Source organism: Xenopus tropicalis, chromosome 10, assembly GCF_000004195.4.
Source record: "Xenopus tropicalis strain Nigerian chromosome 10, UCB_Xtro_10.0, whole genome shotgun sequence".
In the NCBI taxonomy this organism is placed as follows: Eukaryota; Metazoa; Chordata; class Amphibia; order Anura; family Pipidae; genus Xenopus; species Xenopus tropicalis.
In genome coordinates this window covers 36,291,018-36,363,106 of record NC_030686.2, presented here as the reverse complement: position 1 = coordinate 36,363,106, position 72,089 = coordinate 36,291,018, and positions in this window count along the sequence as shown.

Sequence of the window (72,089 nt, the reverse complement as noted above, 5' to 3'; positions counted from 1 at the left end):
TATATTTTTCTAAGAGTTGGTAAGTAAATGTTTCACTAATTTCAATGTAATTGAAATGAATTTATTTAAAAAATAATATAATCTTTAGCCGCCTTTAGGAATAATTGTGACCAAAAACATAGTGAAACTGGAGGCTGAAATGTTTCCAAAGCATCAAAAAACTACTGCAAGGAAAGAAAAATATTTTTTGAAATAGGAATTTTGATGTAAAAACTGGAGAGAGCCAAAGAATTGTCCAGCTTTCCTTTTTAAAATATTTGTAAATTTCAATACAGGTATAGGGCCTGTTCCAGAATGCTCTGGACTTGGGTTTTCTGGATGAGGGATCTTACCTTAATTTGGATCACTATATAGGAAGTGTAATAAAAATCATTTAAACATTAAACAAACCCAATAGGATTGTTTTGCCTCCAATGAAGAGTTATTACAGGCATGGGACCTGTTATCCAGAAAGCGGGAAGGCCATCTCCCACAGAGTCCATTTTAAGCAAATAATTGGAATTTTTAAAAAATGGTTCCTTGTTCCCTGTAACAGTAGCTTGTACTTGATCCCAGCTAAGATATAATTCATTCTTATTAGGGGTGAAATAATCCAATTGGCTCTTTCTAATGTTTAAATTATTTTTTAGGAGATCCAAATTACGGAAAGACACTTTGTCCAGAAAACACCAGGTCCCGAACATTCTGGATAGCAGGTCCCATACCCAAACCAAGTACAGTTATGGGACCTGTTATTGGAAAACCCGTTATCCAGAAAGTTTTGAATTACAGAAAGAGCATCTCCCATAGACTCTATTTTAACAAAATAAATTCACATAATTAAAAAATATTTCCTTTTTCTCTGTAATAATGAAACAGTACCTTGTACTTGATCCCAACTAAGATATAATTACCCCTTATTGGGGCAGAACAGCCCTATTGGGTTTATTTAATGGTTAAATGATTCCCTTTTCTCTGTAATAATAAAACAGTACCTGTACTTGATCCCAACTAAGATATAATTACCCCTTATTGGGGGCAGAACAGCCCTATTGGGTTTATTTAATGGTTAAATGATTCCCTTTTCTCTGTAATAATAAAACAGTACCTGTACTTGATCCCAACTAAGATATAATTACCCCTTATTGGAGCCAAAACAATCCTAGTGGGTTTATTTCATGTTTAAATGATTTTTTAGCATTTGGAGATCCAAATTCTGGAAAGATACCTCATCTGGAAAACCCCAGGCCTCGAGCATTCTGGATAACAGGTCCCATACTTATACTGTATTGTCATTACAGAATTTTAAAAAAAAAAAGTGAGTTATTTGATTAAAATTGAGCCTTCCCATCCATATGGAGCTTTATGAATAACGGGTTTCCAGACAACAGATCCTATACCTGTATTTATGAAATTACATCTATGGGGTAAAATAAAACCTTTAGATATTAGAAAGCATCACTTAGGATACAAGATGTATTTACAGAAATGGAAAAAGAATTAAGAGCCGTTCCTCTCTCCATAACCCACAGACCACATAGGGGTATACAAAGCAGAATTTTGGGTAAGTCTAAAGGTTATAATAGTAACTACAGACCGCGCTGTAATATTTGGCACGGGTTGCGTTCTTGGAAGGTGTTTTGAGATCGGCCAGTAACTTCAGTATCAAACTGTGAGAATCCCCATTTGTAAGGCAGTAAAGCCCACAGCTACAGAGCGGTTCTGGGCCTGCTGTGTTTCTACGTGGCACGGCTCTCAGCCCTTCCAGGCTTGTCTATAATGCAATCCTCAGGGAGCCTTTAGCAGCAAATCCCACAACCTGTTTTTCCTCTTTATAGATCCTACTGTTTATATACCTAGGAGGCCTCTCCTCCCAAATTGCATTGTTCTTAGCTGCAAGCATGAATTACCCTGACTTTAAGTATGGCATTTGGCCTCTGGGCCTGTCTTTTACACCTGCTATATCCTATTTTGCTTTCTTCTCCTCTCAATACCTGCCAGGACAGCTTCTACCCCATTAGCATAGCACTGGGTCATGAAAGTCACACGTTGATACTAGTCCTTTCCCAGCTCCACCGCCATAATGGCTCTCGTTGGTGACTTTACCCAGTATTTCATTTATTGTCCTTTATTTAGATAGATCCAACATATTCTGTAGCTCTTTACTAAGATAAATCCCAATCCGGATACCAATTTCTATTTATCAAAATTTCTATTTGTGCAATTTATGTATTTTTTCAGAATAAACCCGAAAATTGTACAAAACGCAAATGTTACTTCTGAATATCTGAATAAAAAAAAACGAGAGAATAAAACCATTAAAAATACTTTGAATACCATGAATTCGTATATATATATATATATATATATATAATATTATAATACAGGTATGGGACCTTTTATGCAGGATGCTTGGGACCTGGGGTTTTCTGGATAAGGGATCTTTCCGAAATTTCGATCTCCATAACAAGTCTGTTATAAATCATTTAAGAATTGAATAAACCCAATAGGATTGTTTTGCCCCCAATAAGGATCATTTATATCTTAGTTGGGATCAAGTACAGGTCCTGCTTTATTATTACAGAGAAAAGGGAATCATTTAACCATTAAATAAACCCAAAAGGGCTGTTCTGCCCCCAATAAGGGGTAATTATATCTTAGTTGGGATCAAGTACAGTACTGTTTTATTATTACAGAGAAAAGGGAATCATTTAACCATTAAATAAACCCAATAGGGCTGTTCTGCCCCCAATAAGGGGTAATTATATCTTAGTTGGGATCAAGTACAGGTACTGTTTTATTATTACAGAGAAAAGGGAATCATTTAACCATTAAATAAACCCAATAGGGCTGTTCTGTCCCCCAATAAGGGGTAATTATATCTTAGTTGGGATCAAGTACAGGTACTGTTTTATTATTACAGAAAGAAAGGAAATCATTTTCAAAAATTATAATCCAAAAAGTTCAGAATTACAAATATATTATATATATTATATATATATAATTATTTGTTTATAATGGAGTCTATGGGAGATCCCCTTTCTGTAATTCGGAACTTTTAGGATAACGGGTTTCCGGATAAGGGATCCCATACCTGTATTATCTAATGATAAAAATAGCAGTAACAGTTGAATCATACAGGTATGGGATCCATTATCTGGAAACCCGTTATCCAGAAAGTTCCCAATAGAGAAAGTTTATCTCCCATGAACTCCATTATAAGCAAATAATTCTAATTTAAAAAAATTTATTTACTTTTGCCCTGTAATAATAAAACAGTACCTGTACTTGATCCCAACTAAAATATAATTAATCCTTATTGGGGGCAGAACAGTCCTATTGGGTTTGATTAATGTTTAAATTATTTTTTAGTAGGCTTAAGGTATGGTGATCTAAATTATGGAAAGATCCCTTATCTGGAAAACCCCAGGTCCAAAGCATTTTGGATAACAGGTCCCATACCTGTATAAATACCCTTATCTAAAATGAAGAATTATAATAACAAAGGATGTGACAAGATTTAAGCCACAGACTTATTATAGATTCATATTTAGCTATTAAATACTCAGGCTTACAAACAGCACATATTGATTAACCTTAATAATCCAATATTTAAACTGTGAATCTTGGCATAAACTTATATTAACCTCACAAAGGTTTGCTGATTTGTTATACCTAATAACTACAACCCCGGGGAGGCAGGGACTGACAGAAAACTGGTAATGAGTTTGGTAAACTTTCCAGAAGAACATCTTATCACAACCCCAAAAAACATTTATGAAATGACCCAGTGATAGATTATTTCCTTTATTTTCCTTGGGTGCCTCTGTGTGTGTCTGATGGGATTTTTTAGTGCTATCAGGGATTTCATTGGATAGTCAGTAGAGCGAAAGCCTCCTTTGGCACCCATCAAAAAAGATATGATTATTGATCCAAAATCAAGTCTAAATCAGCAGCAAAAAGGCTTGGGTGGGTCAGGCAGCAAAGGTTCAATATCCTGGAGATAGAACAAACCCAGAACAATCACCAAAATCATAATTAGCTCTGATTAGTTGCCCAACGTGCCAACATGGAGTAAGTACAGGAGGTCCCCCTGGAGAGTAGATCATGCGTGAATATTTATGTTATGGAAGAATCACCCAAGGACACATGGTAAGATACAATTGTCCAGTTTAGCCTTTTCTCAACTAAATTATCCATTCATCCCAGTCTGGTGGTGGTGGTGGTGGTGGAGGGGGGGGGGGGGTTGCAGGGTCATTCTGGCATTGGAGCCAATAAGATCAGAGGTGATTGCTCTGAGAGAAACCATTGGTAGGTCCTTGGACATGGCAATAAAATCTGCAACTAAGCCCCACTGTGCACAACTTAGACTGTAGAATTATTTATGGATTTAGAAATGGTGTGGGAGAAACAGCAAAAGGCAAAAAGAGAAGGGATGTGAGAGGAGAAACAAGTGAATGGAGGAGAGGGAGCAAAACTATAGGGGAAAGGATAAAGACAGGATATAAACTATGTGCAGGTGGAGAGGAAGAGGCAAAGGGAAAAGAGGCCCAGATGGTGGAAGATGAGGGGACAGAGAGATGTAAGGAATGAGAAAACTAGCGAAAGTTGGACAGATGGTGAAAATAAGAGCAGAATGGAACAGGGTTACTTCTGGGGGAGGGAGGTGACAGGTGTCTGGAATCCCCCAGGACAGACTCAACCAGTAAAAATACTAAAATGTACAGGAGGAAGATGCAACATAACTTTCAATCTGCAGATGGAGCTCTGTCCTCCGTACTCAGCAGGCCAGTTCTTTATATCAAATCAAAGACAGAGATGAAGCGGGTGGGGGGGAAAGGAAAACAATTGGGGAAAACAGAATATAGTTAATTCTCCCATTTTGTACTGCTACTATAGGCACCATCTCCCTACTATATCTGCTATCCCACAGCCCCAGTCCCTTCCCAGAGGCTATTATCCCCCCACTGCTACTATAGGCACCATCTCTCTCTACTATACCTGCTATCCCACAGCCCCAGTCCCTTCCCAGAGGCTATTATCCCTCCACTGCTACTATAGGCACCATCTCTCCCTACTATACCTGCTATCCCACAGCCCCAGTCCCTTCCCAGAGGCTATTATCCCACTGCTACTATAGGCACCATCTCTCCCTACTATACCTGCTATCCCACAGCCACAGTCCCTTCCCAGAGGCTATTATCCCCCCACTGCTACTATAGGCACCATCTCTCCCTACTATACCTGCTATCCCACAGCCCCAGTCCCTTCCCAGAGGCTATTATCCCCCCACTGCTACTATAGGCACCATCTCTCCCTACTATACCTGCTATCCCACAGCCCCAGTCCCTTCCCAGAGGCTATTATCCCCCCACTGCTACTATAGGCACCATCTCTCCCCACTATACCTGCTAGCATATAGTATGTAGATTCTGTAAGGTGTGAACATAATGCACAATTGTTCCACTAGAGGCCTCTGCAATGGAAACAGCTGAGAATGATCAATAGAAATATTACTACAAAACAAGTGATAAGAGATATCTTGTGTGCTTTCCTACCTCTGCTATATTCCATGCATATAAATAACAGGCATCATTTTCACTGCCTGAACTTGTATAATACTCCATGGGGCAAATCTAAGTGGACTGAACGACAGATGAAAGGACTGACTATTCACACTCTCCCACACTTACACCAATTTCCACTAACACCTCCGCGCAGGGCTGGATGGGCAATCTGGAAATGTTGGCAAATATCCTTAGGGCTGTGTAAACCGCTATAGGCTGGTGCTTTATATTGGGCCAGTGTTTAATTATTTGGGCCTTTGTGTACTTGGACGTATTTTGAGTCACTGTCCAGACCTGCCTTTTTTCCCTACTATTCTCACACTTTTACAGACCACCATACCTTGCTATGCATAACTTCTGTTGCCTTACTCCTCTTGGCCAGCTGCTTGCACTCAAAGGCCCTCTTTTCCCTATAGCTCTGTACTTAAGACTTAAGGAATTCTAAGTCAAATGACCAATATTTGGCAGGCGAAACGCTGCTTATTTATACACAGAATGTAAGTGCTGTGGAGGAGACGGATGACAGATAGCCGGCCGGCAGTAGTGGGTTGCTCCGTGGAAGTGCATGTCGCTCACTACAAAGTGCATGGCTGCTGCGAGGAGGAAGCAGGTGCAGGGAATTCTTGGGACAGATGTTACCTTGTTTCCTGCCTGGGGACATTCTCCCCCCCCCCCCCGAATGTCACAAACAGTGACTATTACTAAATGTGGGCTGAGAGGAAGAAGGCAGAGAGACAGCAATAGGCCGGAAGCAGTATGAGCTCACACTCCCAATGACCTCATTGCTTTCCCTAAAAGGGAATCGCAGGTTGGGCACCGTGGCTTTTTAAAAGGGAACATCCAATGAGAGGGTGACACTTTTAGGGGGGCATTAACTAACTTTTTTTACCACAGTTATTACTAAAAAATGTTTCCACAATTCGTATTTTTTTGTACTAAAAAATTATTTTGCCATTTATTGTGCAACAAAACCGACAAATCCTAAAGAAAAAATACGCCTGTTGAGATTGTGTAGAAGTCACTGGCACTTTTTACAACTGGAAGATTTTTCTTTGCTTTGTGGTTTTAGGTTTTTGGTTTTGTGATGTTTTCATTCGTGTGACAACATGAAAAAGTCCCGTTTTTTAAATTTTTTCTGAATTTTTTGTTTTGTGCTTTTTCAATTTGACTCTTTAAAATGACTAGACATATTTGTGGTTTTTGTGGAAAAGAATTTAGTCATGGTGTTAAAAATCTCTAAAACCACAAAAATCTGCACGCTGATAAATCTGCCCCTTAAGGTGGCCATACACGGGCTCATTCTAGCTGCCGATATTGGCCGTTTAGACCGACTTGGCAGCTTATCTGCCCGTTTATGGGAACGAATGATGGGCCTGCCTGACCGATATCTGGGCAGATCTTGATTGGCCAGGTTTGATTTTTACGTTGGATCGGGGACCGTATCGGCTCGTTGATGTGGTCCCTGAACCGACGGCACCTATACCCGCCATTCTAATTCGAATATTGGGAATTAGCCCTATATTGCCCACCTGTAGGTAGGGATATCAGGAAAAGATTCGCTCACTTGGTAAGGTGTATGGCCTCGTTTAGTCTGTGATTTTCCCCTTATAGCCTCCCCTATACTTCCCCCTGCACTTATATTTAGAGCTTGTTCCTGATGTGGTGCAGAAGATATGGCCAGGTCCCTCTGCAAAAAAAAATATTTACACCCCCAGCACCCTTAGTCATACTTGCTACAACCCCCAGCCCCACCTTGCATCATCAACGGCAGGCAGCAACAGGCATCAGGCAGCAACAGGCATGAGGCAGCAACTATAGGAGAAGAAATCATACAGCAGACCCCGAGACTGATCGGGCTTCCCTGTACGGTGCTGTTTGGTAGTTGGGCCAGTGGGTATGGGGCACTCTTACAAAACCTAAGCCAGGTGGTAAGTCAAGGACTCTCTGCCAAAAAGTATTGGTGCCCAAAGGAATACTACTTGGCCTGACTGCCTGCACACCCTTCCACCCCAATGCTCTCCCCACACATGCAGAATTGCACCCTGCACTCCAGGCCCAGACATTGTGGGAAATGCCAGAGGGGCTGCTGTAAGATGGCATGGACACTCACTATTTATTGGGCTGGGGGGGCTGTTTGGGCCTCTGGGTACTTGGAATGCCAGGACCCAGGCCCAGACTGGCAATCTGTGGGTTCAGGCAAATGCCAGAGGGGCTGCTGTAAGATGCCATAGACAGTCACTATTTATTGGGCTGGTGGGGCTGTTTGGGCCTCTATGCCAGTCTCAGTCCAGACCTACTACACCCTAGGCACATATCTGTGCTCCATACCATTAGTCCCCACCTTGCCCTGCGGCCCACCCACCAAATGCAATTTGCACCCAAACAATTTTTGCTCTGAAGGGCACCCATCAATACAGTGGCATAACGTTATGGTTCTGGGCCGTCCCATAAAAAATCTTTAGGGGGGCCCAGCACACAGGGATTACTACCTGGAACTCTACACCCACCCACTACCTGCCCCTTTCCCTGCTCCCCGCAGGTAGGACAGCGGCTGGGGAGCAATTTCTATTGCTATAGGGGAAGAAGACTCTATGGTCCTGCAACCACGGGTCAGGCTCTGCTTTCTCTATAGTTCAGCCAGTGCATCATCACCTACGCAACAAGGTGCAATCATTTTTATTTTTCATCTTTCTCTTCAGACGTTGTCCTGTTCATGTACAATTCAAAATACACATATACTTAATTTACCAGCACATTCAGCATGACATGAATAAATACAAATGTACAGGTAAACAAGGCTTTGTGATGGACATCTTTCCTTTTGTTAAGAAAATTATGGTGACAGCAGCCCCTGCTTACAAAACAACATTTATTTCCCCTTTAACCCCGGCTCATGTAGGGATCCCATCCCCGTGGAAGGTGGGAGAGGAATCACATGTCAGCCTTCTGCTCCATGTATACTGATCTTGTAACATGTTGCTATCTCTTCCCAGGGATCTCTTCGCTGCCCTGTTTCTGAATGGGACCGCACTGGATACAATCACATTGAGGGTACAATGTATCAATCTGTTAAGCCATATGGTTGGTCCTTTCTCAGTCTTTTTTAAAGCAAAGAATATGTTTCCCCCCTGGGACAAAACCTAAAAAGGTGTGGACGGAGGGAGGGAGAGGGGTGGGTTAGTGTAGCTCTAGTGCCCCCACCTACATAGCCCTTGGCATAGACTCATTGCACTGATTGTCCCTTCCATTGCTAAATTGTAATCCATACCCAGCAATTACTGGCATTAAGTGGGTTTTAGAAATGGCAACAGATGTCACTGTGTTTGGCTACAAACCTCCTTAGGCTAAACACCAATAACGAGCGTGGGTTGGTTTTTTTTTTTTGTATTTAACTCTCGTTTGTGCTGATAAGATCCTAATTAACATTTGGGAATTTCATATTTTGTAGCCAATGACGTATAACTCTGTAACGTAGCCGGCCGCAGATCTCTCTATCAGAGCCGCAGGAATGCCCGATGATCATTTTACAAGCTGATTCCCAAATAAATAATCGTATCCCCCCCCCTTCCCGTTTTAATGCTGTTGGCCAAGTATAAATGGAATAATTGCGTTGACGCCAGAAGGGAATGAGTTTATTAAAATGATGATGAATAGATTGACAAAAAGTTTATTTATTGATTATTCTTGATTAGAGGAGTGGCATTGTAATCGAATGAATAATAAATCCTTGTATATCAGCGCGGGTAATCGCCTGACAGACGCGATCGCTAATTACCAAAGGAGAAGCCTTAATAAAAGACACGTGCAGCTAGATGGATCTTATGCTCTCTTTGTATATTTATTTTTATACTTATGGGAAGGAGGTGCCATATTGTTTCCCTTAGACAGTACAGTATGAGGGTACAGCTTATTGTGTGCCCAGAACATTCCTTCTCTGTATATTTGTATTTATACATATGGGAGGGAGGTGCCATATTGTTTCCCTTAGACAGTACAGTATGAGGGTACAGCTTATTGTGTGCCCAGAACATTCCTTCTCTGTATATTTGTATTTATACATATGGGAGGGAGGTGCCATATTGTTTCCCTTAGACAGTACAGTATGAGGGTACAGCTTATTGTGTGCCCAGAACATTCCTTCTCTGTATATTTGTATTTATACATATGGGAGGGAGGTGCCATATTGTTTCCCTTAGACAGTACAGTATGAGGGTATAGCTTATTGTGTGCCCAGAACATTCCTTCTCTGTATATTTGTATTTATACATATGGGAGGGAGGTGCCATATTGTTTCCCTTAGACAGTACAGTATGAGGGTTCAGCTTATTGTGTGCCCAGAACATTCCTTCTCTGCATATTTGTATTTATACATATGGGAGGGAGGTGCCATATTGTTTCCCTTAGACAGTACAGTATGAGGGTATAGCTTATTGTGTGCCCAGAACATTCCTTCTCTGTATATTTGTATTTATACATATGGGAGGGAGGTGCCATATTGTTTCCCTTAGACAGTACAGTATGAGGGTTCAGCTTATTGTGTGCCCAGAACATTCCTTCTCTGCATGTTTTTATTTGTACATAGAATTGTAAGATCAGTGTTTTTAGACTTGTACAAGTTGACACCTGCCCACTTGGGAATTTCGGAACAGTTTCTTATCAGAGTGACTTGAAAAATGAACTAGGGATTTATTCTGCCTGTAAGAGAATTCTACAGTAATTAGCAAGAAAGCTTTTATATTGGAAAGAAAAACAAAAAGGAACACCAAGAGCCCCAATAGTGTAATATGTTTTTACAAGGAGTAATGGTAGAGTAAACAAATTAATACTCACAAGCCAGGGTTACCAATAGGCAACCACTGTATAAGCAGGTGGGGAGATTATCCTGACCCCACTCAGGAATAAGAAGTCACTCTCTGTAGAAGGAAGAAAAATGAGGATGACACCCCTCCACTCGGGGTGGACTCGGTATAATGATAAGACAAAACAGAGGCGCCAAAAAGATAAAATTAGCTAAAAACACTTAAAAACCCAATGGGTAATTCAGAGGAGGTAGTAGTGAACTTACCTCCTCCAGGCAGACACCAACAAAAGTGGTAATTTTCAGTAATAGTTTATTCACAACAATATTGCAACGCGTTTCGCAGGCATTTCCTGCTTCATCAGGCAATGTAGAATAGGCGCAAAAAAAACTAAAAACACAGAGACAAGCAAGTTATTATAAAACATTGTTGTATACGACTGTTCAAATTATGGGGATGTGAAGATACTGATGTGAGTGATGTATGGAGGAGTGCAGATATACGGTGAATAATAGCACCGTATATTCCCTATTGCTATTATTCACCGTATATCTGCACTCCTCCATACATCACTCACATCAGTATCTTCACTTCCCCATAATTTGAACAGTCGTATACAACAATGTTTTATAATAACTTGCTTGTCTCTGTGTTTTTAGTTTTTTTTGCGCCTATTCTACATTGCCTGATGAAGCAGGAAATGCCTGCGAAACGCGTTGCAATATTGTTGCGAATAAACTATTACTGAAAATTACCACTTTTGTTGGTGTCTGCCTGGAGGAGGTAAGTTCACTACTGCCTCCTCTGAATTACCCATTGGGTTTTTAAGTGTTTTTAGCTAATTTTATCTTTTTGGCGCCTCTGTTTTGTCTTATCTTTATATTGGAAAGATATGAACCTATGGTCAAAATGGAAAGAGGTTCGGGTCCAATGCAGTTTTACGGGGACTCAAACAGAGGTGCCCTAAGCCCCACATTTTGTGGAGGGCAACAGGGTCTGTAGCTGTGGGATAGCAGGTATAGTAGGGAGAGATGGTGCCTATAGTAGCAGTGGGATGATAGCCTCTGGGAAGGGACTGGGGCTGTGGGATAGCAGGTATAGTAGGGAGAGATGGTGCCTATAGTAGCAGTGGGATAATAGCCTCTGGGAAGGGACTGGGGCTGTGGGATAGCAGATATAGTAGGAAGAGATGGTGCCTATAGTAGCAGTGGGGGGATAATAGCCTCTGGGAAGGGACTGGGGCTGTGGGATAGCAGGTATAGTAGGGAGAGATGGTACCTATAGTAGCAGTGGGGGATAATAGCCTCTGGGAAGGGACTGGGGCTGTGGGATAGCAGGTATAGTAGGGAGAGATGGTGCCTATAGTAGCAGTGGGGGGGATAATAGCCTCTGGGAAGGGACTGGGGCTGTGGGATAGCAGGTATAGTAGGGAGAGGTGGTGCTTACTATACAGTAAACCTTAGTATGACAGAACCCAGAAGGCTTAGCAGGGAGTATATGAAGTTGGTGCTGGGTGGTGTTGGAAGCTGAAGTGAAGGAAGCTGAATGACTGCTGGTTCAGATTGGTTTATAGATAAAGGCAGCCCCACAAGCCCCTTACAGCCCTGTGGATAGAGATTGGTATTGTGCTTCATAAATGTCAGATTTACCCACAAGCAGACTGAACCTGTGTAATTACCGTGCACGTCTGTGCAAGAGGGACAACCTTATTAATATATAGTAAAATATCTGGGGGGATTAGTTATGAAAAGGGCCATAAAGTTTTATTAAGAGAGCTGAATGAAATTGCCTTTTATATCCGAGCACAGGGAAGGACTTAATAAACTCTTAAAACCAGATGGATGGAGGCAGAGTGAGCAACAGGTTGGAGGTAGGAAGTCTCTTCTAGGTCACAGCAACAGGAAATGATGTCAGTGGCACATATCAAATCAATATGCTGCATGGCTGCATAGAATCCAGTGCGGTCTATAGCGAGTATTGTCATGAATTCACTAATTAACCATGAGGGATTGTTGATTTTACTTGATATCTGAATCTAGAAATGTCAAAATGTTGGACTTGGTTGGAAGGGGGCATCAGTAGCATGATGGGATAGCAGGTATAGTAGGGAGAGATGGTGCCTATAGTAGCAGTAGGGGGATAATAGCCTCTGGGAAGGGACTGGGGCTGTGGGATAGCAGGTATAGTAGGGAGAGATGGCGCCTATAGTAGCAGTGGGGGGATAATAGCCTCTGGGAAGGGACTGTGGCTGTGGGATAGCAGGTATAGTAGGGAGAGATGGCGCCTATAGTAGCAGTGGGGGGATAATAGCCTCTGGGAAGGGACTGTGGCTGTGGGATAGCAGGTATAGTAGGGAGAGATGGTGCCTATAGTAGCAGTGGAGGGATAATAGCCTCTGGGAAGGGACTGGGGCTGTGGGATAGCAGGTCTATACCTGCTATATAGGGAGAGATGGTGCTTATTATACAGTAAACATGGTGCAGTAGTTAACAAAATGGTTTTGGACCTTCATGGTTCAAGCACAAAACCATTTTGTTTACTACTGCACCATGTTTTTCCCATCATGCCACTTGGGCTAGTGCAATGCCAAATATTAACCCCTATGTGTATTTTTGCTTGGTGCAATGTCCATCATGAACCTGTAACTAGGGAAAGTGGGGTGCATGTGAATGGACTAACACAGAGGATCAGTTGAAGCTGAAGTACTTTTTACCTAATCCATGAGTGCTCCATAGATATTTATTATAAGTAACATCATTGTCAAAATTATTGGACCGAACTTAAAGCTCTTTATCCAGTTGAATCTGCCGGGAGAACTGGCTTCAGATAACTGGGCAGGGTTTGATGGATTTCAGTTCCCATCCAAAAGGTTCTTACAAGGGACCCAAATCAGCTCGAGCGCAGGGCTAATGAAGATTGAAGACAGACGAGTGAGTCATTAGGAGAGTAAGTCATTCCCGGATGCCGCTTGCAGAGAGTAACCCTTTCAACTAGGTAACGAGGGAATGAAAAATAGAAGGATACTTTGTTCTGGGCTGGGAATGGAGAGGTCCAGCCGGTTACAATCTCAGCTCTGCTTCTTTTTTTCCCCTTATGGAAGAGAAAGAAAATAGGGTGTTCTGGACCTCATGAAAGGAGACGTGTTTCCGAAACGCCAAGAGCCCCCAACAAGTAAAATAAATGAAATTAAATGAACAGAGGCTTTGCAATGGATTAGCCATTTTCTACTATAAATAAAGCTCTGTGGAAACTAATTGTGCCTGGGCTTGCCAATGCTTATTTTAATTACGTGGTGCACCAGCAGATGTATTATGAGATATGGAATAAGGACCATCTGGAATGTTCTTAGGGGAAGCCAAAACTTTCTTTTTTGGACAGAAGACTTCATTTGTTCTTAAATGTATTTTCCAGTTACCTGCAGTTTCAAATGATGGACACCTATAGAATATCGCCATGTGCGGGCTTTCTCATTGGTAAAGTTTTGGTGAAAGGGCCACTGTGCCCTCAAATGTTCCTGCAGAATTTTCAATGCTACAGGCAATATTTATAGATTTCTCCATACATAGCCTCCATACTGGCTATGAGCAAACTTAGGGGCTGTTCCTGCTGAATTGTGCTTAGTACAGGGAATACCTATGCTGCCATAGTTTTATGGTATCTCTCTGTACAAGCTATGAGCAAACTTAGGGGGCTGTTCCTGCTGAATTGTACTTAGTACAGGGGAATACTTATGCTGCCATAGTTTTATGGTATCTCTCTGTACAGGCTATGAGCAAACTTAGGGGGCTGTTCCTGCTGAATTGTGCTTAGTACAGGGGAATCCCTATGCTGCCATAGTTTTATGGTATCTCTCTGTACAGGCTATGAGCAAACTTAGGGGGCTGTTCCTGCTGAATTGTGCTTAGTATAGGGGAATACCTATGCTGGCAAAGTTTTATAGTATTTCTGTACGGTCTATGAGCAAACTTAAGCCGACCACCTACTGACTGATAAAAGCTTCTGACTCAGTCCCCCTCCTAGAAAGAGTGGACAGTTGGCCTTCCTGATTGGTATCTGACTATAAAACACCCAGAAATCTGTGAAGCAGGTTTGAAAATTCCATTAGGTTAGACCACATTGGCGCACTGATGCAGTTCTCATCTGATGGGCCTCTGTAGGACCTTGCTCAGCACATGGGTAGCCAAATCAATAAGTCAGATGTGTCCAACCTGTGTCCCAACGGAATCCCTCTGACACTTTGGTCTACCCTGCACTAAAATTCCCTACTTTCTATTAGATACAAATGGTTTAAGAAACACCAATATTCTTCCCAATTAAATCAATTTTTTCCCCATAAGTTGATCAGGAATCTAAATGCAGGCTGCTTAACTGATTTCCATTTTGAATATGGATGAAGGGAAATTGCTTGGCCCCGCAGCCACATGGCAAATTGGTCGAGATTAATCGGATAAATCCTGCACTGACACACAATGTGAACTTCCTTACAGACTGACACTTGCACTAAGCCAGAATGGATAAAATGGGCTGCGGCTTCGCTCAGTCAGGGGAATAGGGTGGTCGTGCCAAGTGCACTCAGTCAGGCGTCACTTGTGCCAGAGCTGATATTATTGGCCAGTATGTCTGTATTAAGATTTGCCAGCGGATTAACATTTGGATATCTGTGCCAGCCAACAGTGAAGCATGCCAGTGTAAACTCATTACTTTCAATCCTGGTGCCAAACGCCAAGTGTTCCCATGTAGCCCCCCCCCGGGTAGCGCTCATGGCTCGGCCCTGCATACAAATTATCACAGCTCCGGAGACATTGAAGTGGAGAACAGGTGCCACAATGTGACTTTTATGCTCCCTTTCTATGGCAGGTTGAAATGAGGGCCCATCTTGTTGGGTAATGAAATTAAGAAAGCAAATCAGTAGCCTAATTGTTTGTGGGGCTATCCTTGGCGCATAGGGTTTAAAAAACAAACTTTCCCAAACCTGGAGCATGCTGGTAATTTAGCCACTGCTGGAGGGGCATGGGTCAGATGTTTCCAGCAAGGAGAAGGCATCAGGGGACAATGAGCAATGGAAAAGGGTTGTGGAAAGGAAAATGTCATTTCAGCAACTGCTGGAGATCTGTCGGTCAGCCCTTTCTAGCGGAGAGGGGGCATCAGGGGACAATGAGCAGTAAGTATAAGGCAAAATGTAGTTGAGTAACCAAATGGGGAGTTATGGGTCAGCCCTTTCTAGCGGAGAGGGGGCATCAGGGGACAATGAGCAGTAAGTAGAAGGGAAAATGTAGTTGAGTAACCAAATGGGGAGTTATGGGTCAGCCCTTTCTAGCGGAGAGGGGGCATCAGGGGACAATGAGCAGTAAGTATAAGGCAAAATGTAGTTGAGTAACCAAATGGGAGAGTCATGGGTCAGTTCTTTCTAGCAGTGATGGGGCATCAGGGCACAATGAGCAGTAAGTAGAAGGGAAAATGTAGTTGAGTAACCTAATGGGGCGTTATGGGTCAGCCCTTTCTAGCGGAGAGGGGGCATCAGGGGACAATGCGCAGTAAGTATAAGGCAAAATGTAGTTGAGTAACCAAATGGGGAGTTATGGGTCAGCCCTTTCTAGCGGAGAGGGGGCATCAGGGGACAATGCGCAGTAAGCATAAGGCAAAATGTAGTTGAGTAACCAAATGGGAGAGTCATGGGTCAGTTCTTTCTAGCAGTGATGGGGCATCAGGGGAAACTGAGCAAAGATGAAACATTGTTTGTAAAGCACTGGAGTTTCATGGTTCAGCCTAGGGGTGTCATTATAGAGGAAGCATGCTGCAAATGCTGGTGAGCCCAGGCGGCACAGGGGGCCAGTGGAACACGTTTCAGTGTGCGCTTTTGAAATATGTCTTTTTCCAAAAGTTTAGGGGACTTAGCTGTGAAGTACAGTAACTTCTTGTTGTAGCACTGGGTCCAGCCTTTCTAGCAGGAAGGGGACAGCAGGGGATAATGAGCAACAGAAAAAGGGCCATGGGAGGTTAATGGCAATTTTGACGCCGAATGCAAGAAATGATGGCATCCCGACTTCCCCTTATGTGGACACAATTACTCTAGATGGGAAGAAAAACACTGCATTCTGGGTAAAAAAAACATGGGGAATAGTCTCCAAAACTGCACGTTGCACTTGAGCCCAAATGTTGGACATGTATTTATTGTATTTATTCATATCTCTTGTTTGTTGGGTGAGTGCTGCTGGTACAATGATCCTGGGAATGCGGCTGTAGGTTCTTTGATTGGTGGCGCTAACATTGCAGACCTTTTGTATGAGGATTGGTAGCTGTCTAACTGAGGGTCACGGCATTCTGGGACCATAATCTTCTCTTGGCGTGGAACCTGTGTTTGAAAAGCAGTTCCTGGGAGAGGGCGAGAATTTCTTTAAAATGACATTTTGTCTAATAAAAGAAAATGGAGTCTTAGCTGAGCCTTAGAGAGCAGAAATGCAAAAAAGGAATATGCATCTTCTTTTCATAGGAAACATTTCATTTTCTATTATCAATATACATGACATGAACAGTCTAAGAGAATCCACATAGCAGCTTCTACCCTTTTTAAAAAATGTATGTTTTTACAAATATATATACAGGTATGGGATCCCTTATCTGGAAACCCATTATCCAAAAAGCTCCGAATTACGGAAAGCCTGTGTTCCATAGACTCCATTTCAATCAAATAATTCAGAATTTTAAAACTGATTTCCTTTTTCTCTGTAATAATAAAACAGTACCTGTACTTGATCCCAACTAAGATATAATTACCCCTTATTGGGGGCAGAACAGCCCTATTGGGTTTATTTAATGGTTAAATGATTCCCTTTTCTCTGTAATAATAAAACAGTACCTGTACTTGATCCCAACTAAGATATAATTACCCCTTATTGGGGGCAGAACAGCCCTATTGGGTTTATTAAATGGTTAAATGATTCCCTTTTCTCTGTAATAATAAAACAGTACCTGTACTTGATCCCAACTAAGATATAATTACCCCTTATTGGGGGCAGAACAGCCCTATTGGGTTTATTTAATGGTTAAATGATTCCTTTTTCTCTGTAATAATAAAACAGTACCTGTACTTGATCCCAACTAAGATATAATTACCCCTTATTGGGGGCAGAACAGCCCTATTGGGTTTATTTAATGGTTAAATGATTCCCTTTTCTCTGTAATAATAAAACAGTACCTGTACTTGATCCCAACTAAGATATAATTACCCCTTATTGGGGGCAGAACAGCCCTATTGGGTTTATTAAATGGTTAAATGATTCCCTTTTCTCTGTAATAATAAAACAGTACCTGTACTTGATCCCAACTAAGATATAATTACCCCTTATTGGGGGCAGAACAGCCCTATTGGGTTTATTTAATGGTTAAATGATTTCCTTTTCTCTGTAATAATAAAACAGTACTTTGTACTTAATCCCAACTAAGATATAATTAATCCTTATTGGGTGCAAAACAATCCTTGTGGGTTTAATTAATGGTTTATTGATTTTTTAGTAGACTTAAGGTATGGAGATCCAAATTACGGGAAGACCCCTTATCCGGAATACCCTCGGTCCCGAGCATTCTGGATAACAGGTCCTATACCTGTATTGGTATAAAAATGGGTTTCACAAGTACTGATATAACATGTGGCTTGGAAGTGGAAACTTGGCCTATTATTAAACAAAGTATCCACATCCTGCATTAAGGCTTTTTTGTTTTTCAGTAAACACAGATCTTGTCAGAATCTGGTCATTTCGTGGCCAAAGTATTTGTGCCTGCAAGTCATGTCCATTTCTGCCTGCCCTGCAAGGGGATCGTTATCAGTTGGGTTGAAATCCTTTAAAGTGGTGCAGACAAACAAGTCCTGAGCTTGCATGACAAAGGGCCAATTATAATGCACGTGTTGTAAGGTTTGTCATCACCTCCCACCCAACAGTAAGGGAACTCCATAACACAGGTGCAACCAGTACTGACGTCACAATGTAGTTTTACCCCTTGGAAGCCAGGGATCCAGGAACTCTGTGTAGTTAATTAAACCAGGGATCCAGGAACACCGTGTAGTTAATTAAACCAGGGATCCAGGAACACCGTGTAGTTAATTAAACCAGAGATCCAGGAACACCGTGTAGTTAATTAAACCAGAGATCCAGGAACACCGTGTAGTTAATTAAACCAGAGATCCAGGAACACTGTGTAGTAATTAAACCAGAGATCCAGGAACTCCATGTAGTAATTAAACCCCAGTCCTTTGCTTTATGTTAGTGGTCATCTATTGGCCCTTCAACCAACCATCAGCGAGACATTCCCAAACTAAAACCCAACATCATCTATCATAGAACATCTAGAGAACATGTTGACCGCCAACATTTTATAGCACCAAATACTGAAAACGCCACAAAAAAACGAGGTTGAATCCTGAACCAGATCGGAACCCCAATGTGTAAATGTGAATGAGCAAAAGTCTTATCTCAGCAAGAAAACCAAAAATCTCAGCAAGAATAAAATATACAAAAGTTGCCAACTTCCAGCCCAGAGTCACATGATATCTAAAATTTTTCATTTTCCAGTCTTCCATATCCGCTCATCAAATGATAATTATGTCTGTATATTTGCAAAGCACTGACGTTTTCTTACTTTCACACATCTCTGCGGTTCCTCCAAGAAGTGGGAACTACTCATTCTTAAGGTGTCAAAATCATTCTGTTGGTGAGTCTACTGAAAGCAGGGATTCACTGAACCCACTATTTTTGGATTTGTCCGAACCCCGAATCCTTTGTGAAAAATTTGTCTGAATATGAAACGGAATCAGGTGAGTTTTCGGATTCGGTTCAGCCAGGAGAATGGACTCGGCCAGATCCCAATCCTGCTGAAAAAGGCTGAGTCTTGGCCCAATCCCGAACCGAATTCTGGAAATTTGACGCATGAACAAACTTCAGAGAAATGTAAATGTATGCAAGTTTTTAATAAACAGTAGAAATATAAAAAAGGCAACAAAAGAATAGAGGAAATTAAAATGGTTTTTAAATTGAAAAAAATATGAAAAATTGGAGAAGTTAAACAAGTTCAATAAATTTGAAGCTTTCCTATGTAAGAGAAGGATTTAGTAAGTCTTTTCCCATAACAGCAGGGTCAGATTGGGGGGTGCAGGGCCCACCGGGGCTGCCGCCCCTGAGGCCCCGCACCCACCAAGGTGCCACTGCCGGCCGTGTCCCCCACACCCTCCACAAGGGCCTCTGCCACACCCCCTAACCCCCCCCGCCACCCACTCGATGTCCTCCCCTGAGTGTGCATAAGTGAAACGCATCAAGGGATGGACACCGGCGGCCGGGGGAGAACCCACAGGGATCAAATCTGGGCCACTGGTGCCCACCAGGTTTTTTCCTGGTGCCCCAGGGGCCCAGTCCAACCCTGCATAACAGTGTTAAAGTGGCAATACATGAGCCGACAGCAGCTTATCATCCTGTGTATGGGGTCCTTAGACAGGCCTGCCTGCCCGATATCTGTCCGAAAATCGCCCACATGTTGATTGGGCAGGTTTAAAACATCCCATTGGGGTGAGAAGTGTCGATGTGAACTGATTGTTTGGCCTGAGAGCTGTATGATTGGATCAATCTGATATTGTTGGTCATGTTGGTGTATGGCCAGCTTTTCCAGACATGTCCTCTATTGCCCTAAAGACAAACTTCTTGCTTGGATTTCAGGAAATGTTGGCAAAAGAGGCAAACCTTAAAAAATTTCATAAATCAGAGGATCCTCAAGAGAAACATGAGCAGAGAGTTGAACCCGAGGGTTCTGTTTATCCTCACTATCAGTAACAGTCGCCATGGATATATCCACAGACTCGTATTCTCTGTTGCCATAAAGGCAAATATTTGAGTGTGAGAGAATTTGTGTCTATTTCATCATTTTCAGGCTAAATGTTATGGTTTAGTTATATGCATGTAAGTGACGTCACAATGCCACATGTTCATATCTGTCTGGCAATTATAACGGTGGGTAAATTATACATATTTAGACATTTATTTTCCAATGGGTTTAATTCCCTTCTGATAGTTTTTCTCATATAATGTGAGAGATTTCATTTTATTAGTGCACCCCATCAACCAAGTTTGCAAATAATTCACTCATGCTGTGAGTCCCCAGGCTGGTGGTGGTTGTAGCAATTTCTTCTGCTGTACTAGAGATTGTACAGTTGTTATTGCTGCTGTAACTGGATCTCCAATCACTAGTGGGGCCCCCATTGCTCTGATAGGGGCCCTCATATCATTCTTCAGTGATGAGCGAATCTGTCCCATTTTGCAAGAAAATTTGCGAAACGCATTTGTCTCGCAATTTTTTTGTCACCGCGGTTATATTTTTGTTGCCCGCAGCTATTTTTTTGTCGTCTGTGGTTTTTTTGACGTGACCGTGCCTGATTTTGACACGGCCGCGGCCATTTTGATGCAACCGTGCCCTCTCCACGCTGCGAATTTTCACTGAAGTTTCGTGAAACAATTCGCCAATGGCGAAATGCAGAAATTCACTGCAAATCCATGCCTGGCGAAAAAATTTGCTCATCACTATTCTTCAGCCTTAATGGTTGGTAGTAACACCCTGGGGGAAGCAGGATTTGCCCAGCACTCCAGCCAAATACATTTCTGGGCACCTCTTCACAACCTACAATCCCCTTGGATCTTACATACTTTGGGTGGTGTGGATGAAGGCAGAAGTGAGAAAACAAAGGGAACATGGATCGTTACTTTCCCCCCATCCCCTGGGTCCCCACAGTTACTAGGGCAGGGATCCCCAACCTTCCTTACTTGTGAGCCACAGTCAAATTTAAAAAGACTTGGGGAGCAACACAAGCATCATAAAAGTTCATGGAGGTGCCAAATAAGGGCTGTGATTGGCTATTAGGCAGCCTCTATGCACACTATCAGCTTACAGGTTGCTTTATTTGGTAGGAAATCTTGTTTTTATTCAACCAAAACTTGCCCCCAAGTCAGGAATTCAAAAATAACTCCCTGGTTTGGGGGCACTGAGAGCAACATCCAAGGGGTTGGTGAGCAACATGTTACCCCCGAGCCACTGGTTGGGAATTACTGCACTAGGGGATATTTACTACTCTCATTATGTACATCATACCATCCATACTAATATCCAACATACACCATTGCTTCATTGCATAAATTCTCCAGTATATTCTCCACATTACACTTATATGGGCAATATACACTAAGTATTTACACTACAGAAATGTCAGAATGTTATGCTTACAATGGTATAATTACAATCTTGCGTGAATATTCAATATTGACGCAAAAATACATTTGGATGTGTACTTTGGTGGAGTTAAATAAGGAGTAAATTCATGCTTTAGTGAATATGCCCCTCTGTGCCTGCACCCCCTACATTAAGGGACGAATGATTAGACAATCTGTCCAAGGGTAAGTACAAACAAACATTAGCCAGTGAGCAAAACAAATTCCCTAGTGCTCCTACCAGCCCTCCCTCTCTTCGTCTTCCCTTTGTCGCTTCAATCTCCAGATTTTTTGTGACCCGGGGAGATGCGGATGTTTCATGGCTTCCTTTGCAGGTTTCTTTACAGGTGAATAAGCAGGTAACACCTCGGGCGGGGAGCCACACCTTGTACCTACAACTTCGCCTGCGAGTCGTGTTTTCTTGTAAATGACAGAGCTGCTGCTTCCAGCCCTCGGGACTCAGCAGCAAGTCTGTTCCTGGTGCAAAAATGGAGAGGAAAGGTACAAAGCATTCAGGGTGGTGCTGATTATTTATTATCCTCTATGCCAGATATATATCTCATTTGTGCCTTCTCTGGGCAAAGTGAGGGGTACATACATATATATATGTCCTGGACATTAGACCAATGGCACAATGGGCTGCAGGGCCGGAACTAGGGGTAGGCAGAAGAGGCAGCTGCCTAGGGCGCAAGATTGGGGGGGCGCCAGGCAGGAGCCTCTCCTGCCTACCCCTAGTGCTACTTTGTCATTGCCTCCGCCGCTTGTCATTAGCGGTGGAGGCAATGACCGATCTAATTGCACCGCCCCCCCCTGCACCGTCGCCTGTGCTTTGGTGCGCATGCGCTGTTCGGGGGGGGGGGGAGGTGGGCGGAGTTGGCCGACCGGGTTGCCTAGGGCGCCCGGTAGGCTTGGCCCACCCCTGATGGGCTGTACCACTGCCTGTGGGAAAAATGCAGGCAGAGTTAAGCCGAGGTGCAGACTAATTTTCCATTGGCCTAAAATCGATGTTCTAAAGTCTTCCCTATGCACTGGCCAAACAAAGCATCCAGCCGTGGGTTTCCACTACATCATTTGCATTAGGCTTGATATGTAAAAAGAGAGGGAGATGGTCTGGCCGAAATCTGATCAGAATCGCATTGCAGCATGTGTTAATTCAATTAGAAGCACCGTCCTCTTTTTCTCCTTTAATTACACCTAATGAGCTGTTTACTTGCACAGATCTGCCCCCACCCCCTAGGTGCTGCTCATTATGTGGGTAAAGGTATTGACATGCAGTGCTGGAAGGTGCAGCGATTAGTGGAAGGAAGCCTGAGACAGAGAGGCTTGTGGGAAAGGAAAGTCTTTAACCAGAGAAACTCCCATCAAAGGGCAAATCTCCAGACGTATAATAAAGCTCTGTAATGCTGGGCCAATTAACAGTATGGAAACTCGTTCCTTATGGATCTTACACATTGGTGGAATAGCACAATCTCTTTCGGTGCGAGTGCTGAAGCAAGTGCTTTAAATATAACCTCAAGGTGTATCTTTATTTATAGGCTATGGAGCCTGTCAGGTAACATGTTGGGGCACATGTAACATTCTTTCATCACCTTCTGTATGTGCAGAACTAAATCAGCTACTTATAGGGGTTGTTCACTTTTAAATGAACTTTTAGTACTGTGTAGAAATTGCTGTTCTGAGACAATTTGCAGCTGATCTTCATTTTTTATTATTTAGCTTATTGTTCAGCAGCTCTCCAGTTTGGAATGCCAGCAGCTATGGGTTGATAGGGTTCATATTACCTTAGCAACCAGGCAGTGGTTTGAATAAAAGACTGTAAGAGAAATAGAAGAGGCCAGAATAGAAATGCTCTGGGCTGATCATATGGGACCCAGACCAACTTAATGGAGACCTCTGCATGCATTTCTCTAGGAGAGGGCTATATCAATGTGGTCTTTCTCCATAGGGATTTTGTAACCTGTCTGATTGATATCCAGCACATATTGGTTGGTCAGGCCATTAAGAAAGCCCCGTACATGATTCATAAAGCTGCTTGGTCTGGATAGGTTGACTTGCCAACTTTTATTGGCTCGAGAATAGCTCTTGTGTATATATTTTTTTGGCTAAGGGGTTGGAGGGGCTGTAGGGATCAGGGGTGTAAATACGCAGAAAGCAGACCCAGCTAGTGGGCCCAAGAGGTGTAGGGTGCCCAGTGGGGCCGTATTTTTCCATTCCACTTGTGTTTGGTGGTTTAGTGGCGTCCCATCAGTACAAGCAACCAGGGCTGTGGAGTCGGAGTCGAGGAGTCGGAGGCAATTTTGGGTACCTGGAGTCGGAGTCGGCAAAAAATGAACCGACTCCGACTCCGACTCCTACTAAATTTAAATGGGAATAAAAAAATAAAATAAAGCAAGTTTAAATGTCCCAATTCACAAACAGTCATAATTAATTAATTGCTATAAGAATAAAGCCAACGAACGAACACGTTGAGGGACCATGAAGCATGCTTTTCATTGACTGTATGAATGTATAAAATACATTAGCATATTAAAAACAGTGGAGTCGGAGTCGGAAGTATCAGAAACTGAGGAGTCGGAGTCGGAGAATTTATCTACCGACTCCACAGCCCTGCAAGCAACATAGAAAAGAATGGGCTTCCTTGAAACAAATTAAAAATCCACTGCCCTGGAATGTATGTATAAATGTGTAACAGCCCTTATGTACATGGGCTAAATGACCTGATTTCCTAGCATAGGGGGATATCAAATTAAGGGGCACAGGTGTATCTGTCAGAATTTCCCAGCCGCTCTCTAATGAATGCTGGCTCCTTGGAGAATATCCGAAACATCATGAGAACCAGAGACTCCTTTCCAAAAACAACTCCCGGCACAGAAAAAGCCCCGCTCAGACCACACAAGTTCTGCGCTACACAATAACAATTTCTTTAATGACTTGTGTGACACAAACCCATATCCCGCTCTGCAGAGATCAGAGTTACAATGGGAGGCCGGCCTGCGTGTTATTAAAGCGAGAGAAGGGATCTGGCAGGGATTATTGGGGATTATTTACAGCACCCTAAAATTATCACTCTGATGAAACTCATTTCAAGAAAAGGGACCTTTGTAACCTGAAACTTTAATTCGGCTTTAATTGATTAACAGGTTACAACTTTGTTTGGCATTTCAAGAATGCCTCATTATCAGTGAGATAAAGACCCAGGCACCAATAGGCAGCCTGCTTTTATCTGTCCCTTTTCTTTTGTTTGTTCCGATGAAATAATTTCGCTTCTACTAAAAATATAAACTGTCCTGTAATCTGCAATTATCTCTCTACCCTTTATTAACCAGGCACTGAAGTGTAATGATACATATTACTGTGTGTACTGAACATCCCTCACTATATATATATATATATGGTATATATCTTTGCTGTATATTTGTATTTATAAATATGGGAGGGAGGTGCCATATTGTTTCCCTTAGCCAGTACAGTATGAGGGTACAGCTTATTGTGTGCCCAGAACATTCCTTCTCTGTATATTTGTATTTATACATATGGGAGGGAGGTGCCATATTGTTTCCCTTAGACAGTACAGTATGAGGGTACAGCTTATTGTGTGCCCAGAACATTCCTTCTCTGTATATTTGTATTTATACATATGGGAGGGAGGTGCCATATTGTTTCCCTTAGACAGTACAGTATGAGGGTACAGCTTATTGTGTGCCCAGAGCATTCCTTCTCTGTATATTTGTATTTATACATATGGGAGGGAGGTGCCATATTGTTTCCCTTAGACAGTACAGTATGAGGGTATAGCTTATTGTGTGCCCAGAACATTCCTTCTCTGTATATTTGTATTTATACATATGGGAGGGAGGTGCCATATTGTTTCCCTTAGACAGTACAGTATGAGGGTACAGCTTATTGTGTGCCCAGAACATTCCTTCTCTGTATATTTGTATTTATACATATGGGAGGGAGGTGCCATATTGTTTCCCTTAGACAGTACAGTATGAAGGTACAGCTTATTGTGTGCCCAGAACATTCCTTCTCTGTATATTTGTATTTATACATATGGGAGGGAGGTGCCATATTGTTTCCCTTAGACAGTACAGTATGAGGGTATAGCTTATTGTGTGCCCAGAACATTCCTTCCCTGTATATTTGTATTTATACATATGGGAGGGAGGTGCCATATTGTTTCCCTTAGACATTACAATATGAAGGTATTTTGTGTGCCCAGAGCATTCCTTCTCTGTATATTTGTATTTATACATATGGGAGGGAGGTGCCATATTGTTTCCCTTAGACAATACAGTATGAGGGTATAGCTTATTGTGTGCCCAGAACATTCCTTCTCTGTATATTTGTATTTATACATATGGGAAGGAGGTGCCATATTGTTTCACTTAGACAGTACAGTATGAGGGTACAGCTTATTGTGTGCCCAGAACATTCCTTCTCTGTATATTTGTACATATGGGAGGGAGGTGCCATATTGTTTCCCTTAGACATTACAATATGAAGGTATATTGTGTGCCCAGAGCATTCCTTCTCTCTACATTTGTATTGGGAGCTGCAATGCTATTTCCCTCGGGGCATATGCTATTAAGGTATATTTTTAAAGGAGAAGTTAAACCATTTTAACCACCATAGGGCCCCTGCATACCCCCCCCCCGCACAGAACATCTTTTGCCCTTTTAGGACTCTTTTGGGTTGTGAGCAGCCCACAGCTTCTCTTATTGTGGCTTATTGTAAACCACTCTTAGCCAACCTCTGCCTTATGATCACAGATACCCTGTAGCAATGATGAAAGAACTGAAAGTACCATAAACCTTTGTGTTCCCCGGGGGCAGCATAACATTGCTAGCCTGTGCTACGTGCAATTAAAGCAGATTATGGTTTAATGTGGCTATTTCTTCATGTACACAAAAAAAGGTCACTGCAGGCCAAATATGTCTCAGATCCAATGTTTAAAGAAGGGCGTGTGGTTTGGCCCCTTTAATCACTAAGCGCCCAGGGCCGTTGTTTGACAAGTCAAGGGCCAGTTGCTTTTATGGAAAAAAGAGGCTCTGATTGGGCCGATGTCATTCATCCCCTGGAACAGGTGCCCACTGGGTTGGCGGCGCGCACTGCCACACACAGAAAGGCTGAGTATGAGCTTTGCCAGCGTCATGGTTGGATTCACCTGTCAGGCTGTAAGAATGTTTAGAGTCTGAATGGAGCCAAGAGTTTAGGGAGTGAGGTGTCATGGGAAAACATGTTTTTTTCAAAATGCTTCCTGTTAATAGAGTTTCTCTGGCATATTCCTGCATTGAAATCCATTTTTCAAAAGTGCAAACAGATTTTTTTTATATTTAATATTGAAATTTCGCATGAGGCTAGCCATATTCTTCATTTCCCAGGGTGACACAGCCATGTGACCTGTGCTCTGATAAACTTCAGTCACACTTTACTGCTGCGCTGCAAGTTGGAGTAATATCCCCCCCCCTTCCCCCAGCAGCCGATCAGAAGAACAATATGAAGGGAGCAAAATAGCAGCTCCCAGTAGGTATCAGAATAGCACTCAATAGTAAGAAATCCAAGTCCGGGTTGGGACTCCTCCAGTTACATGGGAGTAGGAGAAACAATAGGTTAGCTGAAAGCAGTTCTAATGTGTAGCGCTGGCACCTTCTGAAAGCTCAGACTCAGGCACAATGCACTGAGATGGTGCCTTCACACCAATATTACAGCTACAAATACATTTGTTGGTTCAAGAATAAAACTTTAAATGGCAGAGTGAATTATTTGCTAGGTAAACAGTGTAATTTAAAAATAATAAGTTCCCCATAAAAATCATGACAGAATCCCTTTAACTTTACCTCTTTGTCTGCAACATAAAGCACAATGCAGGCAGGATGCTAGGTATGAATTCAGATAAGGAAGAATTATACACCTTGCCTGCAATAAATGGGATGCTAAGTGTAAGTGAATAGATCAGGCCACCAGCGCCTCCTCTTTCTGCCTGCCAATCAATGTCCTGCTTTATGGCTGAGATTCTAGCTATCTGTATAACAGAGCATTCTGTCACAGTGGCACAGATCCTATCTGATCCCCCCATTGTAAGCAGCAGTCCTGCCCTGCTTTATGGCTGAGATTCTAGCTATCTGTATAACAGAGCATTCTGTCACAGTGGCACAGATCCTATCTGATACCCATTGTAAGCAGCAGTCCTGCCCTGCTTTATGGCTGAGATTCTAGCTATCTGTATAACAGAGCATTCTGTCACAGTGGCACAGATCCTATCTGATCCCCATTGTAAGCAGCAGTCCTGCCCTGCTTTATGGCTGAGATTCTAGCTATCTGTATAACAGAGCATTCTGTCACAGTGGCACAGATCCTATCTGATACCCATTGTAAGCAGCAGTCCTGCCCTGCTTTATGGCTGAGATTCTAGCTATCTGTATAACAGAGCATTCTGTCACAGTGGCACAGATCCTATCTGATCCCCATTGTAAGCAGCAGTCCTGCCCTGCTTTATGGCTGAGATTCTAGCTATCTGTATAACAGAGCATTCTGTCACAGTGGCACAGATCCTATCTGATACCCATTGTAAGCAGCAGTCCTGCCCTGCTTTATGGCTGAGATTCTAGCTATCTGTATAACAGAGCATTCTGTCACAGTGGCACAGATCCTATCTGATACCCATTGTAAGCAGCAGTCCTGCCCTGCTTTATGGCTGAGATTCTAGCTATCTTTATAAAAGAGCACTAGGATTTGAAGTACTTAATGAAATTAATTAAGAGTGTGCCTGATAGACAAGAGCTTATGATTGCAAAGGAAACAGTTCCTCCACTCAGAAAAGCAGAAAAATGAAACAGAAATATTTATATATGGGGATATACTGTGGGAAAGGCCACCGCCTAACTCCGGCCTAAGGTGCTTTCTCCCAGCTCAATAAAGAACAAAGAAAGTCCCAGGCCAATATAAAGGAATTCACCTGATACCATATTTATCTCTTATGCTCAGTGATAACAATCCAAACCTACCTGTCTCCGGGCTTTTTGTGATGCACCAGAGATAGACAGGGAGCAGGGACAGTTCCAGGGGCACAGGTTGCCTAAGTTCAGATAAACAATATAGACAATTACCTGCAGTGGTTCTGAAGGTCACTCAGCTCATACAGAGATGCTTCCTCACCATAGTAAAAGCAAACACATATAAAGCTCACATGCGGAATGGTTAATTAGCAACTAATGTTAATATAAATTTACATAGTTACATAGTTAAGTTGGGTTAAAAAAAAAAGTCACGTTAACATCACTTGTGCCAAAGGCAGAGACAGAAGCAGCCACTCAGGAACGACAAGGGATCAAATTTAGATTTTACTCTTATATAACAATACAAACATTTCTTGCCTCCAAAGAATTTGCCAAAATACGGAAGGTTGGATGATGGAGGTGGGAAAGACGCCCTATTGTATCTATGGAACGTGCCGCGGCTGGAGTGAAGGCACACCCACCAGAGTGCTGCACATAGCTGAGCAAACTTAGGCACGCTCTGCAAACACTACCTGGGAGCAGGTCACAGATTTAACCCTCAGCAGGTGCAGCAGCCCCCTCCGAGCAGGCCAAGTGCCAAATCTGATATAAAATACACTCTGATTGGTTGCTCTGGTCATTAAGGTAGCAATACACAGGCCGATTGTAGCTGCCGATATTGGCCCCAGGGCCAAATGATCGAATAAGCCTACATGTTCCCCAATATTACCCACCCGTAGGTGGGGATATCAGGAGAAGATCAGTTCGCTTGGTGACCTCGCCAAGCGAGCGGATCTTCACATGTATGGGCACCTTAACTTTTTCTTTACATCTCCTATAGCTGCCATATTGTGTTATAATCCCTTAGGGGAAGCCAACAGGGGGGGCAAGGGTTAGGGTGTGGGGTTTGTTAAATTTGTCCATAGCCTATACGGGAGATAGCTTATAGGTCAGCTAAACCTTGGTATAGGCAATTAAGACAGACCACTATCCAAAGCTCAGTTGGGCAGGTTGTCTAGAAGGTCCCATACATGGGCCACTGAGCTGCTTATGGTGGCCATACAGGCTACAATTATGATCTTTCCCACAACCATTGGTCATAGGAAAGATTGTTCATCCATTCTACTAACTTTAAGAGCTGATATTGACAGATAAGCAGGTAAACACAATACAGGTGTGTGTATGGCTACCTTTACTCTGGAGGGGCCAAGATGGCTACTTATATCAGCCTGTATTACTGATGGGGCAAATGTATTTTTTATAGATAGCTTTGTGCTATCAGTTCATCAAGGTGAAAGAAAGGCCATGGAATGACTGAAGGGGTTAAAGCACCTCCTCAGCCGCCGCAAAGACACAGTTAATCAAAGTGGCGCTGTAACAATGGGGCATCTCACAGAGAGATGGCTATCAATGTCCTCATTGTTCGGCAGAATAAGAACACAAGATATAGCAATCAAAACAGCAAACGGCTTGCACAATAGACAGGTAAGGACAGGGCTTAGAATGGAGCTCAATAAACAGGTGTAGAAGAAAGTCGCCTGGGGCCAAGAACCTTCCCACTCACCATTGCGAGCAACAGCTCCAAGCACACGACTGGCTTGCTGCCTGCTCTTAGGGAACGGCATTCCAGCCCAACCATTGTGCCTTCCCAGGGCCGGAGGGCAGAGAATTTCCAGTATAATAAAGCTTGCCACATGCCTCTGCGCTGTTGGGATGGCACAGGTTGCAACTTGCTTCCAAAACAAATAAGAAACCACCCCAAACCGAACAGAGGTGCATATTTTAGTCAGCGAGAAGCAGGTGAACATTCCACTAAATCTCAGTCAGTTCTGACTCTGACTAATGAACAGAGGCTTTGAGTTTAGTCCTTACCCCCCCCCCCCCCATCCCCAGTTGCCACCCTGCCTCGTCGCCAGTTGTCTGCTGCTTAGCAGGTGCCTGCAGATCAAGGCTGAATGAGTCAGTATGAGCTCAGCTACGGGCCACGTTACTCACCTGGCTCCACTCATTAATGTAAATCATGCATAGCTTGCTGACGGGATATGAATAAATGGTGGTGATTTTGATGATAAATCGTAAGCAGAAAAAATGGTTCTTGCAGACCCCACACATTGCAGGCTACTAGAATGCCCTCCGAGGAAAGTCTACAGAACAGGTGTATATGCTGCCATGACTCAGTGGCTGGGCTTGGAGCAGTGATGGGGGGATTTGTAGAGAATTCATAGTTTCTCTCCTAGATACACCTGGAAGCCCACCTTGATAGTAAGGAAGAGATTTTGGGGATATTAGGTACCTATCTAGTGCTGCCAACCCCTATTTCTGTAGGGAAATGAGAGCAGAGCAGGCAGTAACCCTTCCAACACTTTCCCCTGTCTCTGCCCCTATATATTAGGTACCTATCTAGTGCTACCAACCCCTGTTTCTGTAGGGAAATGAGAGAAGGGCAGCAAGTAACCCTTCCAACACTTTCCCCTGTCTCTGTCCCTATATATTAGGTACCTATCTAGTGCTACCAACCCCTATTTCTGTAGGGAAATGAGAGCAGGGCAGGCAGTAACCCTTCCAACACTTTTGCATGGCATGTAGCTACATTATTTGTTGATCGGATAATCCGCATACACAGTGAAAGCTATGACAGAACACATGCCTCCAGCTCTAATTTATTATAAGCCCCTCCCTCCTTTTTAAGTGGGGATCAGTAAGATCATTTTAAAGGGGTGTGGAGGCAACTTTAATTCTTCAAATTAAACTTATCAGCGGATAGCTGAACCTGCGTGTACTGACCAAACAGCCAATCGCCCGCCCAGATAATCTGTAAACGACTCTTTGAAGCGTCGAAGCATCCGAGATCTCTGATAGAGAACAAGGCAAGTGTTCATAAATGCTAGCCCGGAGCACGACTTAGTGAATGATTAGCCCAGCCTACAGGGTGAGGTCTAAACACCTGCCTGAAATGTTTCCAGAGGGCTGTGCACCTTAATCTAGACAGGCCACTACAGGCAGCGCGCTCTCACTAAGGGCTGCTATTGACATACTTTGGGGCTTTATGGTGGCTGACATCAGCGCCTAATGAATGCCTTCACTAACAAGAGCTATGCAGCAACAGGTAGCCTGTCAGAATCTGCTGTCAAAGAAAGAAAGTCTTTGTTGAAAGGGGGAAAAAAAGAGATTTAGGGAATATTATGATGTCATGATTCCAGGCAGCCCTGGCAGGCGAGCGCTCCATAGGCCAGTTTCTTTCTAATTCATTTATTCGCAAATGGCACAGAGAGAGTGGAAAAAACATTAGATGCCACTTGCTCGGGGGACCGGCGACTACACCCGATGCTCAGTACCCGACCTGATGATGTGTTAGTCACAGCCCGGGCAACGGCAGCCAACGTGTTACACACGTAACCAGCGACGGGCAGGACAACTTCATTCCTGGAAGTGTCCAGTGCAATCCAAGAACTTTTATGGAGGCTCTTTTATTGGGCATTTTCCTTGCCAGAACAAAATCTGCAGTTAGGAAGGAGGAAAGGGGACATAAGTAAGAAATGGCTTTATAGTGCAAAAGTGATGGAAGGTACATGGAATAGCCTTCCAGCTGGGTAGGGAACTGGAGAGCCCAATAAGCATACAGCTGGAGTGGCCCTTCTCATCCTCCAGAACTTGGCATGTGTGACGTTCGCTGCCTCAGAAAGGGGGGTGCTGCACCCTGAAACTCTGTACATGTGCTCTGCACAATGGATAAAAATAAGCCCCACAGTGCAATAGTACATTAGCTATTAGTATGGAGAGAGGGACCTAATACCCTACCAGTAGCATAGTCCATAGACACCCTCACAGAACTTTCTTCCAGAAATGTATTTGGCGATAGCGACTCTAAGACCTAATAGCAGTTCCCCTAACTTCATAAATTCTACAAAGCGTCCTAACTCCAATATCAGCCTGGGGGCAGAGAGATATTCACTCACTATATCATCTGGGCTTTCTGATTGGGTAAGATATCAATAAACTACTAGGAGACCTTCATCTTGTCCAGTCAACATACTCTTCAAATACAGAGTCCCACCTTTCAGCCAGGAATGTGGCCAAATCTCCAATTAAGGGATCACAACCACTAATACCATCAATACTTGTGATACTATCTCTACTATATGGGTAACTGGTTGCAAAGTGGAAAACAAATTTTATTTCCCATTAAATAGGGGTATATAGTAATTAAAGGTCTGTATCACTTTAGGACAAGATGTGAAAAATGGCACCACTAGGACAAGATGGTGACTGTAAGGCAAGATGGCACCAATAGGACAAAATGGAGTTTATAAGGCAAGATGGCACCAATAGGACAAGATGGAGTTTATAAGGCAAGATGGCACCAGTAGGACAAGATGGAGTTTATAAGGCAAGATGGCACCAGTAGGACAATATGGAGTTTATAAGGCAAGATGACACCAATAGGACAAGATGGAGTTTATAAGGCAAGATGGCACCAGTAGGACAAGATGGAGTTTATAAGGCAAGATGGCACCAGTAGGACAATATGGAGTTTATAAGGCAAGATGGCACCAGTAGGACAAGATGGAGTTTATAAGGCAAGATGGCACCAGTAGGACAAGATGGAGTTTATAAGGCAAGATGGCACCAATAGGACAATATGGAGTTTATAAGGCAAGATGGCACCAGTAGGACAATATGGAGTTTATAAGGCAAGATGGCACCAATAGGACAATATGGAGTTTATAAGGCAAGATGGCACCAGTAGGACAAGATGGAGTTTATAAGGCAAGATGGCACCAGTAGGACAAGATGGAGTTTATAAGGCAAGATGGCACCAATAGGACAATATGGAGTTTATAAGGCAAGATGGCACCAGTAGGACAAGATGGAGTTTATAAGGCAAGATGGCACCAATAGGACAAGATGGAGTTTATAAGGCAAGATGGCACCAATAGGACAAGATGGAGTTTATAAGGCAAGATGGCACCAGTAGGACAATATGGAGTTTATAAGGCAAGATGGCACCAATAGCAAAGTTTTATATCAATGCATCCCAACCAGAAATGGAAAAGCTCACAGGCCCCCACAAACTATGCTCTGCCCCTGCCCCAATCAGACAGAATTTGTTACAAATTAAAAATGTGGCAAAATGATCCCATTACAAATTGGACTAAACACAAAGACCCAAACTTTTCATGTACAAATAAAATCAGATATTTTTTTTTAATAGCCAATCAAAACATTGCTTTCCCAGGCTGTGAAAACATAATTTGAGGTGTTAGAATCACACAGCATTGGAGCCATGTAAATTGTTTCACTTTTGTGCACCTTATACTTAAGAGGAGCTCGAGGCGTGAAAATCAAGTGTGTGTTTGTGGCTACAAAGTCAACCTCTTTATATAACTGCTTCATTTTCAACACCTACTTAATTCTTCATGGGCTCTGTCTATCTCAGCAGACATTAGCTCATAGCAGCGGCTGTAACCAAGGCGTGTGCAACAGACAGAATCCCATGTCTTCCCACAGCATGGCACTACTCAGCACATAGGCTTAACTACACATCCCAGCATTCAGCAATAGCCACTGACAGGCTTACCCAAACCCAGAACATCCAGAACATGACACAGCTAATTCAATAGGATTATCACTATTACATTCATTTAATACAGATAAATGTAATGTCAGAGGTTGTTAGATTTCATATATTCAAGACTGCAATGATGGCATTTGGTCAGGGTCCCCTTTAGCTAATGCCATGGTTATAGATATATGGGGAACATTAATGTATCAACCATTCTGGCACAGATCCAACAAATAAACATGCTACTCTCCCTACTATACCTGCTATCCCACAGCCACAGTCCCTTCCCAGAGGCTATTATCCCCCCATTGCTACTATAGGCACCATCTCTCCCTACTATACCTGCTATCCCACAGCCCCAGTCCCTTCCCAGAGGCTATTATCCCCCCACTGCTACTATAGGCACCATCTCTCCCTACTATACCTGCTATCCCACAGCCCCAGTCCCTTCCCAGAGGCTATTATCCCCCCACTGCTACTATAGGCACCATCTCTCCCTACTATACCTGCTATCCCACAGCCCCAGTCCCTTCCCAGAGGCTATTATCCCCCCACTGCTACTATAGGCACCATCTCTCCCTACTATACCTGCTATCCCACAGCCCCAGTTCCTTCCCAGAGGCTATTATCCCCCACTGCTACTATAGACACCATCTCTCCCTACTATACCTGCTATCCCACAGCCCCAGTTCCTTCCCAGAGGCTATTATCCCCCACTGCTACTATAGGCACCATCTCTCCCTACTATACCTGCTATCCCACAGCCCCAGTCCCTTCCCAGAGGCTATTATCCCCCCACTGCTACTATAGGCACCATCTCTCCCTACTATACCTGCTATCCCACAGCCAAAGTCCCTTCCCAGAGGCTATTATCCCGCTGCTACTATAGGCACCATCTCTCCCTACTATACCTGCTATCCCACAGCCACAGTCCCTTCCCAGAGGCTATTATCCCCCCACTGCTACTATAGACACCATTTCTCCCTACTATACCTGCTATCCCACAGCCACAGTCCCTTCCCAGAGGCTATTATCCCCCCACTGCTACTATAGGCACCATCTCTCCCTACTATACCTGCTATCCCACAGCCACAGTCCCTTCCCAGAGGCTATTATCCCCCCACTGCTACTATAGGCACCATCTCTCCCTACTATACCTGCTATCCCACAGCCACAGTCCCTTCCCAGAGGCTATTATCCCCCCACTGCTACTATAGGCACCATCTCTCCCTACTATACCTGCTATCCCATAGCCCCAGTCCCTTCCCAGAGGCTATTATCCCCACTGCTACTATAGGCACCATCTCTCCCTACTATACCTGCTATCCCATAGCCCCAGTCCCTTCCCAGAGGCTATTATCCCCACTGCTACTATAGGCACCATCTCTCCCTACTATACCTGCTATCCCACAGCCACAGTCCCTTCCCAGAGGCTATTATCCCCCCACTGCTACTATAGGCACCATCTCTCCCTACTATACCTGCTATCCCACAGCCCCAGTCCCTTCCCAGAGGCTATTATCCCCCCACTGCTACTATAGGCACCATCTCTCCCTACTATACCTGCTATCCCACAGCCCCAGTCCCTTCCCAGAGGCTATTATCCCACTGCTACTATAGGCACCATCTCTCCCTACTATACCGGCTATCCCACAGCCCCAGTCCCTTCCCAGAGGCTATTATCCCCCCACTGCTACTATAGGCACCATCTCTCCCTACTATACACAGAGATGATAGACCATCAGTACATAGTGGCCAGACGGTTCAGGATCCAAACTGTATTCAGTTTCCCACCACATCTATATATTCATGTGGCTAAGGGTATTAACATTCATTTCAGGCAAAAAAAACAACAAGAAAAGGCTTCAGTTCCAAAAGAATTATTTGGCACATTCCGGAGGAGTCTCTTGAAGGAACATTTATTGAGGAGGTGACATGATAAATATGAAGCAATTCCTTTGGGAACTTTTTTGAGCCAGAATTGTTCTGAGAGACTTGGAAAGTGAACATAGTTGAGAAAGAGAAAGTTTCACTCTATAGGCAAAAGTTCTTCATTTCTCAAGGCATTAACTCCCTTTCTAGCAAAATGGGTCCAATGTAAAGGAAACAATATAAGAGCAGTTCTTCTTGTGGCAGTACTAGAATAAAACAGATTTTGTAATACCCTCTTATTTATAAATAGGATTGTTTAAATTGTAGCCTACCAGTTAATGTTATTACTACAGCTTGGAGTTAATATACACTAATACTGTTGCTGTTGGACCCTACTATACCTGCTTTCCCACAGCCCCAGTCCCTTTCCAGAGGCTATTATCCCCCCACTGCTACTATAGGCACCATCTCTCCCTACTATACCTGCTATCCCACAGCCCCAGTCCCTTCCCAGAGGCTATTATCCCCCACTGCTACTATAGGCACCATCTCTCCCTACTATACCTGCTATCCCACAGCCCCAGTCCCTTCCCAGAGGCTATTATCCCCCCACTGCTACTATAGGCACCATCTCTCCCTACTATACCTGCTATCCCACAGCCCCAGTCCCTTCCCAGAGGCTATTATCCCACTGCTACTATAGGCACCATCTCTCCCTACTATACCTGCTATCCCACAGCCCCAGTCCCTTCCCAGAGGCTATTATCCCCCCACTGCTACTATAGGCACCATCTCTCCCTACTATACCTGCTATCCCACAGCCCCAGTCTTCTTCCCAGAGGCTATTATCCCCCACTGCTACTATAGGCACCATCTCTCCCTACTATACCTGCTATCCCACAGCCCCAGTCCCTTCCCTGAGGCTATTATCCCCCCACTGCTACTATAGGCACCATCTCTCCCTACTATACCTGCTATCCTACAGCCACAGTCCCTTCCCAGAGGCTATTATCCCCCCACTGCTACTATAGGCACCATCTCTCCCTACTATACCTGCTATCCTACAGCCACAGTCCCTTCCCAGAGGCTATTATCCCCCCACTGCTACTATAGGCACCATCTCTCCCTACTATACCTGCTATCCCACAGCCCCAGTCCCTTTCCAGAGGCTATTATCCCCCCACTGCTACTATAGGCACCTTCTCTCCCTACTATACCTGCTATCCCACAGCCCCAGTCCCTTCCCAGAGGCTATTATCCCCCCACTGCTACTATAGGCACCATCTCTCCCTACTATACCTGCTATCCCACAGCCCCAGTCCCTTCCCAGAGGCTATTATCCCCCCACTGCTACTATAGGCACCATCTCTCCCTACTATACCTGCTATCCCACAGCCCCAATCCCTTCCCAGAGGCTATTATCCCACTGCTACTATAGGCACCATCTCTCCCTACTATACCTGCTATCCCACAGCCCCAGTTCTTTCCCAGAGGCTATTATCCCCCCACTGCTACTATAGGCACCATCTCTCCCTACTATACCTGCTGTCCCACAGCCCCAGTCCCTTCCCAGAGGCTATTATCCCCCACTGCTACTATAGGCACCATCTCTCCCTACTATACCTGCTATCCTACAGCCACAGTCCCTTCCCAGAGGCTATTATCCCCCCACTGCTACTATAGGCACCATCTCTCCCTACTATACCTGCTATCCCACAGCCCCAGTCCCTTCCCAGAGGCTATTATCCCCCCACTGCTACTATAGGCACCATCTCTCCCTACTATACCTGCTATCCCACAGCCCCAGTCCATTTCCAAATGCTTTCACCTGGTTGCTACTATAGTCGCTGCAGCACCAAACTATTCTAAACCGTTAAACTGCTGCTCACCAAGTGCCCAGTACTTGCAGGACCCAGCATACTTGCACTTGTACAGTCGCCCCTGTAGAATCCTTTGACTAACACTGGGCAAAAAGAACATTGTAGCTATAGTTTATCCTTAATTCCATCTTCTTGGCCCATTTTATAATCTTTCATGGCTGAATGGCTCTTCAATAGGCAACATCCTTGCTAATTTATTGTAGCATATTAATTTATTTCCTGTTTATAGACTTTACGCTCAAGGTTCCAAGTAATCATATTTTATTTCGAAATATGCCTTTTTGGAGCCAGGTCTCTAATCTAATTACTGAAATGTTTTGGGGCCGAGACAGCATGGGGGAGCAGGGAGGGAGGCAAAAGGGAAACCGTTTTACAGGATTTCACAGCAATGGAACACTAAGGGGCTGCTTTATATCGCTCCTCATATGGAAGCATTATTGGCGCGTGTGGGAGGGGAAATGAGTGGGAGGCAAAGTTTTGGCATTAACCTGCTTAACCCTTCAAGTGCTGTGTTGGAGATTTTTTAAAAATAAGTTTAATAAACCCTCTAGAATCCATTTCCTTTTTTGGAACATTGTAGTTTTGGTTCTTTTGTCCTAAGCTTATGAAATACTGGGAATTTCTACATGGAGAATAAGTTAAATCCTTCTAAAATGGGTTCTGACATTGCCCAAATTGCCACATTTACACAGTTTGCTTTCATATTTAGGTATTTTTTTATGTGTTCTCTGTTACTAAATATACTAAATATTGCTAGAATCTCAGCCATAAAGCAGGGCTGGACAGCTGATTTCAATCTGATTGTAAGCCACATTTTGTACAGTGCAATTTCACTATAATTTTCAAAGAGAAAAGGAACAGTTCCCTAAGTTTGTTACAATTCAGCAGGAACAGCCCCCTAAGTTTGCTCATAGCCTGTACAGAGATACCATAAAACTATGGCAGCATAGGGATTCCCCTGTACTAAGCACAATTCAGCAGGAACAGCCCCCTAAGTTTGCTCATAGCCTGTACAGAGATACCATAAAACTATGGCAGCATAGGGATTCCCCTGTACTAAGCACAATTCAGCAGGAACAGCCCCCTAAGTTTGCTCATAGCCTGTACAGAGAGATACCATAAAACTATGGCAGCATAGGGATCCCCCTGTACTAAGCACAATTCAGCAGGAACAGCCCCCTAAGTTTGCTCATAGCCTGTACTGAGAGATACGATAAAACTATGGCAGCATAGGGATTCACCTGTACTAAGCACAATTCAGCAGGAACAGCCCCCTAAGTTTGCTCATAGCCTGTACCGAGAGATACCATAAACTATGGCAGCATAGGGCTTCCCCTGTACTAAGGACAATTCAGCAGGAACAGCCCCCTAAGTTTGCTCATAGCCTGTACAGAGAGATACCATAAAACTATGGCAGCATAGGGATTCCCCTGTACTAAGCACAGGTGTACAGTAATATTTGATGTCATAGTGTCCCTGTGCCTACTACTATATCCTAGGTGCTAGCAGGGTTGGACTGGCCTGCCAGTATACTGAGGAATCTAATGATGGGGCCCACTCAGTGTCGGACTGGGCCACCATGGTACCAGGAAAAAGCCAGTGGGCCCCGGCGGCCCATATCCGAATCCCCCAGGGTGCTCCCACGATCTGCCGTCTGCCTCCCCTGGCGCGCCGCAGGTTAGTTTCTTTTAGGAGTGCTCAAGGGAGGGGGTGGGAGGGTGTTGGAGGCCTCTGCAGGGGGTGGGGTGAAGGTGGTGGGGGCCATTGGGGGTGCAGGGGCCCCTGAGGCAAAAGCCCCAGGGGCCCTGTACCCCCCAGTCTGACCCTGGACCCACTATAAGAAAAATGCCAAAAGTTCTGTCAACCACAGAGCTGTTATCTATTGGGCCCTAGGATTCCTAGTGCAAAACTGGGTATAACCTCTTTTCTTCAGATAAATGTCCCTGTCAGATCAAGAGTTTGGAGCATTTATCATTCCTGCAGTTCTGATACTTATTTCTGGCTCAAACAGAGAAACAACTCAATATACACACCGGTTTCCAAGAGAGACTCGCTCTCTGCTCATGTTAGTTATAATTGATGAATATTGTTATCCAGGGATATATCATCAACTCCAGCTTACAAGAGGTTTAACTGTGGGAACCATGGAAAAATGAGCTACATAGATTGTATTTATTATGCTTTAAAAAACATACTGTACTGCAGCACTATATATTGTACACTTTATATACATGTATGTAGGTGAACCCATTAACCCAAATGTTGTGTAATGAAAGGAAATGTAATTCTAAGCAACTTTCAATTAAACATTTATTCTGCATATTAATTGTTTTACTTTTTTATCCATATGTAATTGTTATTGAAAACAGAGCTTTACTTTACCTTTTCTGCACTGCTGGTTCTAGTGATACCAACAGGGTTGTGTTTAGGCCCAGTGCCACCCCACGCCCCCCATGTGGTGGAAGTGATGTCACTTCCATTGGTAGTGACATCACTTCCTACCTGTGATCACTCTCTGCACCCTCACCCACCCAGCTCCACTATAGGCATCATCTGGCTTTTGTTTTTTTTTTCAATTATATAGGCACCCTAATGCCTCCCCCCTAAAGCTTCCGCCCTAGGAAGAGGCCTTTGGGTGCTTTTATATAAATATTGCCCTGGCTACAAACCCCTATTTCTGTAGGGAAATGAGAGCAGGGCAGGCAGTAACCCTTCCAACACTTTCCCCTGTCTCTGCCCCTATATATTAGGTACCTATCTAGTGCTACCAACCCCTATTTCTGTAGGGAAATGAGAGCAGAGCAGGCAGTAACCCTTCCAACACTTTCCCCTGTCTCTGTCCCTATATATTAGGTACCTATCTAGTGCTACCAACCCCTATTTCTGTAGGGAAATGAGAGAAGAGCAGGCAGTAACCCTTCCAACACTTTCCCCTGTCTCTGCCCCTATATATTAGGTACCTATCTAGTGCTACCAACCCCTATTTCTGTAGGGAAATGAGAGCAGAGCAGGCAGTAACCCTTCCAACACTTTCCCCTGTCTCTGTCCCTATATATTAGGTACCTATCTAGTGCTACCAACCCCTATTTCTGTAGGGAAATGAGAGCAGAGCAGGCAGTAACCCTTCCAACACTTTCCCCTGTCTCTGTCCCTATATATTAGGTACCTATCTAATGCTACCAACCCCTATTTCTGTAGGGAAATGAGAGCAGGGCAGGCAGGGGAAAGAAATAAAACATCAGGGAGACTTTTTCAGCTTCATACTGACAAATTGTTGCTCTAAATACTGAGATTAATAGAAATGGGAACGTTACACTACACTTTAGCCCTAATTGTGCAGAGGCCAGTATGCTGAGTATCGCCAAATACCTGCCAAATAAACTCCAACTTGCAATACTTTTCCATTCCACAGAGCCCCTGTACAATGGCCGTTATGCTGATGATCTGGGCAGGCTGCGACTCTATGATTTAAGAATAAGGCATTGAGTTTTTCGCTGACTCGGGCAAATCGTGTTTCGAGTGGGAGCAGAACTACAAACGTATCCGTCCCCTCCCCTCTTCCTCTCTCCCCCTGCGTTATACATTCTCCCTCCGTATCTTTGTTGTGGATATTTCTTTTTTGGCTCATTGGTGGCATTTAGCAAAAGCCTGAGATTCCTGCCAAGCCTGATGGTGGAGCAGACTTACTGTCTGTAGTGGGACATCCTGTCCCAGTTGGGACTTAAGCTTAAAAAAATCTTCCAGAAACCAAAGAAGTCGTTTTCTGCGCTGTTTAAATACCTCTTTGCTTAACTGCTTCTCCCCGCTCTCTGGTATGAATAACAGAGCAGGAATCCGAGAGACAGGGGAGCATCTCACTCTCAGCTTTACATTGAAGCCCTGGCTTTATAACAAGTCATTATTTATTGCCTGTAACACAATAGATTCATATATGGAAACAAAATGTTTGGTCTGTTGAGTGTTGAGGAAGTTTAGGGGAGGTTTCACTTGTTTTGCTGTGTGCAACCAACTTGCAAGTAGGTAGGGTAAGGGGTTTACAGGCTAGGGCACCCCATAGGTATTTAGCCAATTGGAGCAATACATTGGACCTCGCCAATAATTATTAGTCTTTGTGTATATGCTGCTGAGTCTGACATATTCCACAGAACTGTACACAGTTACCCATCATCCCCATCAGCCCCTGCCCCAGTGGAGCTTACAATCTAAGGTCCCTATCCCATTCCCATCAGTCCCTGCCCCAGTGGAGCTTACAATCTAAGGCCCCTATCACATTCCCATCAGTCCCTGCCCCAGTGGAGCTTACAATCTAAGGCCCCTATTACATTCCCATCAGCCCCTGCCCCAGTGGAGCTTACAATCTAAGGCCCCTATTACATTCCCATCAGTCCCTGCCCCAGTGGAGCTTACAATCTAAGGTCCCTATCCCATTCCCATCAGTCCCTGCCCCAGTGGAGCTTACAATCTAAGGCCCCTATTACATTCCCATCAGTCCCTGCCCCAGTGGAGCTTACAATCTAAGGTCCCTATCACATTCCCATCAGTCCCTGCCCCAGTGGAGCTTACAATCTAAAGTCCCTATCCCATTCCCATCAGTCCCTGCCCCAGTGGAGCTTACAATCTAAAGTCCCTATCATATTCCCATCAGTCTCTGTCCCACTGAATCTTATAATCTAAGATCCCTATCAGAGTCACTGCCCATAGAAAAAGAGAAAGTTAGTTTGAAGCAGCAGAGGAGGGGAAACTACCATAGAGTATACCCCACAACCCAGACCCCCTTGTATTCCCCGTATGGTAGTTATGCCACTGAAAACCGGGATAACTCCTAGACAAATGTCAATTGATAGGCTTGGGGATATGTTTCCCTGTTTATGATCAATAGGGTGATGCTTTTGTTATTGCAGCAAATGGAGAAAGCACAAGGGCACACAAGCCATAAAAGTATTTAAGGGCTGAATTTTCCCTTGATGTAGGGAGTAATATTCGGAGACAATTTGCAATTCGTCTTTATTATTTGTGTTTTTTTAGTTATTTCCCTTTTTGTTCAGCAACTCTCCAGATTGGAATTTCAGTAGCTATTTGGTTGCTAGGGTTCAAACTACCTTAGTAACCAGGCAGTGGTTTGAATAGGAGACCGGAATATGAATAGTAGAGGACATGAATAGAAAAATAAGTTATATAAAGTAACAATAACAATAAAATTGAAGCTTCACAGAGTGATAGTGTTTAGGCTGCTGGGGTCAGTGACCCCCATCTGAAAGCTGGAGAGAGTCAGAAGAAGAAGGCAAACAATTCAAAAGCTAAAAAAACTAAAGAATGAAACCCTATTGCAAAGTTGCTTTAACCGGCTGATCTATAACATACTAAAAGTTAACTTAAAGGTGAACCACCCCTATAATGGTTATATAATGAATGGTGAATCTCTGTAGTGCTGGTGAACTGAACAGGCTCATTTTTCTTTCTTTCACAGAAAAAAATGAATTCCATAACTCCCCCCCCCCCCCCCCCTTCCTTTACACTTCTGGGACAGCAGGGGACCAGCAGAAAGGGAATTGGGTTAAACCATTGCCGAGGAGGGGCATGACTGGGGGCTGCTGGGAGTGAAATGGAGATGGCTACGTTTCAGAAGCTCAGTGCTACTACCAGTGCAAGAATGTTATGTTAGGAAAACATTTTATATGGAGGGGCTGAAGCTGGAAAATGCTCACATTCTGCCACTATAAATGAATTCAATGTTTCAGAGGTTGCTCGTTTTTACCAGCCAGGATTCTAACATATCCCTACAAATATACAGGTTAGATGCTGCCCGGGCTGAATGGCTTGGAGGAGAAGCACAGAATAAAAGTAGGAGGAGTTTACTTTAGCAACTGTTGCTATTGGGGGAATGGCAAAGGGCACTTTCAAAGCTGTACTTTCTATAGAGTCACCTGAGGGCCCATGCCTTGGGTGGCAGTTTCAAGGGGGTGCCTATGTATTACAAAATCCCAGTTACTTTAAAACCCCCCATCCCATTCTCAGACATTTTCTCACCAGTAATGCTGTACTAAAGCACCTACAATTGCCCCCAGGGTCCACTTTCAGCCAGTTCTTACCCTGTGTAGCAAGAGCAGGAGACTTATTGCTCCACCTTAAGGTAGCCCTTAACCTATCCCAGTCCTTTGTCTCCTAATAGGGTCCATGTTTCTATGGTTTTAGTGGGGAGCAGATCCTGCTACTGCGGGGGAGTCTTGGTGGACAGTTTATTATTCTGAAGGCCTGGGTCTATGAGGTTATGCCTCTCATTACTGACACCTATTTCTCTGCCCAGCCCGCCTATTTCCCCACCCCTGTCTGACATTAACTCCCTCACTGAAGGCTAGTGACAACCCTACCCACCTAGGCTACTGATTCCCTAAGATTCACTTCCATTACTGTACCTTTGTAGAGATGCCAACCTTAAATGTGGCTGCCTGGTGTGGCTGGGGTGTGGCCTATTTGGGGTGGGGCGTGGTCTATTGCAAGGGTCCTTCTCACATCACAAAATGCTTACTGTTCATGTGCTTATCTTACTTAGAGAGAGAAACCGATTAGACCCATTCGGCAGCTAATCGGCCCGTGTATTCGCATTACCGACGGGCCTGCCCGACCGATATCTGTCCTGAAATCGGCCAGATCTCGCTCGGGCAGGTTAGACAATCTAGTCGGATCGGGAACCGCATTGGCTCGTTGATGCGGTCCCCGAACCAACTGCCCAATTGCCGCCACTATACTTTGATCATTTGGCCCCAGGGCCAAACGATCGAATTAGCCTACACGCTCCCCGATATCACCCACCCATAAGATTCGCTCGCTTGGCGAGGTCACTTGGCGAGGTCGCCAAGTGAGCGAATCTTAACGTGTATGGGGACCCTTAGTCAGCGCAGGACTCCTATAATAATAATAATACATATACGTAGACTGCTATAGAACCAGTCAGTTCTGGTTTCACTGAATTTAATTTTAATTTGCTTGTTTGCTTTTTTTTTTTAAACAAACTCTGCTGTGAATATAACACAGGTGATAACCCACTAGAAGTTACCCTGGCTGTTTATGTATAACCACTTCTGCCATCTGAGTGAGCTCTCAGAATATATATATATAAGTGAGAAGTGATGATATATGAATTTGCAGGTGAAGCGCTCTGGGATATTCATTAAGAAATCACGTTTTAAGCAAATCCCTGGCATTAGGACGACCTTGTGACTTTTATTGCTAGCAGAGCCATGAGTCCATAGAACAGTCTCTCCGCCGCCGTGAGACCCCACAGTATAAAATGAGGCCCCGAGCTCTGAGTAATCCTGATTAGTAGTCACCTTGCACTTTCTTATTTCTGTGCCTCATGCCAACAGCTGCTGCTAATTACGCCGCTCTCGTGCGCTCATTTATTTCACTTTAAACGCTTCGTTCTGCATTTATTATTTTACGCTGGACAGAACAGAACATTGCCCAGAATGCTGAGCAGCACATAAAATCCCATTGTCCCTAATTTATCTTTATGAGGGATAAAACACGGTGCACTCTTCAAAGTCGCTCTGTCCGCCGGGGCTCTGCTTTCCCTTAAGCGCAGAGGGCCCGAGAGGGAACAAGACAAGTATTTTCTGATTCTCATTAAAGGGTCAACATTCGTCAGATCATGTGACAGCGAGAGAAATAAAAATGAGAGTGTAACATTCCCAAACAACAAGAGTAAGATAAAGTGTGTCCTGACCTTATGTTTGCCTTATGTCTCCTAGCCGAGGCCTGTGCTACTCATGGCTCACGGAAAAGACCCCAGTGGGGCCCAATGATCATAGAATGCCCATAGGAACACATTTTACAAGTTTATCATAAAGCTTATCGTAGCTTTTATATAAAAGCTAATCAGTCATGAAACTGCTGTTAAACTATAGCTTTCAGAAACACCCTGATAGATGCCTCTTATCTTCATAACAGAACATTCTGACACATTGGCACATATACTATCCCAGTCCTGCCCTGCTTTATGGCTGAGATTCTAGCTATCTGTATAACAGAGCATTCTGTCACAGTGGCACAGATCCTATCTGATACCCATTGTAAGCAGCAGTCCTGCCCTGCTTTATGGCTGAGATTCTAGCTATCTGTATAACAGAGCATTCTGTCACAGTGGCACAGATCCTATCTGATCCACATTGTAAGCAGCAGTCCTGCCCTGCTTTATGGCTGAGATTCTAGCTATCTGTATAACAGAGCATTCTGTCACAGTGGCACAGATCCTATCTGATCCCCCCATTGTAAGCAGCAGTCCTGCCCTGCTTTATGGCTGAGATTCTAGCTATCTGTATAACAGAGCATTCTGTCACAGTGGCACAGATCCTATCTGATCCCCCCATTGTAAGCAGCAGTCCTGCCCTGCTTTATGGCTGAGATTCTAGCTATCTGTATAACAGAGCATTCTGTCACAGTGGCACAGATCCTATCTGATACCCACTGTAAGCAGCAGTCCTGCCCTGCTTTATGGCTGAGATTCTAGCTATATGTATAACAGAGCATTCTGTCACAGTGGCACAGATCCTATCTGATACCCACTGTAAGCAGCAGTCCTGCCCTGCTTTATGGCTGAGATTCTAGCTATCTGTATAACAGAGCATTCTGTCACAGTGGCACAGATCCTATCTGATACCCATTGTAAGCAGCAGTCCTGCCCTGCTTTATGGCTGGGATTCTAGCTATCTGTATAACAGAGCATTCTGTCACAGTGGCACAGATCCTATCTGATACCCATTGTAAGCAGCAGTCCTGCCCTGCTTTATGGCTGGGATTCTAGCTATCTGTATAACAGAGCATTCTGTCACAGTGGCACAGATCCTATCTGATACCCATTGTAAGCAGCAGTCCTGCCCTGCTTTATGGCTGGGATTCTAGCTATCTGTATAACAGAGCATTCTGTCACAGTGGCACAGATCCTATCTGATACCCATTGTAAGCAGCAGTCCTGTCCTGCTTTATGGCTGAGATTCTAGCTATCTGTATAACAGAGCATTCTGTCACAGTGGCACAGATCCTATCTGATCCCCATTGTAAGCAGCAGTCCTGCCCTGCTTTATGGCTGAGATTCTAGCTATCTGTATAACAGAGCATTCTGTCACAGTGGCACAGATCCTATCTGATCCCCCCATTGTAAGCAGCAGTCCTGCCCTGCTTTATGGCTGAGATTCTAGCTATCTGTATAACAGAGCATTCTGTCACAGTGGCACAGATCCTAACCTGCTTTATGGCTGAAAAAGCTTCTAAACTTTAGAAGTAGAACCAGCAGCACTCTAATAAGGTGCATACAAATGGGCATGGTGGTGTCCTTTAAAACCAATGAAATATATGCAAACTAATTAGTGCTTTCAGTATAACAGTCCATTTCTTTCATCTATTTATTTTTTATTTGCACAATGAATTGGGGGAGACCTCTGGATGACCGTGTCAGATAAATTAGATTATGCAGTAAAAACAAGCTCTGTGTCAGGCATTCCACCTATGCACGGCAGGTTATACTCCAGGAAACAGGGACCAGCTTTCACCCTGAGTACAGAACAATTCCCTTTTACCCCCTTAAAGAGATTCCATTAATTTGCCTTCTGGCTTTCCTAGAAGACCGTAGGAGGTTACAGCGTCTATTTATCAAATCCCCTTTTCTCTCCGGTCAGAAAAAGAGTCAAGTTAAACCAGAGGCCGATTTATCATATAACAGGTATCCCAATGAGAATACTGGGAATTTGCACTTTGATAAATTAGGTGACTTTTTTTTTCCTTCAAAAGGACCTTTTTATAAATGAGATGATTATTAATTGCAAAAGTTAAGAGGTAAATTGGTTAGAAGTAAGGTTGTAGAATGAAGGGATTATTTGAACAGAAACAGATTGCATAGCTTGGGAGGGGGGGGGGGCAGTGACGGACTAGGGAGGTGGGGACCCAACAGAAAACCACTAACCTCTCTGCTCATTCCTCTTCTACCATTATCATTTTATCCTGTCATGCCTGCTCCCTTCTCTTCTTCCATTCCATCCTTCTCTTAGTTTTGTATTTCCCTCCTTCTACATTTCTATTCTCCCCAACTGTTTGGCCTTCTTCTCCCCCTTTTATATTCTCTCCAATTGTTTCTAGGCTTTCTAACCCCCTTTGCTCTTGTACAGGGCACTTATTTCTATTCTCTGCAGTTCATACCTCCCTTGCGTTCATAGTTGCCTATAAAGGGATTACAAATGGCACTACAATACAAGAATTTATCATTCATGGGAACCTAAAAATTTGATTTCCAAAAAAAAGTAAGTCATGGGGGCTTAAAGAAGAAGGAAAGGTACAATCACTGCACTGTGCAAAAATGTTAGGACTCCCCCCCAGTGATTGTAATCGCTTACCATATACCCTGAGTCGGGTTTAGTCAACTAGATGGGTAGACTAGAGGGGCTATCTGAAGCTAAGGCTCACCAGTAGTGATGAGCGAATCTGTTGCACGTCAAAAAAAAATTGTCGCCCACGGCTATTCTTACGTCGCACGGCTATTCTTTTGTCGCCCGCGGCTATTATTTCGTCGCCCATGGCTATTATTTTGTCGCCCGCGGCTATTATTTTGTTGCGCGGCTATTATTTTGACGCCCGCGACTATTATTTTGACGCGGGCGACAATTTTTGGACGTGCGGGGAATTTTTCTGCGGCAAATTTTTTCATCCGTTTCGCGAAACAATCCACCAATGGCGAAGCACGGAAATTCGCAGCAAATCCATACCTGGCGAAACATTTTGCCCATCACTACTCACCAGGATATATAATAAACCTGGTCTGGGCTATTACTTTTATTTTTTGGAGTCTCAGTATATTCTGTAATGTTGTACAATAAAGGTGCCTTGTATGGGAAAATACAGAATTGCCCTTTTTACTAAAGAAGATTTTTTAGATGCAATTGGACTTTTATATCAAGGTTTTATAGTTATTGGTATCTGAGCATATGGAATAAATCATGGTCCCCAATATGATTCATATAAGGGATAGGCACAGGGGTTCCATAAGGACATAAGGGCCCTAAGTCGGACAGCCCGTTCAGTTTTTATTTTACAAAATACTGTTTACACCAAATATTTCTAAAGGGTCCAACTGATTTTGTCTGGTTTGGGCAGAACTTTGGTGACTGTGTCCCAGTTCAGCCATGGACCTGTTGAGTTGGTTCTGGTCTACGATGCACCAACATATTGGTGGATTGCACGATTTTTCTATGAATTTGGAAGTCACTGCCACTAGGTGCTTGTGTGCCATTAAGAAGTCATTTGGTGCAAGAAACAGCCCCCCTGACAGGTGCTACTGGGGATGCATTTGAGTTCTCACACACAAAGATGGCTTATATTATCATCAAAGGACTACTCAGAACTCAGCAAGAGTAGATCAGAACTCAAGCTGTTAACAGCTCACCAGGTAGCTCTGCCAGCCCAGTCTGTGAATAATCCCTTTGAACCTGGGACCCCCTACCTCTGCAACAGAGCCGAGGCAGCAAGGGAATAAGATTCTGACCGTTGGAGGGGGGAGATGAATGGTTGTACAGATGTTTACTAGCAGTTATGTCGGTCAACAAACTGGCGTTTGAACCTGCCTGAGTGTAACCCCTCTGTGTCACAGTCAACGCTAGCAGTCAGGTGCCCTAATAAAGCTCTGTCTGTGCTCAGTTCGTTCTTGAAATAGGGCTTTCATGACACGATCTTGGAAAGAGATCTATTTACCCTATTACTCACTGCAATGCCTACAAACTCTCTAACAAGAGCCAACATAGTCGCCCTATGAGAGAGGTCTCCTAATCCCCACTGTGATTTATATTCAACCTGGGCATCTACCTGTCAAGGCTATTTTGTTCTCGATTGTTAATCACATTTTGATAGGTGAAAACAACAATACACTTGTCCTTGTAAAATTAGCATCGCTAATGGCGGTAGGTATCATCCACCACCTGGGTACAAGGTATAAATATATAGTGTCACGGAAAGGACCCCCATGAACACAAACCCATTCTGAGACCCCCCCACAATCTCTTTACTTAAAAGTGATCCTCAGTTTACAATGTATATCATTTCAGTTTACGGATGTTGGTTCTAGTGATGAACGAATCTGTTCCATTTCGCTTCGCAAAAAAATTAGCAAATCTTTCAAAAGATCCGTAAAACGGCGAAAATGTTGTGCGGCAAAAAAAAATTGTTGCCCGCGGCTATTATTTTGTTGCACGGCTATTATTTTGTCGCCCGCGGCTATTAAATTCTTTTTTGACGCTGGCGACAATTTTTGGACGTGCAGCGAATTTTTCCGTGGCAAATTTTTTCATCCATTTCGCAAAAATTCCGCCAACGCGAATCCATGCCTGGCGAAATATTTCGCCCATCACTAGTTGGTTCCATGATGGTGCCTCTATGACACCAGGAGGAATGTGAACTATTTAAAAGCCATACAGTCTGCATTAGGCTAATGGCACATAGGTAATTTCCTCCTGAATTTGTTGTGGAAATGCTTGGGCCCTTGTCCAATAATTGAATCATGTAGGAGCCTATGGGGAGCCCTTGGGAGAGGACCACATCAGCATCCCTGCCCAATGGTATTTTCAAACTTGCCCCATAGATATCTGGCAAACTGATCAGCAAGCACCATACATGGGCCAATAAGCTGCCAACTTGGCCTAGAGGTCATGAGTTTAATCTTTTATTTATTTACAAGCTGTGTAAAGCTGACCATACACGACTTGACCCGTTAGGCCTCCTACATGGAGATCCAGATATATGGATTTCATACGCTGGACCATACAAGTTCATGGCCGCCTTTCTCATTTGTTCAGGCCAACCATAAGGACAGCAGGAAGTGAAGTCACAGGGAAGAGGCTCATCATCACTTTCTTTTTCCTCAACAATAGGCATTTTCTGTCAGGGCCAATAATCCTTGATCCACCAGGATCACATGAACATCAACGTGAGGCGCCTCACAACTGCCCAAACATGCCCAGATGGTCGGGCAGTATGGTCGAAATTGGTCAGATCAAATCTGAGCATGTATCGCTAACTTGAGGCCTGGCGTCCTCTTACAGACAAATACAAAAGCAAAAAAGAGGAGACAAGGGTATAGTGTTCCTTTATGCTGTCTCAATAATTACCTTATTGTACTTAGGAAAGGGGGGGGATGACTATCCTTTCAGACTGGAGACCAAACTGGCCATAAGAACAGTATAGTAAAGCAGGAAGCAATTGAAGTTAAATTAAAATGAACCAATGCAGAAATGTCTGTTGACCAACACCGAGGACGCTAACTGTGTTCATGGTCGGTGAGATTATGTCTGGAATGCACCATGGAAACAAACACAGAACAGCGACTTTCTAACATTTTTGTTTTGCAGGTTGAGAAACGCAGAGCAAGTTGGTGAGTCAGAAAATCACTCATTTCCTTGTTAGCAGACTCATAATGAAAGCGTCATGTTCAGCCAGCGGCTTTGTTTGTGAGATGTAAGGTGAGCGAGTCATGTAATGGGCCTTCTCCCAAGGTGCCATTTCCTTTGTTTCTTACATTCTTACCATGTGACACATTCAAGTAGAATTTTATCGGGTGGGCGGAGACTAAAGCTGAGAACATAGCGATTGCAACAGGTGCCTCTAGCAAATAATAGGAAGCCCCTCCCCCCCAAGACTCCAAATATTGGGGTCCTGCTGAGCAACAGTTTTGGGGTATTACAGGTGTATTAGGGCAAGCAGGCCCGGATTTGTGGAAAGGCCACAAAGGCCCGGGCCTAGGGCGGCACAAGTTTAGGGGCGGCATGCCGCAACAGAATTTTTAAATTTGGCTCCCATACGGAACAGTCGGGACCTCTCCCCACTGCTCCGTATGGGAGTTTAAATGTGCGATTGCGCATGCGCATTGGTGACGCATGCGCACTCGGGGGGGGGGGCGGGGGCAGCCTCGGGGCGCCGAGAAGTTAAATCCGGCCCTGAGGGCAAGATGTAGAAGTACAGTTACCAGCACCCAGCCAAAGGGTGTCAAGGATTGTTGGGAGTTGTAGAGGGAGGCTATAGGTTGGGCACCTCCCTCCCATATGTATAAATACAAATATACAGAGAAGGAATGTTCTGGGCACACAATAAGCTGTACCCTCATACTGTACTGTCTAAGGGAAACAATATGGCACCTCCCTCCCATATGTATAAATACAAATATACAGAGAAGGAATGTTCTGGGCACACAATAAGCTGTACCCTCATACTGTACTGTCTAAGGGAAACAATATGGCACCTCCCTCCCATATGTATAAATACAAATATACAGAGAAGGAAGGTTCTGGGCACACAATAAGCTGTACCCTCATACTGTACTGTCTAAGGGAAACAATATGGCACCTCCCTCCCATATGTATAAATACAAATATACAGAGAAGGAATGTTCTGGGCACACAATAAGCTGTACCCTCATACTGTACTGTCTAAGGGAAACAATATGGCACCTCCCTCCCATATGTATAAATACAAATATACAGAGAAGGAATGTTCTGGGCACACAATAAGCTGTACCCTCATACTGTACTGTCTAAGGGAAACAATATGGCACCTCCCTCCCATATGTATAAATACACATATACAGAGAAGGAATGTTCTGGGCACACAATAAGCTATACCCTCATACTGTACTGTCTAAGGGAAACAATATGGCACCTCCCTCCCATATGTATAAATACAATTATACAGAGAAGGAATGTTCTGGGCACACAATAAGCTGTACCCTCATACTGTACTGTCTAAGGTAAACAATATGGCACCTCCCTCCCATATGTATAAATACAAATATACAGAGAAGGAATGTTCTGGGCACACAATAAGCTGTACCCTCATACTGTACTGTCTAAGGGAAACAATATGGCACCTCCCACCTATACAGTATGTATAAATTCATATATAAAGGGAAGGAATGTTATAAATATTCCTTTGACAGGCAATACAGGGACTTCAAGTACAGTAGTTTGGATATCCCATTATAACAATCTGCCTAGTTGTGTATTATCACCTTTGTTACTTTAAATGCATTATCAAGCCCCCATGCAAACACAGTCTCACCCTGGCAGCTGCAGACTGTAAACTTGTTGCAAATTGACATGTAAACAAAAGACAAATTAACCAGCCTGCCCAGTATAAATCCCCCAACATTGAGAATTCCCTCCTCCCCCCTCCTCAAACCCCTCTCACACAGGCCATTGAAATCTTGCACCTTACAGGGGTAGGTGTATAATCTCCTATTTATGATTACCTGTGCAAACTCACTTATCACTCCCCTAGACTTTTCAGCAGGTCTCTCCTTTTATCCGCAGTTTATTCTCAGTTTGCTCTCTCTTTCCAAAAAAACACAGATTTCCCATAAAGCCACAGTGACACTTGTTCCTGGCTTGTCTATGCCATATCCTGCTGACTAACTATGGAATTCACACCCATAAATGGCCAAGTCTGTGTCAAGAGACTTCTCCCTGGCGAAAACAATCATCTATTATTCATAGCAACGTTTATATTCACTTTGCTGCTGTAAGGTGCTCCCTGCAACAGTCAGGTGTCAGGGTGACAGTAGTGCAAATAAGTAAGAATGGTCTGGGCCCCAGTGGTGTAAAAATATAGGAAACAGATCCCGGGGGGTGGGCCGGAGGGGGGCCTAGATCCTCCATTGCTTCCTCCATTGCTGCCTAAAAATTTCCACACTATGTTGGCTCTCTGGAAGGGGAGCGGGGGTGTGCCGGGCCCTTCTAAAAATTTTTTACAGGGGGGGACTATGGTGCAAAGTAGTTTCTCCACTACAGGGCCCAGCACACCTGTTGGATAGATGCATACAGTAAGGTAAGATGGAGACAGTAGGGCACAGTGGAGACAGTAGGACAGGGTGAAAACAGTAGGGAAACACTGCAAGAATTGGTGCAACTTGGAGACAGTAGGGCAAGATAGTGACAGTATTACTTTCATTCTCTTGCCCAACCTGCTGCCCTTCAGCTTTTGTTTAACTGTAATCTTTTGGATTGTGAGACCTATTGTGCAGGCACTTCAATGCCTACTCTATCTTTCTGTCTGTATTTGAGAACTTAAGTATCTTTAAAGAGCCCATGCACGGCCATACACGGGCCACCATAACATATAGTCCTGCAGAATATGATGGCGATGTTATAATAATATTGACCACTACCAGCACCCACCAAAAGTCATTTAGAGATATTTACCTTCTCTTTTGATTTCCCTTTCAGGAATAGCTGTAAGGAAAATGAGAGCAGAGAGGGCAGTAACCCTTCATAGGGCCTATAGAAATAGGGGTTGGTAGCACTAGATAGGTACCTAATATATAGGGACAGAGACAGGGGAAAGTGTTGGAAGGGTTACTGCCTGCTCTGCTCTCATTTCCCTACAGAAATAGGGGTTGGTAGCACTAGGTAGGTACCTAATATATAGGGACAGAGACAGGGGAAAGTGTTGGAAGGGTTACTGCCTGCTCTGCTCTCATTTCCTACAGAAATAGGGGTTGGTAGCACTAGGTAGGTACCTAATATATAGGGACAGAGACAGGGGAAAGTGTTGGAAGGGTTACTGCCTGCTCTGCTCTCATTTCCCTACAGAAATAGGGGTTGGTAGCACTAGATAGGTACCTAATATATAGGGACAGAGACAGGGGAAAGTGTTGGAAGGGTTACTGCCTGCTCTGCTCTCATTTCCCTACAGAAATAGGGGTTGGTAGCACTAGATAGGTACCTAATATATAGGGACAGAGACAGGGGAAAGTGTTGGAAGGGTTACTGCCTGCTCTGCTCTCATTTCCCTACAGAAATAGGGGTTGGTAGCACTAGATAGGTACCTAATATTTAGGGAGCGTTGGAAGGGTTACTGCCTTCTCTGCTTTCATTGACCCTACAAAAAGATATACATCATATCCCCATGATTCTTTATCTCAGCTTTGTTGTCAGATTCTGTTTAGAAGACAGTCGCATAGTCGTTAAGCTAAAGAAAGATACAAGGCTATCAAGCCTCCACTTACTGATAATCCCAATTATATTGCTCCATAGAAAGACAAAAGGCAAACCTTGGGTGAAGGCAAACACCTTTGCGACTCTGTATTAGTCATTTTAACCTAAGTCAACATTTCAGCACAAAGCATTGTAATGACCCTTATGTATCATGTCTTGTTATGCACATACTGTATTTGGGGTTTTTTACTGAAGTTCTCTGCTGAGCCTGCCGGTGCCCAATGCTTCTCCTCTTTCTAGTGAAAAACATACTCGATTTGGACAACCTGTTGAATTGGATGTTCTAGGGCCCTAAAGGTGGCCATACACGGGCCGACTATAGCTGCCGATATCGGTCCCTTGGACCGATTCGGCAGCTAATCGGCCCGTGTATGGGGAGAGCAGAGCGGCCTGGCCGACCGATATCTGGCCTGAAATTGGCCAGATCTCGATCGGCCAGGATAGAAAATCTGGTCGGATCGGGGACTGCATCGGCTCGTTGATGCGGTCCCCGACCCGACTGCCCCATTGCCGCCCACATAATCCGATCGTTTGGCCCCAGGGCCAAACGATCGGATTATTATTTTTTTTACCTAAATGGTCCCCGATATCGCCCACCCGTAGGTGGGGATATCGGGGGAAGATCCGCTCGCTTGGCGACATCGCCAAGCGAGCGGATCTGCTCGTGTATGGCCACCTTAAGTATCTTAGTATCTCAAGGCAACTTCCGCGATTTCAGGAAATTGCGGCGCCGCATAGGCCATCCCACCGGCGATTTACATTCAAGCCGGTGGGATGGCATATCGGGGAGATTAGTTGCCCACAACAAGGGAGATTTGTCACGGGCAACTAATCTCCCCGTCTGCCACGGCCCTTATAAATAGAATCAGCACTGTATTTATCCTGTTATATGTTTTGGGGTATTATACATAGAATTAGCACTGTATTTATCCTGCCGTGTGTTCTGGGGTATTAAACATGGAACTGGCACTGTATTTATCCTGCTGTGTGTTCTTGGGTATTATACATGGAATTGGCACTGTATTTATCCTGCCGTGTGTTCTGGGGTATTAAACATGGAACTGGCACTGTATTTATCCTGCTGTGTGTTCTTGGGTATTATACATGGAACTGGCACTGTATTTATCCTGCCGTGTGTTCTGGGGTATTATACATGGAATTGGCACTGTATTTATCCTGCCGTGTGTTCTGGGGTATTATACATGGCATTGGCTCTGTATTTATCCTGCCTTATGTTCTGAGGTATTATACATGGCATTGGCTCTGTATTTATCCTGCCTTATGTTCTGGGGTATTATACATGGCATTGGCTCTGTATTTATCCTGCCGTGTGTTCTGGGGTATTATACATGGCATTGGCTCTGTATTTATCCTGCCTTATGTTCTGGGGTATTATACATGGCATTGGCTCTGTATTTATCCTGCCGTGTGTTCTGGGGTATTATACATGGAATTGGCACTGTATTTATCCTGTCGTGTGTTCTGGGGTATTATACATGGAATTGGCACTGTATTTATCCTGCTGTGTGTTCTGGGGTATTATAATAAAACAGTACTTGGGAGTAACTAAGTACTTGTGTTCTGGGGTATTATATATGAAACTGACACTGTGTTTAACCTAACGTGTTCTGGGAAACATTGCTATCCCATTCCCTATTCTAAAATAATTATGTGTATTTTTGGTGTTGATTTATTGGTGGGATGTAACAAGTTGTTAGAAAGGGAATTATCTCACCCGCTTAACGTGTCCCGATGCATCAAATTTTCAGAATAATGTCAAGGAATAAAAGAGATTTGAAAGAGATACGTTTACCGGAAGCCTTTTTCCGCATGTTAAATCTCGGAAATCTTCCATAGCTAAGTACATGTCTATGCGGAACATTCGCCATGACGTGATCCTACCCATGCACCCAACTCTTATCCACTGTGGGATTGCTGGGGCCCTATAAGAGACAGGCTTGAAATTCCTTTTGATTCTTGGAAAAATATTGCATATATATTTTGTGTACATTTATTTATATTCTCTGATAAAGCAAATTAACATTTCTGTATTTTTTTTTTATATATTTTTAATTTTTGTACAACATTTTTGATTTTTTTAATTGTATTCATTTATTAATATTTAATTTGTAATAATTAAACAGCAGCTTTTACTTGATCCCAACTAAGATATAATTACCCCTTATTGGGGGCAGAACAGCCCTATTGGGTTTATTTAATGGTTAAATGATTCCCTTTTCTCTGTAATAATAAAACAGTACCTGTACTTGATCCCAACTAAGATATAATTACCCCTTATTGGGGGCAGAACAGCCCTATTGGGTTTATTTAATGGTTAAATGATTCCCTTTTCTCTGTAATAATAAAACAGTACCTGTACTTGATCCCAACTAAGATATAATTACCCCTTATTGGGGGCAGAACAGGCCTATTGGGTTTATTTAATGGTTAAATGATTCCCTTTTCTCTGTAATAATAAAACAGTACCTGTACTTGATCCCAACTAAGATATAATTACCCGTTATTGGGGGCAGAACAGCCCTATTGGGTTTATTTCATGGTTAAATGATTCCCTTTTCTCTGTAATAATAAAACAGTACCTGTACTTGATCCCAACTAAGATATAATTACCCCTTATTGGGGGCAGAACAGGCCTATTGGGTTTATTTAATGGTTAAATGATTCCCTTTTCTCTGTAATAATAAAACAGTACCTGTACTTGATCCCAACTAAGATATAATTGATTCTTATTGGAGGTAAAACAATCCTATTGGGTTTATTTGTTATTTAAATGATTTTTAGCAGACTTAAGGTATGAAGATCCAATTGAGGACCTCCAATAGCCCACACCAGTACCCTACAACTATTACTTTATGTACTAGTGGATCGTGGACATTGGTGGGCATGTGTAAGTACCCAGAGCATTTCCTTGACCTGTCACGGTGCAGATACGGTGCAGATACTGTGCAGACCATTTCCCTGGGGAGCTTCAGGTGCTGTTTGCAGAATAAAGCAAATCGTGGCCTTTCCTGCTTATCAGAGGCTTGTGGTCAATGCAGAGGGGATGATAGATGGGGGCTTGGTGCCGGGATGTCTGTGGAAGTGTGCAAGGGAGACAGTTTACTGGGCTCAGAAATGCACCCAGCTGTCGTTACTCAAATCAAGTGTTCACACTTAATGGATGTTTCCAGCCGGAGCAAGTGCAATTTGTACCACACACAGGCAAGTGTGAGATGGGAGGAAGGATTCGCACAAACCTGTCAAAAGCACCAATTATTCATGCACCTGTCTCCCCACTTGTGTTACTTACCCTTGTTTTTTATCCTATGAGTATAGCAAAGATGTACCTTTATGCTTTCCTTGATTTCAGCAAGAATTCCTGATACTACAGGGCAGGGGTGTAACCAAAAATATCATCCCCAGCACAGCAAATCATTTCAGGCCCTGTGCGTCCAGTTGGCAGACATTGTGGAAGATGATATGCCTTGCGTACAAAACTGGTGTTGGTTTATTTTGGCATTAGTGGCATCACTAGAGGTTAACTAGGGCACCATAGCAATGTCTTTTTAGGACCTTTCTGCACCTTAAACCACAGGGCAGATTACATGATTTGTGCAGAGTTGAATTTTGTGCTCCTTTCATAAGCAGCTACACCTGCTGGGGTTGCTTTACAGGGGGTGAGACCACCCGATTTTCCATACTCCTGGGCACCCAGCAGCAGCCTCAGGGCCTGCTGAATTTGTTAGTAACCCTCTGTATCCTTCTGTTCATCCCCTCAGCCCCTCATTCAAACCAATGCTGGGTTGCTAGGTTATGTGGGAGCCTACTAACCAGATCGTAATACACTGAAACACAAAGATAAATCATGTAAACTGTCTTAGAATACCATTGTCTATATACTACTGGTTTCCAAAATGCCATGTTGGGGAACTCAAGATAATAGGCCTAAGCCTGAAGACCAATTTCAGGGTAAATGTTTATATTCTATCTTTGTAATCCCTGGAGCCTTGTTATGAGCTAAAGTTTTGATCACAAAGGGAGGTCTGAACCCAAAAACTCAGAAGACTACTGTTCTATGTCAAATTAAATGGGGGCATAAAGTTGTAACCTAGGGGAGCCAATCAAAAATGAGTACACATAGCACCTAAGAATCAAGTCACTCTTAGGCACCAAGTGTACCTATTTTTGATTAGCTCTCACACAGTAAAGCAGAGAGAGAGGCTACCAGCACTGCTGGAATTGCACACATAGCCGAGAATAGTAATGCTTAAGTCAAGTAAACCAAATAGGATATATTCTCCTTTATAATGGATCTGAAACCAAAAACTCATTTTTAAATAATGAAAACAGGAAATCTAGGCAAAGTTTCAGTGTAAATTAATTAAAAGAATGTGAATGTTTTTAAAACCAGTGAAAACGACAAATGGATTTATATTGGAAAGTTGCTGAGAATTGGATTATTTTCATTATGCAAAAGTCAGTTTTTGGGTGGAGAAATTGTAGGGTATGTTTTCAGAAAAACCTTTCTGCACTTGCTGCTTTAACATCAAAGGCCCCTCTGGCTCCGCCGTTTGACCGGGTTCCTTTCAATGACTGGTACTGTATGCGAGAGACCAAGTGGTGGACTTGACCAGCTGAAAGCAACAGCTGATCTCTGGCCTGAATTCTGGGCTTTCCCCCACAGCTGTCCCACCTGCCAGACTGTTCCTCGCTGGAGGGAGAAGCTTGTGACTTTGCTGTTTTTGAAAACGCTCTTTCTTGGCATTTGGGAAATGTTGGCGACAGGAGCAGATTCATCTGGAAGGAGAAGGCTCGCTGTTACCATCTGGTTAATGCCGCTCCACTCTGTAACACGTTCTGCGCTTCTCTTGAAGTCCAGATTCCTTGCAAGTTCTGTAGCATCTTGAAGATCCAGCAAACAAAGGAGGGTCCTGTTTGTGCTCAGGAGTCCGGCTTACAGCCGGGGCACATAATCCACACACACAGGATCCTCTGTTGAAGGTCCTCAGATGTGTCAGTTGCTAATCAGTCGTGCAGTGCTATTCATGTCCCTCTTCAAGATGTCAGAGAGTTGCAGTGTTGGCAGCCAACGGAAAACAAAATACATGGGGATGTTTAGGGGTAGATTTTGCAAAGGGGGATTATTTGACCCTGCCATAGGAGATACTCAGGGCACAAATAAGCACTCACCCCAAATCTCACCCTTATTGGCCTTCAGGCTGGGCCCCCTTAGCTCATAACAAGGTTACAGATATATAGAAACATTGGGGTAACAGTCACCCTGCTATAGTTCCAGGGGTACCCAGGGCACAAATAAGCACTTACCCCAAATCCCCCCCTAACTGGCCTTCAGGCTGGGCCCCCTTAGCTCATAACAAGGTTACAGATATATAGAAACATTGGGGTAACAGTCACCCTGCTATAGTTCCAGGGGTACCCAGGGCACAAATAAGCACTCACCCCAAATCTCCCCCTAACTGGCCTTCAGGCTGGATCCCCTTAGCTCATAACAAGGTTACAGATATATAGAAACATTGGGGTAACAGTCACCCTGCTATAGTTCCAGGGGTACCCAGGGCACAAATAAGCACTCACCCCAAATCTCACCCTTATTGGCCTTCAGGCTGGATCCCCTTAGCTCATAACAAGGTTACAGATATATAGAAACATTGGGGTAACAGTCACCCCGCTATAGTTCCAGGGGTACCCAGGGCACAAATAAGCACTCACCCCAAATCTCACCCTTATTGGCCTTCAGGCTGGATCCCCTTAGCTCATAACAAGGTTACAGATATATAGAAACATTGGGGTAACAGTCACCCTGCTATAGTTCCAGGGGTACCCAGGGCACAAATAAGCACTCACCCCAAATCTCACCCTAACTGGCCTTCAGGCTGGGCCCCCTTATCCCATAACAAGGTTACAGATATATAGAAACATTGGGGTAACAGTCACCCTAATATAGTTCCAGGGGTACCCAGGGCACAAATAAGCACTCACCCCAAATCTCCCCCTAACTGGCCTTTAGGCTGGCCCCCTTAGCTCATAACAAGGTTACAGATATATAAAAACATTGGGGTAACAGTCACCCTGCTATAGTTCCAGGGGTACCCAGGGCACAAATAAGCACTCACCCTAAATCCCCCCTAACTGGCCTTCAGGCTGGGCCCCCTTAGCTCATAACAAGGTTACAGATCTATAGAAACATTGGGGTAACAGTCACCCTGCTATAGTTCCAGGGGTACCCAGGGCACAAATAAGCACTTTCCCCAAATCTCCCCCTAACTGGCCTTCAGGCTGGGCCCCCTTATCCCATAACAAGGTTACAGATATATAGAAACATTGGGGTAACAGTCACCCTAATATAGTTCCAGGGGTACCCAGGGCACAAATAAGCACTCACCCCAAATCTCCCCCTAACTGGCCTTTAGGCTGGCCCCCTTAGCTCATAACAAGGTTACAGATATATAGAAACATTGGGGTAACAGTCACCCTAATATAGTTCCAGGGGTACCCAGGGCACAAATAAGCACTCACCCCAAATCTCCCCCTAACTGGCCTTTAGGCTGGCCCCCTTAGCTCATAACAAGGTTACAGATATATAAAAACATTGGGGTAACAGTCACCCTGCTATAGTTCCAGGGGTACCCAGGGCACAAATAAGCACTCACCCTAAATCCCCCCTAACTGGCCTTCAGGCTGGGCCCCCTTAGCTCATAACAAGGTTACAGATCTATAGAAACATTGGGGTAACAGTCACCCTGCTATAGTTCCAGGGGTACCCAGGGCACAAATAAGCACTCACCCCAAATCTCCCCCTAACTGGCCTTCAGGCTGGGCCCCCTTAGCCCATAACAAGGTTACAGATATATAGAAACATTGGGGTAACAGTCACCCTGCTATAGTTCCAGGGGTACCCAGGGCACAAATAAGCACTCACCCAAAATCTCCCCCTAACTGGCCTCCAGGCTGGGCCCCCTTAGCCCATAACAAGGGTACATATATATAGAGAGACATTGGGGTAACAGTTTACAATCCTAGGTAGAAATTGCTGGAAATAGGACCTTATCCCAAAAAGGATACAATCAATAGGCAGAAATACTCTGAAAACAGGAAAAGACTAGACACAAAGACTTGGGGAAAACATATATACATGTATAAATCAATTATCGTGAATGAAGATAATTAGCAGACTTAAATACCAGTGATCCTCCATTGGTATTTCAATAGTGTGTGGACTGCCACAGGGACAACATTTGGAAACATCATGTTTATGGGTTGTTTTGGTTCAAACAACTATTTGGATCTGCCGGCTCATTGCAAACAGGTCAGGTATGATGTGAAGGCTTCAGGAACCCAACAGAGTCTTTCATCTTCATTAGGAACAGTAAAAAGGACTCTGTTGAACCAAATCATACTCCCCACAGGGGCAGTTACTGACACATAATGACCACCTGGCTTCCACAACTCCAGCTCCAAATAAACATTCCCCCCTGTGCATCCAGACAAGAATCAAAGGCTTGGCATGAACTGTGACATTTACAGAAACATTGAAGGTGCTAATTGATTCAGATCAGGTCAACACATAGAGGAATTTGCTTATTTACACAGTGAAATCATTTTGGTGCCCATGTGGAGGGCAGAAGTAATGGTCTCACCAGCACTTCCTTGTGTGATTTGGGGGTGAGACACATTCCAGAAGATGTTTGCAGAGCATCACATTGGTGGTATTTATGAGGCATGGAGCCACTTCCATGTGGCCAAAAATGCCAGTTTGGTAATATTGGATATTTGTGTATGGTGTTTTGTTAGTAAAACAACAGTTTGGTCATCATTTTGAGATCAAGTCTCAATCTCATGTAAACCCACTTAAAATCATCTCCATTTGGTTGATCAAGGTCTTCTCCATGTAGATGCCCTACCGGTTGGAGAGCAGGAAACTCAGGAAAACAAATACTACTTTTACAGTTAGGCCTGCATCACATGGAGCAATTATGCATTGGTGTATTTGTATTGCCAGTTAAACACCCAAACCACCCCCATGTATCTTGTCATTGAATGGAAGCTGCTTGACACCATGTCACATACCCATTTGAGCATTTAAGACAAAAAACTGCCTTACACCACACATTCACGTTAATGACAGAAGGCACAACATGGCGGGTGTCAGCTATTTCTCCACTGGCTAAAGTACACCAACCAAGCAATGTTACATGTGCCATTTTAGGGCAGTGGTTGTTAAACTATTTCATTTCAAGCCCCATTGTAGGTTCAGTCTTTGGTCAGGGCTCCCCTTGAAGGTCCAACCTATGTTTAGCTCCCCCCATTTATTTATAGTTCCAATAAATACAAATACATATTTATCCTAAATATCACCATAACTGACCCTCAATCTGGGCTTTCAGGTGCAGGCCCGGATTTGTGGAAAGGCCACAAAGGCCCGGGCCTAGGGCGGCACAAATTGGGGGGCGGCATGCCGCCCCGCCGCACCAAAATATTAAAGTTTTTTGCCGTATACGGAGCAATGTGGACCTCTCCCCCACAGCTCCGTATGCGACAGAAAAGACTGCGCATGCGTGATTGCGACTGTGCGCATGCGCGGGAGGGGTGGTGTGTGCGCCGGTTGCGCATGCGCACGTGCAGGGGGGCGGGGACGCCGACGGACAGGGGGCGGCCTCGGGGTGCCCGGCTTATAAATCCGGCCCTGTTCAGGTGTATCTAGGAGCACAAATGGCCAATCTCCCAAGCCTTTACTGCTCTAAACGGGGGCAGCCCCATTGTTTTGGTATCACTTGGGTATTAAGCAACAACCCATTAGACATTTCTACAGCTGCAAAATTAAGTAATCTTCTAGAATCTTCTATAGTCTTCTCCAGGTAGCTAGCTGAAGTTCAAAAAATTATACTGCATGTTCCTCCAAATAAGGCATGTCTATCAAACTCAAATAGCACAAGGGACATATAATTTATTAGGTAATACTCAGTAAGTTATAAAAAAATATTAGAAACTGCACTCCATATGCTGACTCGCCACTGGGGCAAATGCTGCACTAACTGTTAATACTCCATCATACTCGCCACCAAATAACTATCGGTGCACATTGGGTTAACACATTAATCCCAATCCCTACTAACAAGAAAACAGACCCAGTTATAAAAATGCACTAAAGGCATAGTCTTAATGGAAAATAGCACTGGTGCAATTGGGGGATACACTGCAAGCCCCTCCCCTAAAGTGACATAAAACCCCTACAAACCACATAAATACATTTACAAAATATTATTATATACAGGTACCCGTTATACAATCATACCTGTTATAACTCAAATAATTGAAAATTATAAAACATATTTCCTTTTTCTCCGTAATAATAATAACAGTACCTTGTAATTGATCCCAACTAAGAAATAATGAATCCTTATTGGAGGTAAAACAATCCTACTGGGTTTACTTAATGCTAAATTATTTTCTAGTAGATTTATAGTATGGAGATCTGGTAACTGCTAAATAATAAATAATATACAATAATCTTTAATCAGGTGTTTAGAAACATTTTCAGGGGTTCAATGTAAATACCAACTGAAAGACAGAGAAGGGCAGAGGGCAGTAAATTTTGTTAGAATCCTTGTTCACCTAATGCCACAACTCAGGAATGTCACAATGGTGCCTTTTGGGGAGCACAGTTTTTCTCCAGTTACACCTTAACTGTCATACTGTTCCCCCATAAGTGGGTGAATTTTGATTGGGTCCTACCAATCAAAATAAAATTTGGGTTAAAATAAAATTAGTTTTGGGTGGCAATACAGTGAAATCACCATATCAGTTTTCTTTTGAACTCACGCAAAACCGCCATTTAATGTTTAGGATCAAGGGCAAAAGTTCTTTTATTGAAATATATTTGAGCTGCCGTTTGCTTCTACGAGCCCCCCAAAAATGGCTTTATAAATGTGTTAAGAATGTCAATAAGACCCAATGAAATCCCTGGTCTCCATAGAAAATGGGGAAAGTCTTGGGCCACCTGACAAAGCAAAGCAGATCCTGACAGGTCTGATAACCTATAACATTCTGCAACTGTCGCATTCCTTGCAGCAATAACTTCTGTGTCAGACATGTGACCTCCTGTCCACTTTGTCTTTGTTTGAATCAACTATTACATGAAATGTTGGGGGCACCATCTAGCTAAAGACTTGTTTCCACTATTTAATACAGTTGAATTATGCACAGGAGTGCAGGGTCTATGTAGGGGTCAGATGTGGCATACAATATAGGATAGAATTATACCCATAAAGCACATGTATCCATTGTAAAGACATTGCTGGTACCATTTAACTAAAGCAGTGCACAAACAAACCAGGTTGGATTAACATTAGACAGGGCCAGGGTGGGGCCAAGGTATTTGGTGCCCAAGGCAAGTGCTTCAATTGGTGCCCCCTGGTCTTATCTTACCATTATTCCATCCCAAGTTTGATAACCTCTCTTCAGTGTTGGACTGGCCAATCAGGATACCAGGAAAACTCCCGGTGGGCCCAGGCACAAGAGGGCCCTCTTGCTTCTATCTATTTAGCCAATTTCATGGTCATTCCCTATTTCTGTATGGGAACATGGAAGCTTGATAGATGGAAAAATAGAGGATAGTATGTAGAGAAAAGAGGTTATAAGATATAGGATAATAAAGCGTTTGAAGGAGGAAAGGAGAAATTCAAGATTTGAGAGTGGGCCCATTGTCCAGGGTTTTCTGGTGGGCCCCGGTCATCTCAGTCCGACACTCACGCTCTTGGTTTTGTGGCCTGTGTTTGCAAGTCTTGTATGCAGCAGTATGCAGAGCTACCTTTGTGTTTAATGCCCTCGGAACGTGTATCAGAATATATTGTAGTACAGGTATGGGATCCCTTATCCGAAAACCCTTTATCCAGAAAGCTCCGAATTACGGAAAGCCTGTCTCCCATAGACTCCATTTTAATCAAATAATTTAGAATTTTAAAACTGATTTCCTTTTTCTCTGTAGTTATTAAACAGTACCTTGTAACTGATCCCAACTAAGATATTATTAATCCTTATTGGATGCAAAACAATCCTATTGGATTTAATTAATATTAATTGATTTTTTAGCAGAATTAAGGTATGGAGATCCAAATTACGGAAAGATCCCTTATCCGGAATACCCTTGGTCCTGAGCATTCTGGATAATGGGTCCTATACCTGTAGTAGTATTGCCTTTTTCATCTGTAATGCCCACGGGACCACAGAACATATATCAGTATATACAGTGCCAATTTCATTTGTATTGTCCACAAAACACAAACAAATATGGCTAGAAGTAATGCCAACTTTAAGTTTAATGCCCACAGAAAACACAGCAGGATAAATGCAATACCAGGTATATAATTATTGCCGCATAACTCATAGCATAAGAAAAGCAGTGCCAGTTTCCTGATTAATGCCATTAAACACATTGCAGAGGTGAAGTCAGTTTCAATTGTGCATGTATGGGATCCCTTATCCAGAAAGCTCCGGATTACGGAAAGCCTATCTCCAATAGACTCCATTTTAATCAAATAATTCAGAATTTTAAAACTGATTTCCTTTTTCTCTGTAAAAATAAAACAGTACCTTGTAATTGATCCCAACTAAGATATAAATAATCCTTATTGGATGCAAAACAATCCTATTGGGTTTAATTAATGTTTTATTGATTTCTTAGTAGACTTAAGGTATGGAGTTCCAAATTACGGAAAGACCCCTTATCCGGAATACCCTTGGTCCCGAGCATTCTGGATAATGGGTCCTATACCTGTACTAGACAGTGGCAGCTGGGGACAGGCAAGAAATATGTCATAAATTGGGGGGTTAAGTTTGGTGGGAGGAGTGGGGGGAAGAGATAATACAAAATTGCTAGAATAATAGGAATTAATAAGTAGAACTTCTCCAGCACAGTGCTGCTTAGCGGGTGCTGCTTAGATAGCGGCAAGCAGGAAGGGACAGTGACGGCAGAGAGGGAGAGCACAGGGAAGGCAGACGCAGCTACTTTTATTACTGACTGAGCGTCTAAATCTGCCACTTCCATAATGCGCTCTCTCACTGCTTAGTATCCTTACTAATAAAAATAAAGTATATGATGTGATCATTGTGATCTCTTCTACTTGAACGTGCACCCCCTAGTCATTGCACCCTAGGCAGTTGCCTTGTCTGCCCACCTCTAGTCTAAACCCTGGACAGGGCACGTTGGGTTAAAAGGTATCGTTACATGAGAGGGATTCCCACCTTGTGTCTCACCAGCTGCTACTGAAATATAACGCTTAGCTCCTTCAGGAAAAAAGCACGTCTGGCTGAGGATTCTGGGCTTTATATTACAGCAACAGCTGAAGCCACAGGTTGGCTATTGTTCTGTTGAGCAGATTACAGCCTAGATTATGTTAGATATAGGTTTATTTTATCTGTAAGAAAGTTATATTGTGTCTCATTCTTGCAGAAATCAGAACAAATTTTAGTGATTTTATATGTATGTATATATTGTTCTACAGGTCAGGGAATACTGAGTATCACTCATCTATTATAAGGGATAATGTACCCCCTACTGTAAATGATAAGGATATTAGAAGTCACTGAGGGGTTCTGTGCCCATATAAAGGCACATGGCTGCAGGCTGAGTTATACAGGGAACTCTGAGTATCACTCATGTATTATAAGGAATAATGTACCCCCTATTGTAAATGATAAGGATATTAGCAGTCACTGAGGGGTTCTGTGACCATATAAAGGCACAAGGCTGCAGGCTGAGTTATACAGGGAACTCTGAGTATCACTCATGTATTATAAGGGATAATGTACCCCCTATTGTAAATGATAAGGATATTAGCAGTCACTGAGGGGTTCTGTGCCCATATAAAGGCACATGGCTGCAGGCTGAGTTATACAGGGAACTCTGAGTATCACTCATGTATTATAAGGAATAATGTACCCCCTATTGTAAATGATAAGGATATTAGCAGTCACTGAGGGGTTCTGTGCCCATATAAAGGCACAAGGCTGCAGGCTGAGTTGTACAGGGAACTCTGAGTATCACTCATGTATTATAAGGGATAATGTACCCCCTATTGTAAATGATAAGGATATTAGCAGTCACTGAGGGGTTCTGTGCCCATATAAAGGCACAAGGCTGCAGGCTGAGTTATACAGGAAACTCTGAGTATCACTCATGTATTATAAGGGATAATGTACCCCCTACTGTAAATTACAAGGACTGTTGCTGTGCTCTCAATATAATTACTGGAATATTCCGTTCCTCCTATCTATATTTTGTGGCCAGACCATCATCTTTGTTTTGCACCTGATAAATTAATTTCCACTTTACAGAGTACAACATCCCAGTCGGTGGTTCCCTGACAGTTTCATGTTAATATAAAGGTGCTGATTGACATATCATAACACCAGGGCATCACTCGTTTGCAAGTATTTAAATAACTGGCTAAACCTCCACACCAAGGTGATAATTAGGGCAATCAGTAATTCACAAATACTGCCTGGTGATTAGACTCCGAAATGAACAGGAAGCCTTTGGGGTGTAATTTCTGAAGTGTGCTTGTGAATGGGTGAGACGGGGGGAGCGTAAAGCTCACATAAGTGTCATTAGGCAGGTGAAAATTAAAGCCAACCTGTACGGGGACCTGCAACAAAACAATACAGAGGAACTAACAGGTAATGCTGAGGCTTGGGCCTATCCAAGGCAAATGGCTACTTGGTGCATCAACAGATAAAAGAAGTTATAAAGCAGCTATAGTTTGACTGTGGAACTGTCTGGACACTAATGAAAGATAAACATATCTACCAGAATATATTATAGCCTCTGAAACATTCAGTGTTAAACCTTTAGCTCCAACTTTACTTTACTTTTACTCATCAAAACCTGCTTCATTGGTGAGGTCACCAAGTAATGGATTGCTGCCCAATTTAGCCATCCATATATTAGACAAATTGGGGTGCTCAAACACCCAACCTTGGGAGGCATTCTCCCTCTGTCATGATGTGTCCCCCCGCCCCTCCCACTTGAAAATAAATCTCTGTTCCCTGCCCCCTCTCCTATCACTCATGTATTGTAAGGGATAATGTACCCCCTACTGTAAATGATAAGGATATTAGAAGTCACTGAGGGGTTCTGTGCCCATATAAAGGCACAAGGCTGCAGGCTGAGTTATACAGGGAACTCTGAGTATCACTCATGTATTATAAGGGATAATGTACCCCCTACTGTAAATGATAAGGATATTAGCAGTCACTGAGGGGTTCTGTGACCATATAAAGGCACAAGGCTGCAGGCTGAGTTATACAGGGAACTCTGAGTATCACTCATGTATTATAAGGGATAATGTACCCCCTACTGTAAATGATAAGGATATTAGAAGTCCCTGAGGGGTTCTGTGACAATATCTTCCGAGCCTTGGGAGACCCATAGGGCAGGGACACTATAGCCCACTACCATAGCAGTGGTATAGCCCACTGCTTAAGCCCACTACCTCCACCAGAGTGTTCCAGCCTGGAGCTACTTCTCTTCCTGTAAATCGCCATTGCAGTGTTCTAGTCCCTCCCTCTACTTGAGATACAGACTACCTATCCTTTCCCCTGTAAGCTGCCATTTAAGTTCTAGTCAGTTAAAGCCTTTATTTGAAAGACACACTGAGCTACTAGTAGCAGCTACTTTTTCACAGTTACTAAACACCAGAAATCCCCTGCCATAGACAATACTGAGAATTGCCTCTGCTAAAACACACATAGAGGCAATTATCAGTAAATGATCAGCATTGTCTATTTTAGTAGCCACGACAAGTAGCTGCTACTAGTAGCTCCATGTGTCTTCACCCATAAGCTTCTTCATTGTTCAGGTAGAGCCAACTGCTTAACATAGTGATTCCAAAACTATAATGCTGACCCCTACAGGGCCCAGAGCCTAGCTTGGGGGCGGCAGCCTTAAGGCCAGTTAGGGACAGATTTGGGGAGAATTCCTATTTGCTTCTCTAAACTCTCCTTGAAGCCCATCTTGAAGTCAATTAGAGCATCATTTTGGGTCAACATAGATATGTGTCCTAGATACGTTTTGGCTAATACAGTAATGTTTTCTTATGCAAACTTTTTATGAGCCAACGGGGCCAAATGTGGGATTTGAACCAAGTAAGCCAACTTGTAAATGGAAATAAAAAGGTAAAAGAAGGTTTTTCTTGGTCCTTTTCAAGCAACACTGCAACATTATAACACTGTCCATCCTTCATAGATGTCTTCTCCCATAGTCAGCAGCTCTGGAGCGTGCAGAACTGACCCAATGACACATCCACGTACCGCGCCAGGCATGACATCATATCGAAATATTCCAAAAGATTCTAGATTTATACTTCTCCCAGCTATCTGCATTTATAAATCTTCTTTTCAGGATATAAATTTGTTTTGTTTTCATTTTCAGTGACATTCTCCCATTACAAAAAGGTTTTTCTGTCCATAATCTGCGCCCGTACCGTCACTTCATCATAAGACGAATGAATATGTTCCTGCAGGAAATGCACAAGGGTTGAATCTCGCAGCAAGAATAATTGAGGTGGGAAAAATTGGCTGAGAAGTTGGAGCTCCGAGCAGTTCTGATGGAACAAGTCGTATTAATATATCTGATTGTATATTAAATTTCCATTTGTTTTATTATCTTTTGTGATACTGTTATTGTCAACTGAACTTTTTACCTTGAAATGGTTGTCTCATAATCTGTTCTTATTCCAGTGCACCATTTAATCTATCAGCAATCTTTTATTAGTGGCCTTTTGTTACTGTCAAATGAAAATATAAGGAAAGAAACGTGTAGGTTCATTTCAGTTGCAGGGTTGGCTCTACCTTCTTTAAATGTGCCTTTACCCCTGCATGCTTGGCACTGCTCTGCTTCACTTTGATAATCTATCTGTTCAAAGTCACCATTAAACTGGCCATACACAGTCAGATAAAAGCTGCAACTTCACAATTGAAGTTGTAGGGGAAATGAGCAGGCAGTCTCTGTCCCTATATATTAGGTACCTATCTAGTGCTACCAACCCCTATTTCTGTAGGGAAATGAGAGCAGAGCAGGCAGTAACCCTTCCAACACTTTCCCCTGTCTCTGCCCCTATATATTAGGTACCTATCTAGTGCTACCAACCCCTATTTCTGTAGGGAAATGAGAGCAGAGCAGGCAGTAACCCTTCCAACACTTTCCCCTGTCTCTGTCCCTATATATTAGGTACCTACCTAGTGCTACCAACCCCTATTTCTGTAGGGAAATGAGAGCAGAGCAGGCAGTAACCCTTCCAACACTTTCCCCTGTCTCTGTCCCTATATATTAGGTACCTACCTAGTGCTACCAACCCCTATTTCTGTAGGGAAATGAGAGCAGGGCCAGCAGTAACCCTTCCAACACTTTCCCCTGTCTCTGCCCCTATATATTAGGTACCTATCTAGTGCTACCAACCCCTATTTCTGTAGGGAAATGAGAGCAGAGCAGGCAGTAACCCTTCCAACACTTTCCCCTGTCTCTGTCCCTATATATTAGGTACCTATCTAGTGCTACCAACCCCTATTTCTGTAGGGAAATGAGAGCAGAGCAGGCAGTAAACTTTCTAACACGTTCCCCTTCTCTGTATCCCTATATATTATGCACCAATACCTGTTTCTATGAAGAAACTGAAGTAGAGCAGGTAGCAAACCAAAGTCGCAATTTTTTCCCACTGGTAGAATTCCTTTGCTTGCCAATTCATTACACTCATCATCACTAATTACACTAGTCCCAACAGGCCTCTAGAATCTCACAAATGTCTCAGTCCTGATTGAAAGTAACAAATAACATTCCTGGGGAAGGTGCAGGGGTGAAGCAATGCACCTGTATAGGAGAATGCCTATTGTTCGTCTCTGACCTGCCTGTCTCACTTTCCCCCGCAGCTTTAAATTTGGCCATGTTAGTAATAAATTGTCTATGCCGGAAACATTTCTAAATATACTTTGTGGCCAGTTTTCACTTTCTCCAAAAAGTTTTGTTTTTGGGGGTAAAACAGAGAGTTCCAGGAAAGAAAACATTTTCAGATGTCTCACTATTTAGGCAGCCAGTGCCAATTCTGTTCTGCTGATTGCCCGCTTAAATGGATTTCACACCAGATCGCACTTCAAAGCGGAG